Genomic DNA, 72,089 nt, shown 5'->3' on the forward strand with positions numbered 1-72,089 from the left:
AAGTCAAAGAGAGTTTGCAAATAATGTACAGAATTGCATTCAAGAATACAATCAAGGAGACATGTCTAAGGCATTAGTTGCCTTGGATCCACTGTCTGCTACTATCCCTGTACCAAAACTGAAGAATGTAAATCGGCTAAGAACAGAACACCAAGTGTAAGTAAATACTGCAGTTGCTTGCAACAACATAAGTCGTGCCATTCTAACAAATCTAACTAGAAACCTGAACTATTATTCATTTTATAAAGTCTAGCAACCTATAAAGCAATTTAACATCAATAAATAGCATTCTTGGCTGTAAACACTAAGCAGCAACAATCATCCAAAGGTAAGTGCATTCACTAAACAAAGTTAGATCTTTACCTTCATTTGAATGATTGTGTGTGTTAAGCACTTAGGCAATGCAAATCATTTGTGTATCTGTGCATTCACTAAACAAAGTTAGATCTTTACCTTCATTTGAATGATTGTGTGTGTTAAGCACTTAGGCAATGCAAATCATTTGTGTATCTGTTAATTAGTATAAATACAAGTGATAAGTTGTGCAACACCTCCCCATTCTCAAGAAATGGAAACATGATTTCTATGTAGCTTTACTACATGGAATGTACCACTATATTTATTGCATACGTATACGTGAAGTAAATGCCTTGATTCTCTGTATTATGTGACAAATCGGTTTCAAATGAAATTCTAAATGATGCTTTCTTACACCTTATGGATTGATACAGATATGAACTTCCAGACTCACACCCTCTTTTGGAGAAGGTCAGTTAACCTTCCTTAGTCCCTAAAAAAGGACGGAAGAAGTTTATGAAGTTTTTATTTATTAGAGTTTATTTTTCTAATAAAATATACAGATGGATAAACGGGAACCTGATGACCCAAGTCCATACCTCCTTGCAATATGGACACCAGGTTAGCAGAAGACTATTTACGTAATTCAATAGTGAAAATAAGCAATTTCACTAAAAGCTACCTCATTTACTATACTATACTCTAATACCAATGAGCAAATACATCTAAACAGTCAAATTGGAATTTAAGTGAAGCATACCTATTACTATTATTATACAAGGTTGAAGTTAGATAATACGATAATCTACTTACATCCAAATTTATGACACTGAACATTAGGTGAAACTGCAAATTCTATTGAACCACCAGAAAGAAGGTGCATATCCCAAGACTCAACCAATCTGTGCAATGACGAGACATGTTTTTCGTGCAACAGTATTAGAGAAGCAAATTCACAAACAGTCAGAGGAACAATTCTGGTAAATATCAATTCATGAATAGATAACATGAAGCTTTATTTTCTTGCCTTTAGTTTTATTTAATAACTAATATAAAGATGATTCCAATATAGATACCATGTAGGACAGCAACTAGGGGAAGCTTTCCACTGAATGGAACTTACTTTCAAGTTAATGAGGTATGTATAATCAATTTTACTTGATAATTAAACTACCTTAACAAGTCTACACTTATTTTACTTTTGCTGTTTGCCAACAAGGTTTATGATCCTTTTTATTATCATGAAGTTATTTGCGGATCATGCATCCAGCATTCAGCCCATTGAGATCCCTAGGGCATGGATATGGAATTTGGCAAGAAGAACTGTTTATTTTGGAACCTCTGTGTCGTCAATTTTTAAAGGTTGAATACTGCACATAGATATTCTAACCCAGTTTATTGTACAAGGTAAAATTTTACTAACCAAAATTACTAATGTCTACTAGGGCTCTCAACCCAAGAAATTCAACAGTGCTTTTGGAGAGGTACGTAAACTACCTGAACTATTCACACTCCATCATCTTTTACCACACTAGACACATTGATAGTAGAGAGAAAGACTGAAACCTTTTAAATGGTTGCCTCCTCTGGGAGTATGGGGAGAGCATTTCCTTTCTAATGAAAGTACATGATCTATTAATTTAATTTATCGAACCTAAATTATTTATTATTGAAAGACAGTTTACATCCAAGGTAGGTAGGTATAGATCTGTAGAAGTGAAAGAAAGAGGAGTGGTTTACAATGAACATGCTGTAAATAAACTAATATCACATTACCTCTTTCATTTCCAATTAACAACCAAATCTGCATCTGAAGCCAACTCGCCAGGGAAAAACGGGCCTAAGCTAAGACTAGGTTCAGCAAAATTTTCATAAACCTGTCAAATGTCAAAAAGTCAGGTCAAGAAATGAGAAAAAAAAAACAATGATAAAAAGACTATCATAATATTAACAGAAATGCTGGTGTACAAGAAGCATTTCTCATTTCCATAATATCCTTCAGTCAAATGTTTGACACTATGGGCGGAGTAGTTGTAATAGTAGTAGTAGGGTAGTAGTATACAACATATCAATGTTCAATTATGTTTTGCTTATTAACAATTTTATACTTGATTTCAGGATTTGTCTGTGTCAGGGGATTCGATCAACAAACACGAGCACCACGCCCTCTTAGGGCCCGGTTGCACTTTCCAGCAAGCAGATTAACAAAGGCCAAAAAAACGAAAACGTGAATGTCAGATCATGTTACTTAAAAACTTACCAGCAAAAGTTAATAGTGGCAACCAACTTTTGAAGACAAGGGAGAATTGCTGACCAAGCAATTGGAGATTTTTTATCATCATGCCTTTGCAAATTTAACCATTCCTTTAACCTCAAATGAATAAAGAACATGTCATAAACGAGGTAGAAAGGTCTTCATTTAGGATACAAAATCCCAGGGGGATTGACCTGTATATCATCTCCATTCAAGCTCAGAACATTCATTTAAAACATGTTGACATCATAGCAAATGCAGTTGTAATTATTGCACAATTGTCAATAAAAGAATTCATTGAATAGAAAACAATCAGAATTCAGAAACTCATTCCAGCAAACGAAGCAGTCTTGGTTTAGTAAAAGTTGATAGAACATATCTCAATTGACAGAAAAGCATCTCAATTTCAATTATTAAGGCTTGGTTTAGTAGTCTTGTTCGGTTCAGCTAATCAGCTCAATCCATATACACACTACTAAATGTTATTTTTACACGGAGTAAATTCACTCATCTGTAAATAGATTAGAATCACTCAGCAGTTGGCACATATTCCAAAAATCAATCCAAACTCAACAATATACCAAAACGAGAGAAACAACAACAACAACAACAACAACAACAACAACAACAACAACAACAATAATAATAATAATAACAAAACTGATAGCAGTGATATATGAAAAAACAATGAACGTGGCATATACCTGGAATTGGAAGAGATTTCTTTTTCCGTAGCACCGTGGAAGGTAAAGCGAGAAAAAGAGAATGAAGAAATGCGAGAGATTAGGGTTTGTGAATGGGAAGGTGCTAGACACACACAGAAAAGCCAGCAAGAGAGCTTTTAAGACTGAGCGTATTATATTGTGTCAAAGATAAATATAAAAATTAAGAATGAGAAATAGATTTAAAATCGAAAAAATTAAACAAAAATATTTGTAGACATCTGAATCTCAATTCCAGGGAACAAAGACAGCCTAAGTTAACCGCTATCTCTTCCCTCCTTTTTTTTTTAAAAACCCACTGTACTAATCTCGCGCCCTTCCGCTTCGCACCTATGACTTTTTGTTCCTCTTTTTTTTGTTTGTACCCTTTTTCGTTACCAAGACCGAACGAGGAAGCCCATATACCGTGGGAAAGCGGAGAAAAAATAAAAATACAGAAAACAGCGACCACAGTGGGAGTCGAACCCACGACCTTTTGATCCGAAGTCAAACGCGCTAATCCACTGCGCTATGCGGTCTCTGATTGATAGGTTGAGGTAGATAATTTAATTCATAGAATAAATCTAAGATTGACCCAACATCAACCCTGCTAAAAACCTTATTTATTAATTTTATTTTTTATAGGATATGTTCTTAAGCAGCAAAAATTTTTTTTTATCCTGAGTTATTCAGGCCATTCATACCTAACCTATAGCGTAATTAGTTAGAAATAAACATGTTAAAATGATCCTTATTATATAGTAGTAGTGTAGTACTAATGGTATAACTCTACGTAGGAGATAAAAATCTTGAACTTTATCGGGATCTGAAATCTAAGAATAACTTTTTTAAGTTTTAACCACTTTAACTCTCACACAACTTGGACGGTAATCATGGTTATTGAGTGAAAGCCAACTCAAAATTAAGAATTCCCTGGACCGCTTTCTAAAGAACTATGTTCCACATTAAATCCCAATTTAACCATTCTTTGATGTGCATTCTATTTTGGATGAGAGTTATTAAATTTTCACATACTTAAAAAATATAGCTAAAATTATTAAAATTATATTTTTTAATTTAAAAATAAAAAATGTAATCATATTAAAAAATACTATCAAATAAAAAATATTACTTTAATTCTAACTATACCTTTTAAATCTTATTAAAGCTTAATAACCACCATAATTATAATTAGCGGAAAGTTATTTTTTCTTACACGATTAATTCTATTGAAGCAAATGGGTCTCTATTAATTACATAGAATGAATAAGAATTAAAAGTTTTAGTTGTTATTATAAAAAGAAAAAGAAATCAAAGAAATGGAAGTGATTAACAAAAGAAAGAAAGAAAGACTGGAAATTCTGAAATGCGAGATTATCCAATGATGACACGAGAAAGCGGCCCCAAAACCCTATGTTCATGTTACAAAATCATCATGCAATCCCATCATAGTCCTTCATTTCCCTATCGTGGGTCCCACCATTCTTAATTTGTCCGTACGATTTGTGATAAGCAAACCATGTTGTCCAGCTGGCCTTTAATCATCCAACTTTCCTATTTCGGCAAGGACAAACTCGTCTTTCCCACCATTTGCCCACAAAAGGAACACTTTCCCCTTTCCTTTTCAAAACTTTCAATTTCAATCTTCAATATCATGCATGTCATAAACTTAAGTAAAAAAATACAGTAATATACCAACAAATTATAATTTAAATAGCATAATTTTTTCATTTTTATTTAGAGATTTAGAGTTTAATTCTTACTCTTAATTTAAAATATATATATATATATATATATATATATATATATATATATATTGAGTAACATTAACATATATATCTAATCTTCAATTCTTCAAATATCCCAACTTTTTAAAAGTAATTTCAGTCTCAATATAAGTATATGTTATCAAATCAGAAATGTTAAAAAAAATTAAATTTATTTTATTTAATATTTATTAATTTTAATAATAATTAATTAATACTAATAAAATAAATTTTGACTATTTTAACTAATTTTTTGTTAATAAACATTTTTGTTATCCAATATACAGAGATATAAAATTATGAGATGACAAAATTTAATGCTTTAAACATGGAACGAATCCACCTATATAAGGGTCGATCAATTGCCCCCATTGAATTTTAAAATAACAAATATATTTGTAATGTTTTCATTACAATAATATATTTGCCCCTACATTTAAAATTTTTTTATTTATGTGTGAAAAAAATTATACTATTAAATATAATACATTGATAAAGATGAATATATTATAGAAATTTCGAAAAAAGTATAAAAAATAATTTTTGGTTAGTTAATATTAATCTATTTTAGTGTTTAGGTTTATAATTCAAGATTTAGAATTAAAGATTAATAATTTTAGATTTAGATTTTAAGATAAATAGATTAATTTTTAAAAAATAGCCGATATTGGCTTAAAAAATTAGTTAATTCCGTAAAAAAAATTATAACATAAATATTATAGAGTGTCAATTCAGTAATTAAATAATAAAAAATATTTGAAAAATAATTTAATAAAGGGTAAAGTATACTTTTTATACCTAAAGTTTGGTAAAAATTTTAAAAATACCCTTAAGTTTTATTTTATTTCAATTTTGTCCCAAAAGTTTTCGATTTGCATCAAATATACCCTTGAAGGCTAAATTTTCAAAAAATTTAAGACCAATCTAATAATAATGTATGAAAATTATGCTTGATTTGTTTGTATTGAGCGTTGTTTTTATGAAACTGTTGTTGAATTGGTTTTAAATTTTTTGAAAAATTAGCCGTCAGACATATATTTGATGTAAATCGAAAACTTTTGGAATAAAATTGAAACAAAATAAAAATTTAAGGATATTTTTAAAATTTTTGTCAAACAAAAAATATACTTTACCCTTTAATAAAAAAAAGACTGTCTATAACTATATATAAAGACATTGTGACTTATTTGATTTTTTAATTTTTATATTTTACACAATTTTTTATTATCTCCTCACACAATTATATTAAAAATCGAAGTTAGTCTATTTAAGTTACGCTCTTTAAAGATTCTTTTAAATATTAAGGTATAATTTTTTATTATATAAAAAATAATCAATAAAAATGACTTTTTATAGATATAAAATATTTAATAAAATGTTATTATTATTAAAATAAAATATTATACAATATATTAAAAAATTAATTAATATATTTTAAATTTTAAATATGTAAATATATTGTTATTTTTATTCTATTACTAAAATTTTTTGGATCTGTTACTGCTTTTAACCTATGTAATACTGCTAATCAATGCATCAAAGTTAAATTGATTAATCTAATATATGTTTGTGCGCGTGTGTGTTAGATATATGAGTGATGATGATGAAGAGTGAAGACCATTGAAGAAGCTTAGTCTAAAGAGATCACAGAAAAAAGTGGTTTGTACGTTTAAAATTTTATAAATATTAAATGCACAAAAAAAATCAATAATTAAATTTGTTATTATATATTTATGTATAATATAAATATTGTTTAATTTATTTTTAATATATAATTTATATTTTAATATTTATTTTTTATTAGTAATTCGTTTGGTGGCTAATTTTTTATAGGTAATATTAGGTAGACAAAAAAATAATTAAAATTTGTCTTATTTAACATTAATTAATTATCGTAATAATTAATAAATATTAAATAAGACAAGTTATGACTGTTTTTATTGATTTTCTTTAATTACCAAACATTTTCGTTTTCTTTGATTACCAAACATTTCCGTTTTTAATAATGGATAGAAGTTTTTACATAAAGAGCAAGGGTTTTGGGCTCTGGTGGTAATCTATAAAGCGAATTTGCATTGACCAATATATTTAGGGGCCATATAGTGTACAGATGTGGGTGTACAGATTTTTGTCTTTTTGTGGCTGAAAAGTGTGTCACTAAAAGTGTTGCTTAAAGAAAAAGTGTTACCCTTAATCGTTAACTTGGCTCTGATACCAATTTTTACTCTTCATATTTTACTTCGAATAAGTTTATAATTTGTATAGAATTGAAAATGTTACTTTTATAATTCTGAATAATTCTGATTTTTATAGTTTTTCAATCTTGTTTTAGTTTATAATAGTCTTTTTTGCATGGATTATTGTTTATAAAATTTTTTATCTGTTTGTCTTTTTCTTGAATATATTTTCCCAATTCTTCAACAACTTCTTTTATTTCTACACTTTCTGTTGTTTCTAAATATCTTTTTAATTTTTCAACCTCACTCTCCATTTTTTCTTTCAACAGCTTTAATTCTTTTAAGTCATAATATGGTTTTCCAGGCATTTATAAATTTTTTAAGTTTAACTCCAACTTGTTTATATTTATTCTTATTTCTATCCTTTTTATTATAAGGTCATCAATTTCGATCTGAAGATTATTTAATTCCCTTTTATACTCCTTTATTTTACTTTTTAAATTTTTCGCTCTTTTTCTTTTTATTTTATTTTCTGGTCTTTCAATCTTTGCATGCTTCATTATTTATTTTAGAATTTCTGCAAATTCTATCATCGCTTCATCACTATTTTCTAGAGATTCTATTAATTTTTTTAACTCTTCAACTTCTCTTTTTAACTTCTCATAGATTGTTTTTAGAGCTTCAAATGCTCTTTGATTTATTTCAGAAAATTACAAATAATTCAAACGATTTTCTCTTTCAAAGAGCTCTTGTTTCTTATCTTGATAAGTTACATATATTTCTTCTTTATTTATTGTCATAATTTAGTATTTAGGGTTTCATTTAATTTTTCGACCTTTTTTGTTAATTCTTTTATTTCAGAATTTTCTTCTTCAATCTTTAACTTAGATAAACTTAAAGGGCTATTAATTTTAGATTCTCTTATTTGAAAATTTGATGAAACCAATTTTTCTGATGGTTCTTTTAATAATAAAACTGAGTTTTCAATAGCTTTATATTTTGGTATTTCTGTTTTTACAATTTTCTGAAATAATTCATCGACATAAATTCTTTCTCTATTTTTAAATATTATACTATGATGGCTATTTGTTAAAGCATCATTTATTGCATATGTAATTGAAAATGGTTCATCATCTTGTTCCATTAGATTCTTTCTATGAAATTTATAAGCCAAACTTATAGATCTCCCAAGATTTTCAGTTGATAAAGGTATAGCATATCCAAGATGGGCATTAAATTTAACATTTACGTTTGCCAAATTTTCGTGAACAATTCCGATTATTTGATCTATTGGGTCATCAGTAATTCTTTTGTCACAGATTGCTAAACTTATTGGTGAATTAATTCCTTTCATATATGTAGATTTGATTAAGACTTGTATAGTACTAATATGAATCCATCCAATTTTAGATCTTTTTTGTTGATCCTTAATTTTCTCAATCTGTTTACTCAATTCTTCATTATTTATCAAAGCTATTTCAAGTTCTCCATTGGCAGATTTTATTTTTATAGGAGCTTCAAGTTGAATTTTTCCATAGTATATTATATTTTTTCTGTTAAAAACTTCTTTTAAAAGATTTTGTTTATTAAAATTTTCATTTGATTTGAGATTTAATTCTGTTTTTAGAACAGCCTGCTTTTCATTATCTAATAAAGCAGTTAATCTATAATAATCCGATTCTTCTGTTAATTCTAAACTTTCTAAATAATTCATAATTGAAAGACTAGAATGAAGATATACCTTTCTGGAGAAAAACTTCCTTTATTTAGTATATTTTACATAAGGGGTTTTTATCTCCAGAGGGGAGATTGTAGATACTAACTCCAGAGGGGAGTTTAGAACTATTTTTCCCTAAGGGAATTCTTCCTCAGACTATAGAATCGCCTCGGCTGCTTCCTCCTTGCTCTCCTAGCATATGAGTACTCTTAGCCTCCTGCTTCCTATTGTCTGATGATTCTACAATTGCCTAAGCAACCTATTTATAATGGTTGGGTCTGATGGACAATTCCCATCCTTACCCTTCTTATGACGTCATTGCTTACGTCATTGTTTATTATCTTGCACCAGCTACATTGTTGGTGCTTTATGACCTAAGCGCTTACGTCACTATGCAATAATGTTGAGAGATGCTTCAGATGTGCTGTCTTCCTCTTTCATTATGTGTCCTTCAGATGCGTTGTCTTCTTCCTTTATCATGTGGGTTGATTCCGTTTTATTATTGCTTTCTTCAGATAACTCTGAGACGCATAGCTGGCACTTGTGGTCTTCTCTGTCTTTTATCAAATAGCAGAGATTCCTCTTTATCCCTTCAGGGAGCTTTTCTAAGAGTCCAGATAAGTTGTAGAATGCTGATTCAAATTCCACTAAGAGTCTCATCTCTCTTTCTTCAATTTCATTCCTTTTACTAGACACAAGCAAAGTATTTCTGCTTTTATAATTAATTCTTGTGTGAGATTCCCTTGTTATCTTTTGAGTTCTTTCGAAGACCCTTGCTAGTGTGCTGGCTAGCCTTCCTTCATGACTGTAGATTGTTAAATCTTGAACTTGATCAATTGGTTGAAAATTTCCTGGGAAGACAGACATGAATATTACTTGGTGTACTGGAACCAAGCATTCTTCTTCATTAAAAATAGGTTGACTGTTCGTAAATTTTAGGGATATATCCCTTGGATTTACGTTGTCAATCATATTTTTAAATCTCTTTACTGCATCAACGAATCCTGCAGGAAACTCATTAATAATTTTTAGATCATTAAAAATTAAAATTGTATCAATTAATCCATACTGGAAAAACTGATAGGTGTCCAATGGGGATGCATCTGGAAATATAACCAGCTTTGTTAGCTGTTCTTTGGCAATAGGATAATATCCCAAAATTGCTCTTTTTTCTTCAGTCCAGTTGAGGACTATATTAATGGTTTCTCTGAGATTTGATCTACAGACCTTTTTTTCTTTTCTTTGATTTCAGCCCTTGTAGGAATGTTTCTTATTATCCCTGTTCTCTGGGTTTGAATTGGAGCTTTATCTGCTCTTTTTAGGGTTTGCTCTGGATGAAGAGCTTCATATTCCCTGAAAGATTCCTTTGCTTCTTCCAGTGTTAAAAACCCTCCTTTATGAATTGTCCTTGATTGATGTGTAAATGGTGCTGCTTTTTCCCAGGCATCATATACTCCTTTCATGGGGCCATTATAAATTACATAATATTTTTTATCTTGGGTGGATTTTTTGATAATTTCAGCAATTGTTTTATTTTCTGGAATTTTTTCTTCACCTGATTTGTCCACCACGCTTAGCTGGCTGAGCTCTGATGGTTTTGGTTGTTGTGTTGATTTCATTGCTTCGATGGCCTTCTTGAGGGATTGGATCTGTGTCCTTATTTGCTGACAATGCTTGCATTTTTCGAGTTCTTGTTCGTATTTCTGAATTTCTTGATCTAATGCGTTGTAGACGAACTCCATTCTCTTGTTAATGTATCTGCAATAACATTTTTGTCACCCTTAATATATTCAATTTTTATTGGATATTGTAACAAAAATAATTGCCATCTTACCAATCGTCCATGATTATAATCAACTTTTAAATTATATCGTATGAAACCTGTTAGGTAGCTTGAATCTGTCCTTAATGTAAATTCTCTGGGTAGTAAATCAATTTTCCATTTCTTAAGAGATTTAATTGCTGCTAGAGTTTCCTTTTCATGAGTGGTATATCTCTGTTCTGTTGGAGTAAAAGTCTCTGAAATATACCTGCAAAGTAATTCCTTTGGGGAATTTTTAGAATCTAGTGATTCTTTTCCTTGCTCCAAACTTTTTATAGCTTTCTTAGCTTTTAGACATCCTGACCAGGTTATGTCTGAAGCATCTGTTTCTACTATTAAGTAGTCATTTTCTTCTGGAATATAAAGTTCTGGAAGTTTTTCACATAATTCTTTAATCTTTTGAATTTGCATACTATCTTTTTCATCCCATTTCCATTCTTTTTTAGTACTTATTTTGGAAATAAGCTTTTAGTGTATTCTGTTATATTCTTTAAGAATCCTTGATCAGAAATATAATTTATACACCCTAAAAATCTTTGTAATTGTTTTCTATCTTCTATTTTATTAGGAAATAAATTTACCTTTTCTAGGACATTTGGCTGAAGTTTTAGCTTTCCTTGAGTGGATAGAATTAATCCAAGAAACTCTATTTCTTGTTTTGCTATTCTTGCTTTCTTTTTGCTAAGAACTAATCCTTTTTCTTTACATCTTTCTAAAACTATTAATAATTTTTTGAAGATGATCTTCTCTATCCTGTTTTGTAAAAATTAGTATATCATCAATGTACACTAAAACAAATTCATTTAACTCTTTTAGATTTTCTTCCATAAATCTTTGATAAATACCTGGAGCTTGTTTTAATCCGAATGGCAATACATTCCATTCATAGAGCAACACACTTGTTGATTCTTTTGTTGGACAAGTAAAAGCAGTTAATTTCTTTGTTTCTTCGTCTAAACGAAGTTGCCAATATCCTGATTTTGCATCAAGAGATGAAAACCAAGTTGCTCCTTTGATTTTTTCTAAAATAGAATCTTTTCTTGGAAGTTTATGAGCATCACCAATAGTTGCTTCATTCATCTTCTTATAGTTAATAACCATTCTTCGTTTTCCCCTTTTAATTTCATTATTGTTTTCGACATAAAAGGCTGGAGCCGCATGAGAACTTTTACTTAATCTTATAATTCCTTTTTCCAAAAGATCTCTACATTCTAATGAAAACTCTTCTCTATCTCTTGCGGAATAAGAAATTTTATTTGGAACATTTATCTCTTTTGTCAGATCTTTTAATTTAATGCTTACTAATTCGTTATTTGTATTTTTAATATCTAAAGGATTTTCAGCACAAATTTCATCCAAAAGTTCTTCTATCTTTATTTCAAGATTAATTTTTGGGATATTTATTTGAAAGTATAAATTTAAATAACATGTCTCTAATATAGAAAATATTTTAAATTTTAAGATCTTATCTATAGTAGTAGTCGGTATTTTTATACGTTTTGATTTTTGATTTATTGAAGAATCGTGTGGAGCTTTTAAAACTATATATGTTAGTTCTTGAATGAATGGATGATATAGCTTTAAAAAGTTATTTCCTATAATAAAATCCATTCCAGAATCTAACATGTATATAGATGGAACAATGAACCTATAATTTTGAATAAAAATTTCAACCATCTCTGCTTTTTGGTCAATTTTATGTATTGATTTGTCAGCTATTCTAACTCTTAATGGTTTCTTTAGTTTTTTCCAATCAAGTTTTATATTTGAACTAGCAAAGCATTGTGTTGCTCCAGAATCTATGAAAGCATTTATAAATTTTTCTGTTATTTTTATAGTAATAAATGTAGCATTATTACTCAGTCTCTGAGTCTGTTTCCGAGACATATTCAAAAATATAGTCTAAGTTATCATCAGATTCTTCTAAAGGTTCCATGAAACAAGACTTAGCAATTTCTATTTGTTTAGTAAGATCCTTTTTATCCTTCTTTTTCGGACATTCATTTGCATAGTGTCCTTCTTCTTGGCAATACCAACACTTACAATTTTCTTTTTTATTTGGGCAATAATCACTTTTTTGTCTCTTATTTTCATTGTTATTTCTTTTTCTAAAATACCTCTTTTTTCTCCAGTTTGGATAGTATTTTCTTTTTCTAAATTGATATTTTCTTTTTCTTTGAAAATTTTTATTAAGACCATATTTTTGAGGTATCTCTTCATTATCCTGACAGCAAATTCTAATTATATTTGCAAATCTTTTTTGAGTTGCTTCTTGCATGCAACGTTCTTTTATTTCCTCTCTTATTGCAGAGGTTGCTCCACCAAAATTATTTTCAATTGTTCCTCTATTTATTTCTCTTATAAATCTTCCCATAATAAATTCGTTAGCAGGATATGGAAGTTTTGTTATATACATACTAAGATAATGATTTTTATCTTCTTTTTTTAATTTGTAATAATGTATTCTATATTCACATATATAAGACTCCACATTACATAGATCATATATGTGAATGTTAGCTAAATGGTTTTTTGCTTCTTGATATTCTTTATTATAGACTTCTTGTTTATGATCTATAATATTTTTTCCAAAAAATTCTTTATATAGAATCATCATTATATATAATATCTTATCATAAGCTGTTATTTTTGTTGCTAATTCTTCTATTATTTGGTTTTCTATTGATGTCATATAATCTCTTATAGCTCCTTTAGTATGAAACCCTATGTAATTCCAAATGTCTCTTCCAGATAATTCATTAAGTTTTGGATTAGTAAAGGCTTCTAATAAGAAGGAATTCAACAAGTTTTCGAAAATTTCTTTTTCATTCGTTTTACAGTCTAAATCGAGCATTCTTTCTCCTTCCATTTCCTGGATTTTAGGAACGTATTTTGATGGTATTTTTGTATATTTTGAATCTTTATTTATAAACCCTTTTTTAAAAGCATAATTATCAAAACTTGTTTCCCATTTAAATTGAGATTGATTATCCCTAGATGTTCCAGCTTCATTTTTTACTTGTATTGGAATTGCTGGTTCTTCGTCACTTGAATAATCTAGGATGTGTTCTTCATTTTCTATATTTTCAGAATTTACTATTTCTTCTTCTATCTGAAATCCATGTTCCATAATATTATTTTCTTGAGCCATTTTTAATTGTTTAAAAAGCATTGTAACTTCTTCTAATTTTTCTTCAATATTCATAATTTTAGTGGTGGTTTTACTTTTAAATCTGTTATGTTGATTATATTTTGAAATTTTTCTTCTTTTGGATTTTCTTTTTCCTTATTTCTTTAAAATTTTATGGATACTAGTATTTCTTCAAGCATATCTACTATAGAATTTAATTGTGGGTTAAAAGTATGATAAAGATGTGGGGAATCATTTCCATGATAAAATTTCTTAGAAATTCCGTGTGAAAAAATAAGTTTTTTCAGGTTTTTGAAGTCCTTCAATAAAGCTTATAGTAAAATAAAGATTTTGAGAAAAATCATTTTGTATTGATTTTAAGAATTCGGTGTCATTACAGTTAACATTAGTTAAAATCATTAATTTTTGATCTATTAATTTTGATAACTTAATTATTTCTTCTCTTAAATCTTCTAATTTACTTTTTTCCATTAGGTGACGCTTTTCTTTGTGAAGAGCTACGGTTTTAAGTGAAAAGTGTGGCTTTAGAAAGTATGATTTAAGTAAGCAAATCTTTAAATCTGTACAGATTTAGATCTGTACCATATAATTTTCTATATATTTATATATCACTCCTAACTAATTCACTTGAACAGAAAAGTAATATTTTTCCCCTAATTAAACACTTTTTAATAATAATGGAACATGTTACAGGTAGTACAAAATTCAGGTAATCAGGTTGGATCATCAAATTATATGATTAGAGAAGTGCAGATAGTCAACCAAATAAACAAATGACAAAGTTCCGCAGTTGATAATTATCTATATATAAGCATATTATAGAACCTTCTAATACTATTTACCATATGCTATAGGTTTTATTTAATTGTCTTCCCTAATTAAGATATTTTATTTTTTCTTTTTTTCTTAAATTCTCTTTTGTTGGAATAATATATGCACAACAAAAAAAAAACGCTAAATACGGTTAGATTTAACGTCAGATATTATTGATAAATTTATCGTTGAAATTGACAATAAATTCATCGGATAAAAAATTATTGTTGGATTTGATTTTTCGACGATAAATTCGTCGGTAATAATTGAAAAAAAAATGACGCGATTATTATCGGCGAATTTGGTAATCCGAATTAGTGCAATGCTGTGTAGCGACCCTCAATTTTAAAAATATAAATATAAATAAGTTATAATTTATTTTATAAATTTAGAATTCTTTATTTTTAGAAAATTATTTTTATTATTAGTAATTGAACTAATTTTATAATAATTTGAATTTAATCAAAACCATATTATTATTATTATTATTATTATTATTATTATTATTATTATTATTATTATTATAAAACATTGGATATAATTATCATGAGTATTACATGTACTATAAACTTATATAGTTTTGCTCCCTAGTATTATAAAATCATTGTTGTTATTATATTACACTACGTTGATATTATTATTATTATTATTATTATTATTATTATTATTATTATTATTATTATTATTATTAATTATAAAGTATGGAAATGAAAGACGGTTTATGTTTTGGTACTAAGTTACATATATATCAATTATTATTATTCACTAAAGACTATGCATAGACGTCCACTATAGTTTATCCTTATTATTATATATATATTATATTAATTTACTTCAGATATTATAAATATAATAATAATATCATTCTTATAGTAATGATTTGAGTGACTGAGAGGTGTTTGGTTTGATAGTTGGGACCTTAAAGGGTGGCAGAAATTTGAGTTTTAGAGGAGATATTGCCAAAGTTTCTTTAAGAATTGGAGTTTTGATTGGAGGTAATATTTTAAAAGGGAAAGAGATTATTATGTGGCTTGTGTATTTGAGACTATTTGTTGACCCTCCGTCGCAAGTTGTGACCGGGCACTTTAACTCCCCGGATTCCCCCATGGGCATGCATATATATATGAATATTGAATATTATACTTGAGCTTGGAGTTCGTCTCCATGGAATACTATATTATTGAGCTTGGAGTTTAACTCCATGGAATACTACATTATTGAGCTTGGAGTGTGACTCCATGGAATATTATATTTGAGCTTGGAGTTTAACTCCATGGAATATTATTGAGCTTGGGGATGCGCGCACAGAGGGACTGTCCAATGGTTAACTACCAAGACATGTCGGGTTGACTGTATAACCGACAGATGAGACTCATCAGCCATAGGACATGCATACATCATATGCATTTGTTTGCTTTGTTTGGGTGTGCATTGTTTTAGTTTGCTTAACTGTTAAATTCTGCTTATCTGCTACTTGTTCTACTTGCTGTAATTGCTTCTCTATTTATGTTTTCCTTGTCTGTAATGTTTGTCTATGTAATTAAGAGGCCCCGTGTCTGGCAAAGGAATGACGAGGGTTGTTCCACCAGTGATTCAGAGGATTAGAAGTGGCAGAAAGTAGAATGTTAAGTTAAGATTAGATTCAGAACTAGAATTCCTTAGACAACTTACCTAACTTCCGGTTTAGTTGAATTTTTAAGCTGAAATCTAAGTGTCGAAGTTCTAGGAATGCCTCTGGCTTTCCCGAGACCTTTTATATTAACTATGTGGGCACATTTACCATACTGAGAACCTCCGGTTCTCATTCCATACTATGTTATTATTTTTCAGATGGAGGTCGAAAGGTATCTCATTAGGCGTCTGGTCACCTGAAGAGAAGTGGTTACTGTGTTATTTTGTTGTGCAGTGATGTATATACACGTACTTAGCTTTCTCTCCACATAACTTATTCTTTTTGATCCTCTTAGAGGTTTATGGAGAGACAGGATTTTGTTTATGTACATCTTGGGTTTTGGATATGTATATATATGTAAATATTCTCCGGCCAGCCTTGACTTCGCAGACTGAATTAGGAGCTTGTTATTTGATACCTATCGCTTTTGATTCCTACTTTTATTGTCTTACGTTTTATAGTTATAGTTTGTCTCACACGCAAGTTGTTCCATTTCCGGAGTATGGCGCTTTTCATTTTGCGATTTTGTTTTACCCATTTTTCAAGGCTCCTAGTCTATTATATTCTTTCTACTATTATAAGAATTTATTTTAATTTTTTAGAAGTCGTAATACCTTGCCACCTCTATTTTACGACTTAAGCGTAAAGTTCTGGGTGGTAGGGTATTACATGCTGTGTTTTGGTCATTTGCAAAACGTTACCGTCAAATTTAGCTGCAAGTAAATTTGACAGTAATCTTGCCTTACATTCGAATAAAAAATATCTCCACCCTCATTTTTGAACTACTCTCTTTCGCTTTCTCTCTCTCTCTCTCCTTCTCAAACCACCTTTGGCAACTCCTCCACCAGCGTCGGCCACCACCAACGGCGTTTAAAGATTGCGTGGACTCCTTGCATTGCGTTGGTCGCTCTATCGCCACCATTTTCGTCGCTCCTGCCGCCATTGTCACCGCCACTGTTGTCGTTGTTGCTCCATGTGTCGCCGGAACTGCCTCCTTCCTCCCTTCAGGTATGTTGTCCTCCTCCTGCTTCCTATTATTTTTTTCAATTTATTTAAAAAAAGTTCTAATGCAGTCCTGCTGGTTGGTTACTGTAAAAATTAGTAAAGCTAATTTTAGAAAATAAATAAATAAATAATAACTAAATAAAATGAAAGGTAATAAACAATCCTAGTTTATAACTTTAGAATTTTAATGGTTGAAAAAGAGAAAAATTATATACCTCTAATTGACGGATGGTTCATATTGAAGAGACTCACCTATAAATTGAATTTTTCTTTAATTCATTTCAATCAAGTCATTCAGATAGAATAACATAATATTTCTTTGAGTAATTTTCTTCTATATATATAGAGAGAGAAGTGTGTTCTCCTTTTGTCAAGAGAGAGTGTTATTGTAATCTCCTTGTGACAGAGAGAAGTTGTAATTCTCAAAGAAGGTTATTCAATTGTTTCCATATTTTATACAAATTTCTAATTTTTCATCTCTATATTTTGTTGTGTCATTTGTCTGGTACCTAACAGTGGTATCAGAGCCAAAGGTTGCTGATTAATATTTGTTTTTCCGCTGTGACTAATCGTCTAAAAAAAATGGCAGCAAAGTATGAAATTCAAAAATTCAGTGGGAGTAATTTTTCATATGGAAATTGAAGATAAAAGCCATTATGAGAATAGACAATTGCGTGGCAGCAATTGAAGGTAGACCCATTGAAATTACAGATAAAAAATGGAAGGAGATGGACAATAATGTTGTTGCAAACTTACACTTGGTACTAGCTGATTCAGTTTTATCAAGTGTAGCAGAGAAAAAGACAGCAAAGAAAATTTGGGATGCTCTCACCAAATTATATGAAGTCAAGTCACTTCACAACAAGATATTCTTGAAGAGAAGACTTTATACTCTTCGAATGAGTGAGTCCACATCGGCAACGGATCACATCAACAATCTAAATACGCTATTTTTCCAACTCTCATCGTTGGAATATACAATAGCGGAAAATGAACGTGCAGAGCTCTTACTTCAAACTCTACCAGATTCATATGATCAACTTATCATTAACTTAACTAATAATGTTTTGACTGATTATCTTTCTTTTGATGACATGGCTGCTACGGTTCTTGAAGAAGACTCTAGGCGCAAGAATAAGGAAGATAGATTAGAGAGCTCAAAACAAGCAGAGGCTTTGTTGATGACAAGAGGGAGATCAATGGAGCGTGGTTCTAGTGGGAGTCAAAATAGACCAAAGTCACAAAGTAAGAAGCAGATCAAATGCTACAATTGTGGTAAGAGAGGGCACTTCAAGAAAGATTGTTGGAATAAGAAGAGTATAAAGAATGTTTCAGAAGGATCAAGTTCTCAAGGATGTGTTGCGAGCACCTCTAATGATGGAGAAATCCTGTATGGCGAAGCAACAATTGAGCAAACAGCTCACTGATGTTGTCACGGCCCAAAATGAGTCATGACTGGCGCTCAGGAAAAAGAGTTCCCTAGCAAGCCTAACAAATTCGAATATAAGATAAACAAAAATGTTACAAATAATTTTTGATAAATTTACACTTTCTAGAATGAATAATTACATAATTGAACAAAAATAAAATAAATAAATATAGATGGATCCTGCCTATGACATATGGAGTAAATGACGTCTAAGAACTCAACAAGGAATAGAACCCATTGCAGATCATTACTCTTGAATAGAAAGCTCACATAATCAAATACTTATTCCTGAAAAATATTTTTTTTTTAAAAAGGGGTGAGTTTTGCAACTCAGTGACTAGACAGTACATCTATAATTCACATGAGACCATCTAAACATTATTATGAAAGTAATTTTAGTTATAAAATAATGATTTATATGAATAAGTGAATCAATAAGGGAGTTCTCATATAGAAATCAAATCAAATAGTCCACACTTGGGCGGCTTCACCTCTAAGGGTAGCCCTTTCCTCTAGTGTGTCCGTACGGAATAACAGATCCAACGTGTGGCCTACATGTTAGGCTAGCAATGCCCCTGCTAGCTGAGGTCTGAGCCAGATGCATCTAGGTTAACGTCATAACCGCCGTTAACTACGGTTTTCTAATACGAGCCTCCCAAACCAATTCAAAACATATAATTTCAAATACAACCAATCTTTGATCTTTCAAATATATACAGTATCAAATCAAATCAAATAATACTCTCTTATCAAAAATCTTTTTCAGTCATATGAAATGTCAAATATACTTTACAAATTCATAGTATATGAGTGAGTATTCACATTTAATGTTTCAAAAACACATCTTCAATAAAATCGAATATTCTAAAATAATACAAAACTTCATCAAACATGTATATAGTCTCATGTGCAGATTAAAAATTCGAATTTCACAAAAATAATACATAGTTCTAATAAATCCATTATTAAAATCAAATTCAAATCCTTTGTTAATAACTTGTAAGTATAGTCATAAATTCAAGCAGCATATATCAAAATAATTATAGATGTAAAGCCAAATAATTATAAATGTAAAGCCTACTCACAACGTGGTCCTAAGGGACCGAAGAGACCAAAACCAAAGTGCGAAATTAACGGGTGAGGAGGATCGATGTAGAATGAAATGAAGAGTCACAGGATTTGGACCGGGCAGCAGAAAGTTGCAGCTGCAACAACAGCAGCATCCATTTCTTATTGCAACGTCAATGATCATAGCACCCAGAGAAACTATTGGATTCAAATTGAATGGAAGACAACAAGAAATAGTGCTGGAAAATCCAAGGTAAAGCAGAGGTTCAATAAAATCAGAATGGCAGGATACGGAAGTGAAACAAATTCAAGGGAAAATAGCGAACCAAAATGGCAACAATGGCAGCAGACAGCTCTACGGCAGCAAGGAGGTACGGCGGCAAGGTGGCAGCGCTGCTTCTTCTCCCTCACGAACTCGCCTCCTTCTCCCTCCTCTGTTCGCGGCTCACGGTGGCGGCAACAGCTTTATCAATGGCGACGCAGCAGTGGTGAGGGAACGACGGTCTCCGATGGCATGCTACGCAGCAACCAGGCGTGACAGAGCTGGCGGCGTCCTCTCCTTCATCGCGTTTCCTGCGGCGGCAGCTCTCTGCCTCAACGTCTCACTCTCTCCCCTCTTCGTCAGCGCCGGCGGTGACACGTGGGACGGCGGCTCCACGGCGGTGAGGTGCAACGCCGGCGTGCTCCAAGGCGACGACAGTGACGGTGGACAGCCTCCCTCTCTTCTCTTCTCCGTTCCCTCACTGTCCCCTTTCTCTTTTCTTTGCTTCCGTTACTTCTCCCTCTTTTTCTGAATTGTGTTTGTGTATGTGTGTAAGAGAGAGGGTGTGAGATTTATTTTGAGATTAGGGTTAGGGTTGGTTTGGGAAAAAGGAGAGTAAGGGTATTATAGGTATTTTACAGATGTTTGGATTGTTGATTCAGGAGCAACATGGCACATGACTCCTCATCGTGATTGGTTTTGTACATATGAACCTATCTTTAAAGGATCGGTGTTCATGGGAAATGATCATGCCTTAGGAATTGTTAGAATGGGTACTGTTAAAATAAAAATGTTTGATGGTTCTATTCGTTCACTTCAAGGGGTAAGACACGTGAAAGGCTTGAAGAAAAATTTGTTATCGATTGGGCAATTGGATGAACTTGGTTGTAAGACCCATATTGAAGGTGGGATCTTGAAAGTTGTTAAAGGAGCTCTTGTGGTAATAAAAGTAGAAAAGATTGCAGCAAATCTATACATACTTGTGGGAGATACTTTACAAGAGGCAGAGGTATCAGTTACTTCAGCAAGCCAAGAAGAAATGACGATGACATGGCATCGCAAATTGGGCCACATGTCAGAATGAGGCTTGAAGATTCTTGTGGAACGTAATCCCATTCACAGGCTCAAATCGGTAAACTTACCGTTTTGTAAGCACTGTGTTACAAGCAAGCAACATAGATTGACGTTTGGTAGATCAACTGCTCGAAGCAAGCACATATTGGAGTTGATTCACTCTGATGTATGGGAATCACCGGAGATGTCCCTAGGAGAAACAAAATATCTTGTATCATTTATTGATGATTACTCTAGGAAACTATGGGTGTACCCATCAAGAAGAAGTCAGACGTATTTGCGATGTTCAAAGAGTTCAAAGCAAAGTTAGAACTTGAATCTGGAAAGAATATCAAGTGTTTAAGAACAGATAATGGAGGAGAATATGTCGATGGTGATTTTCTAACATTTTGCAAGCAAGCATATATTCAACGGCAATTCACAGTTGCATATACGCCTCAGCAAAATGGTATAGAAGAGCGAATGAATATGACTTTCCTAGAAAGAGCACGAACTATGTTGCAAACTGCAGGTTTAGCCAAGTCTTTTTGGGTAGAAGCTGTTAAAACCGCCTGTTATGTGATAAATCGGTCACCATCAACTGCAATTGAGTTGAAGACACCAATAGAGATGTGGCAAGGTAAGCCACTTAATTATTCTTCTTTACATATATTTGGTTGTCCTGTGTACGTGATGTACAATTCCCAGGAAAGAACAAAGTTGGATCCAAAGTCTAGAAAATGTATATTCTTGGGTTATGCTGACGGAGTTAAGGGGTATCGCCTGTGGGATCCCACTGCCCTCAAGGTAGTTGTCAGTAGAGATGTGATATTTGCAGAAGATGAATTGCAAAAAGAACAAGAAAATGACAACACTGTTAAAGAGATAACCACTGTTCAAATAGATGAAAAATGCAGAGAAAGTGATCTTTCTGAAGCAGAACCACAGCACGAAGAACAAGAAGCAGAGGCCAATGACATAGAAGTTCGTCGATCCACTCGACAAAGAAGAACACCATCATGGAACTCAAATTATGTTTTGACAAACCATGATGCATATTGTCTTTTGACAGAAAATGGAGAGCCAACAACTTTTAGGGAGGCTATGCGCAATCCAGATGCTTCTATGTGGATGACAGCAATGCAAGAAGAAATTGAGGCATTACATAGGAACCATACCTGAAAACTTATTGAACTTCTAGCAGGTCGGAAAGCCATTGGTAACAAATGGGTTTACAAGATCAAACGAGATAGTAATAATCATGTGGAAAGATATCGTGCAAGATTGGTTGTCAAGGGATATGCTCAGAAAGAAGGTGTTGACTTCAATAAAATATTTTCTCCAGTGGTAAAACTAACTACTATTAGAGTAGTTTTGGCTATGTGTGTTGTATTTGATTTACATCTAGAGCAATTAGATGTAAAGACTGCTTTTCTTCATTGAGAACTTGAAGAAGAGATATATATGCTCCAACCAGACGGTTTTGAAGAACAAGGAAAAGAAAACTTAGTTTGCAGGTTAACTAAATCTCTGTACGGTCCAAAGCAGGCACCAAGGTATTGGTACTAGAGACTTGATTGTCTCATTATTAGCCTTGGATACAACAGACTTAGTTCAGATCATTGTATCTATTACAAGAGGTCTGGTGATAATGATTTTATCATTCTGCTATTGTATGTGGATGATATGTTGGTGGTAGGTCCCAACAAAATATCAAATCCAAGAATTGAAGGCACAGTTGGCTAGGGAGTTTGATATGAAAGACTTGGGACCAGCAAACAAGATTTTAGGGATGCAAATTCACCGAGACAAAAATGATAGGAAGATTTGGCTATCGCAAAAGAATTATTTGAAGAAGATCTTGCAACGCTTCAACATGCAAGAATGTAAGCCAATTTCAACCCCACTTCCTATTAATTTTAAATTATCCTCAAGTATGTGTCCTAGTAGTGAAGCAGAGAGGATGAAAATGTCTCGAGTGTCGTATGCATCAGCAGTGGGAAGCCTTATGTATGCCATGATCTGTACAAGGCCAGATATTGCTCAAGCAGTTGCGGTGGTAAGTCAATTTATGGCAGATCCGGGTAAAAAGCATTGGAATGTTATTAAGAGGATCTTGAGATACATCAAAGGGACCTCGAATGTTGCATTATGTTTTGGAGGATCGGAATTCATTGTCAATGGATATGTCGACTCAGACTTTGCAGGTGATCTTGATAAACAAAAATCTACTACAGGCTATGTGTTTACACTTGCAGAAGGACCTGTGAGCTGGCTATCTAAATTACAGACTGTTGTAGCTTTATCTACTACAAAAGCTGAATATATGGCAGCTACACAAGCATGCAAGGAAGCTATTTGGATCCAAAGGTTGATAGCAAAAACTCGAGCACAAACAACAGAAGATTTATGTGTATTGTGACAGTCAGAGTACCTTGCACATTGCAAGGAATCCTGCCGTTCATTCAAGAACAAAACACATTGGAGTACAATATCACTTTATTCGGGAAGTAGTAGAAGAAGGAAGTGTTGATATGCAGAAGATTCACACTAAACAATAACCTAGCAAATGCCATGACAAAACCAATCAACACAAAAAAGTTTGAATGGTGTAGATCCTCATACGGCCTATGGAATACATGAGCAACATTAATTTTGAAAATTTATCAAAATTAACTTTAAGTGGGAGATTGTAAAAATTAGTAAAGCTAATTTTAGAAAATAAATAAATAAATAATAACTAAATAAAATGAAAGGTAATAAACAATCCTAGTTTATAACATTAGAATTTTAATGGTTAAAAAAGAGAAGAATTATATACTTCTAATTGACGGATGGTTCATATTGAAGAGACTCACCTATAAATTGAGTTTTTTTTAATTCATTTCAATCAAGTCATTCAGATAGAATAACATAATATTTCTTTGAGTAGTTTTCTTCTATATATATAGAGAGAAGTGTGTTTTCCTTTTGTCAAGAGAGAGTGTTATTGTAATCTCCTTGCGATAGAGAGAAGTTGTAATTCTCAAAGAAAGTTATTCAATTGTTTCCATATTTTATACAAATTTCTAATTTTTTATCTCTATATTTTGCTGTGTCATTTGTCTGGTACCTAACAGTTACTGCCACTACCACCACGCTAGACAAATTCTCTGCGCTGCCACGGTCTCTAGGTAACTCATTAATTAGTTTTGGGTAGTTAAACCCTAAATCCTAATTTATCTAATTCTAATTTATTGTGTATTAGAAAATTTGTAATTAGGATGTTTGTATCAGAGATTTAACTATTTTTCCAAATTTAGTTCATGTATTAGATTTAGAGTTTTTTAATTCTGTTTTGATTTAGGATTTTCTTTTAATTTTATTTTGATAATTATATGTTTGAAACCTGTTTTGTTTTGATTAGTTGATTGTTGTTTGAATTTTCCAATGTAAGATCTCCAACTGCATTGTTCTGATTTCTATTTTGATTTTGTTTGAGTTAATTATTTTTTAAGTTAATTAGTTGATTATTGTTAATTATTTGAGTTAATCTTAACTTGTTTATTTTTTAAGTTAATTATTGACTTATTGTTTATTGTCGTTAATTTTCTAAGTTTATTATTTTTTGAATTAATTACTTGATTGTTGTTAATTGTCTAAGTTAATATTAACTTATTTATTTTCTGAATTAGTTATTGACTTATTATTTATTGTTGTTAATTTTTTAAGTTTATTATTATATGAGGTAATTATTTTTTGAGTTAATTAGTTTATTGTTATTAATTGTGTGAGTTAAGCTTAACTTGTTTATTTTTTGAGTTAATTATTAACTTATTGTTTATTGTGGTTAATTTCATAAGTTTATTATTATCTGAATTAATTATTGTTTGAGTTAATTAGTTGATTGTTGTTAATTGTCTGAATTAATCTTAACTTATTTATTTTCTGAGTTTATTATTGACTTATTATTTATTGTTTTGTTAATTTTCTATGTTTATTATTATCTGAATTCATTAGTGTTGTATTTTCTGATTTATTAGTTTAGAAATTATTGAATTTAAATATTTAAAATTATATATTAATTTTCAAACAAAATTTTAAATAATTTAAAATTTAAGTTTACCGTCGGATTTACCATCAATAAAATATGCCGGTAGTTGAATTAATTATTAATTAATAATATATTACCGTCGAATTTATCGGAGAAAAAATTCGATGATAAAAATTACCAGCAAAAATTTTTCGACAGTAATTAATGGCGGACGAAAAAATTCGCCAATAAATAATTACTGCCAAGATTTATACTATCGAATTTATGCCGATAGTAAATATATTATCGATAAATTTTTTTAATAAATTCACTTATAAATCTGACAGTATTTGACAGATTTTTTGTAGTAATGGTTGGAATAATATATGACAGTTACTTGAACTTATTTTGTTGTTATTCAATTTAAAAAATAAAACTATAAAATCTTGGAGTAAATTTATAAATTTAATATTATGATAAAAATTATAATACTGAGAAATAAATATTTTATAATTTGTCCAAATTATTTTTTTTTGAAACATTATTAAGAAATGATATTAATAATACACACACGTAATATATATAATCAAAACGATATTTTTTGAATTTGGTATGGATAAAAGATCTTTTTATATTATATTATTTTATTCTCGACGATGAATCGATTTGATAGTTTAGCTTAGATATTGTTATTTATGATATTCTATTGGTTCTATTTGATATCATCGAGATGTGATTTAGACCATTGAATTTGCTGACGAAAGATTTACCATCTCTATGACTGTGTTTATTTATAGAGACAAGACACTGAGACAGGAACACAGAAACACAGAATTGTGTTTGGCAGAGAAAACATGGACAGAGACAATGTGTCCAGAGACATTGAATTAGTGTATCTTGTGTCCATCCTGACAGGAAGGATACGGGGATACTAACAAGGGACACAACTTATTTTTTATTTTTTCTTTCATTATTCTTATTAATTTTTCATAATTATATTTTTTATTATTATATTTTTCATCTCAAAATTTTTAAACGAAATAAATAAAAATAAATTAAATTTTCATAATTTGTTTTTGTTTATCACCAAACAGAATACAAGAATACAAAATTTTGTGCCTCTGTCCTTCAGTGTCTTGTCCTGTCTTGTTCTCAGTGTCTTGTCCTGTCTTGTTCTCATAAACAAACGCAGCCTATGGAATTAGATCCCGAGTTATTTATTGAAAATAAAAGAAAAAAAGTATAAAGATTATGGAAGTAAATATTCTGGCATTTATTGCTACTGCACTGTTCATTCTAGTTTTCACTGCCTTTTTACTTATAATTTATGTAAAGATGGTAAGTCAAAGTGACTAATTTGACTTAAAACATGATTTCATTTCTTAATTCATGTCAATACATTGAATGAAAAAAATTCTTCCCATATTCCAGAAATAGTTTTTCAGTAAATAGCCGAATCATGGATAGGGAACTAACTATGCTAGTGACCTACCAAAATTTATTGTAGAAATTGAATTTTCAGGATCAATGATTGGACCATGCAAACTAGAAATGCCATTTCTTGGATAAAGGAAGAGATTACTCGATAAATTTCTGTATCACTCATAATATATATTAATTCGAGCACCTATTTTAGATGCATATTCCATTTTTGCACAACAGGGATATGAAAATTCGCAAGAAGCGATAGGTCGTATTGTATGTGCCAATTGTTATTTGGCTAATAAGTCTGTGAATATTGAAATTCCACAAATGGTACTTTTTGATACTGTATTTGAAGCAGTTGTTCGAATTCCTTATAATATGCGAATCAAACAATTTCTTGCTAACGATAAAAAGTTCTAAATAATTATAATCATTGTATATATTTTTTTTAATAAAATATTTTTATGAGGAATGTTTTAAGTTGCTAATTAAATGGATATTAATCTAATTTAAATATTTGTAAAATTAATAATTATTTAATAAATAGATTCATCAACTCTTTTAAATTCTATGATTATAATGACTAAATCAAATAAAGTATTAACAAAGGAGATTGAATACATAAAAAAATTAATCTTTTTAAATCATTCACTAGCTCATTAGAATAATAGTACAAGATAGAGTGTTAATCGATAAAAAAAAATTTTAACGAAATTTTTTTTATTTTTTAATGTATTTGGCAAATTTTTAATAATAAAAGTAAAAGCATTAGAAAAATAAAAAAAATATATATTTTTTGAGAAGGTACAATTTATATTTTTTTTAAAAGATTTTTTCTTTAAAAAAAGATGTTTTTTACATAATAAATGAACAAAAAAGTACTTTTATCTTATTTTACCCAAACATAATTGATAGATAAAAAGATCTTTTTACATGAGATATCCAATCATAAAATCACTTTTACTACAAGAAATTACCAGAATAGTGACCGATTTTAGCAACCGAAAAAAGTGGTTGCTAATAGCGACTGATTTAGCTACCGATATAGGATTTCTAGGACTAGAAAAAAAATCGGTCGCTAAATCGGTCGCTAAAATTATATTCAGCGACCGATTTTAGTGACCAAAGAAATTAGTCCCTAATAGCAACCGATAAGTTTGTTATACGAGTAACATAAAGTTGGTCGCTAAAATGGTCACTAATTTTTAACTTAGCGACCGAATTAGCAACCGAATTGAGGAAGTAACGCTTGGGATTGTTGGTCACAAAATCGGTTGCTATTTTTTTATTTAGCGACCAATTTTGCAACCAATAGAAAAGGAAGCTAAAAATGGTTTATCGCTAATTCGATCACTAAGCCGGTGGTCGCTAAATTGGTTGCTAATAGTTAAGGTAGCGACCGATTTAGCAACCAAATATAAATGCTGATTTAAAGCAATTAGTTACAAAATCGGTCGCTATTTTTATTCAGCGATCGATAGAATAAATAGGGTGGAAAAATTTCGTCGCTAATTCGGTCACTAAGTCGTCGTCACTATATTGGTTGAAAATTTAATCCTTAGCAACCAAATTAGTGATCAGTAAAAAATACTGTTAAAATTAATTAGTCGGAAAATCGGTCGCTAATTTAAATAAAACAATTTAATTACTGAATTAATCTACCCCACCTAACACTAATTCACCCACAACACTATCATCTTCTCACACAGTTACCGATGTAACCACCGCCAGAAGCACCTCTCCTCGCAGGGTCTTCGTCGTCGACTGAGTTTGCTGCGCTGCCACCTTCATCTTTAAGATCTCGGCGCCGTCGTCGTTATCTTCTGCATCCTCATTGTCGTCGCCGTCTTTAGCTCGCGGAGCCATCGCCTTTGTCTTCTGGTATCTCGGCGCTGTCGCGGTCGTCTTCATCAATTTCTCAAGTAGGTACTCTTCCCTAATCCAAATTCCGATAAATTTCATCTACTTTGTTAGGGCTTTTCACCTATCATGATCAATTTAATCTATTCTGAACAAATTGAACAATTGGAGCTTCGAGGTAATAGCTGTAATATTATTCTACTCTCTTGTTCCTTCCGGCTGTTGCTTCTTTGCTCTCTCTCTCTCTCTCTCTCTCTCTCTCTCTCTCTCTCTCTCTCCGCCATCACTGTTCTAGGTAGGTACATTCTAAAAATCTCCTTAAAATTTATATATGTTAAAGGTTAATTGTTAGTTTGATATATTTGTTAGGTGATTGTTCTGATGTTAAAAAATTTGATAATAAATGACACTTTAATATATCTATTTAAAGCTATTCAGAAAATTTGTTATTGAAGGTACACGCATTTTGCTCCAACCAAATAACCTTATTATGTGTATATCAACATAAGCATTCAGAATTATTTTGGTAGTTAGAGCTAACAAATGTCCTTGGTTCTTTTGATTTTGAATCAAAAGAAAGATGTGTAATTTTGGTTGCATCAGTTAATCAGTTAGTTATTCTTCTGTTATGCATTTTTATGCATCTTGGAGTTGTAACTTCTTTCCTTATGTTGGGGGATGAGCTGGTGGTATTCAAATCTTGACTTAGAGAGCATGCACTTTTACTAAACACAGTAATGAAGTTGATGAATCCTTCAAAGTCGAAGAAGCTGAAACGGTAAACATACCTCCACCCCCAACAAACAAGATATTCATTCTATTCTACTACCAGCATTTATTTTTACTCTATTTTACTTAATTTTGTATGTGTAAGTGTAACCTAATATGTACTCAATGCGATTCAAGTTGCTTATGTTGGGAGGCAATGACTTTGTTGGCTCACATATTTGTAGAGAAGCCTTAGATCGTGGTTGCTAGTCTTAGCAGGTTTCAAATCCCACTTTCATTCCCATTAGAATTGTTTGTTTGGTGCAATTTCATGCCACTCACTTTGTCCTTTGTTGCATTAGTTTAACTTCTTTTTTGTTGTGCAGACCAATAAACTTTATCAATTGACATCAATGGCATTCTGCCTACTTGTGGGTTGGGTGTGTCTTCTATCTATTCTTAATCTTCATTTCTTTGTAAAAGTATTTCCTTCTCGATATATCGTAGTCTATTTTGTAATATAGTATCTATGAGATTGCCCTTTGTCATTATGAAGTCTTGGTCATTCTTTATATATTTTCTTCTCTGATGTGTAGTGATAAGTTGTGCACACATTTATGCTATCCAAACAACATTTGCGCCTTTGACAATTTGTTATTTCATTTCAGTGTAGTGATAAGTTGGGTTTAAGTCTCGAACTTGGTTCCTTTGCTGCTGGGCGTGATGATATCAACAATAGATCTTGGTCAACATACACTAGAACAAGTAACACCTCCCCCTCCTCTGTATTATATGAGCATACAACCCTCATTTCTTCTAATGAATTGTTATTGTGACAGGGTGGCTATGATTATATGATAGGTACCTCTGAGCATGGTCAAATTATTAAGTCACATGAGCTTGAAATACCTTCTTTCAGGTATACTTATGTTATAGCATAAGCTTTTAAGTTAACATGGCTTATTAATTCTAACTTCTAAGGGTTGGGTATGAAAAGCCATTGCTTTTCTTATCGTTATTGTTGTTTATGATCCAAATTAAGCTTTTGAATATGATTTATTAACTTCATTCTTTTTCTTTTTTTACCATATTGTTAGACATTTGTTGATTGCCTTTGGTGGATTAACTTCATTCTTTTTCTTTTTTCACCATATTAATCTGCTCCTCAATCTTGACCCTCAGATTGAGGAGCATATTAATAAGCTCCTCATCGAAAGTTCTGAAGAAGAATCAAAACATGAATTTTCTGAGGACTTAAACAATATCCAGCATGATGATGATATATCCTTATCATCTGATGAATATTTTGAACTCAATGTCATCACAAAAAAACAAGATCTTCTTTTCGATGCCATAAACGCTATCTCAAACCCTGAAAAGAGAAAATATTTTCTTCAAAAGCTCAAACAAACTTTAGAAACCAAAAATAAATCCAAAATCCTGGTTATCAAAAACAAGTACGATGTCAAACCTATTTTCAAAAAACTCGAAAAACAAGTTTCTAAGTCCGCTACTATTCAAGACCTTCAAAATGAAATTAATATTCTCAAGAAAGAGATTCATCTCATTAAACAACAACAACAACACCATAATTGTTTATCTCATATTCTAGAGGAAGATTTTGATAACACTAAGAAAGAACTTCAGAATGATCAAAATCTTCAAAATCAAATTTTTCAAAAAAAAGGGGATGACCAAATTGTCCAAATCTCAAAGGATGATCAAGAAGATGAGATAGAAGAAATTCTGCGGTTAGTCAGTCAATTAACCGTCACAAAATTCTATATCAACATTTGAATTGTCATCCAACACTTTCTTTTGGAAACTGTAGCCTTGTTTGATACAGGTGCAGATCAAAATTGTATTTTGGAAGGATTAATCCCAACAAAATATTTTAAAAAAACTATAGAGCGCCTTAGTACAGCTAACGGCGACCGTTTACAAATCAAGTACAAGCTTTCTGAGGCTGTCATCAAAAATGGTCTTCTTCGGATAAAAACACCCTTCCTCCTTGTCCAAGATTTAAGAAATCATGTCATTTTGGGGTCACCCTTTATTAGAACTCTTTTTTCGTTGATGATGGTATACGACGGTATTACTACCTACATAGGAGGAACCCCAACAACCTTCCAATTTGTTTCAACCCCAGTTGATAGGACCCTTAACCTACTCCAATTCAAAACTAACCAAATCAACTTCTTAAAAGAAGAAGTCTCCTTCAAAATCCTTGAAACCCAGTTACAAAAACCTGAAATCCAACAAAAGGTTAAATCCCTTCTTCAACAAATGCAAGAAACAATATGTTTAGATTTGGCTCACGCATTTTGGAATAGAAAACAGCATATTATGGATTTTCTTTATGAAAATGATTTTAAAGAAATCCAGACTCCAGCAAAGGCCAGACCCATACAAATAAATGAACAACTTCTTCAATATTGTGAAAAAGAGATTACAGACCTCTTGCACAAAAAGCTTATCAGGCCCAGTAAAAGTCCATGGTCTTGTTCAGTTTTCTATGTCAACAAACAAGCCGAATTAAAAAGAGGCACCCCTAGGCTGGTTATTAATTATAAGCCTCTAAACAAAGCTCTCCAGTGGATTAGGTATCCTATTCCAAACAAAAAAGATTTGTTAAATAGACTAAACTCAGCAAGCATTTTTTCAAAATTTGACATGAAATCTAGGTACTGACAAATCCAGATTAGCGAGACTGATAGATACAAAACGGCATTCACAGTACCTTTCGGTCAGTACGAATGGAATGTGATGCCTTTTGGCCTAAAAAATGCCCCATCCGAATTCTAAAAAATCATGAATGATATTTTCAATCCTTTTTCCGACTTTGCCATCGTTTATATAGACGACGTGCTAATTTTTTCCAATCCTTGCATGATCATTTTAAACATGTGAAAACTTTTATGCATACTATCAAGCATAATGGTCTAGCAGTTTCTAAATAAAAAATTAGTTTATTCCAAGGAACTCCTTTGTCAAACAACTCAAACTCAGTGTCAAGGAACTCCTTTGTCTTTACCTCCCTATTCCACAGGCTTTCAAAATTGTTGAGACGGATGTTTTAGATCTAGGTTATGGTGGCATCCTAAAACAAAAACTTAATAATAAAGAGTGTATCATTGCATTTACATCTAAGCATTGGAATACCTCCCAACAAAATTATTCGACCATAAAAAAAGAAGTTTTAGCAATTGTTTTATGTATTTCAAAATTTCAATCTAATTTATTAAACCAAAAATTTTTGGTCAGGGTAGATTGTAAGCCTGCCGAAGACATTTTACAAAAAGATGTAAAAAATCTTGCATCCAAACACATTTTTGCTCACTGGCAAGTAATTTTAAACATTTTTTATTTCGAAATTGAATACATTCGAGGAATCTCAAACTCTCTTCCTGATTACCTTATCCATGAATATTTGCAGGAAAAGTCGCCACATGCCTAAAAGGGCAACATTAGCCTCTGTAAGAGGTAGAGGCATCCGCCTAGCCCTACCAGGGCCAAGTAAAAATTCAGGGTCAAGCACCCCAACTGAGTCATCCACCCAACAACCTACCCCAATAACTCAAGAGCTAACTGAGTCATCTACTCAAATCACAAAAGATATAGTTGAGTCATCTACTTAGCGTCCAAATAGCCAAACAGCAAAGCAAATAAAGGTAGATTATGCTCTCCTAATCCAAACCTTGTTGGCCTTACAAGATGTAAGTGCTGTTTCTAGTGGCCTCATTAGTTTGGTGACTATGGTGGCTATGTACAGCAACTAATCCAAACTTGAAATATGGCATGTTTGAGGCTATAAGAAGAAGAATTTGACTAGATGTAATGATAGTAAATACACTAATGAAGCACGGTAACAATTCTGAATCAGTAAACAACTACTAATTAACATTTTCAGGAGATTAATAAATCATTGTGAAATTTCAAAAACCAAAATTACAAAAATTGGGTAAATTGGATCGAAAATTTGAAAAATCCTCAATTGTAATAGTAAAGGGTGTGGTTCTGGGAAGCTTGGATGAAGAATTAAGATTCCGTCTGTAATTGGTGGGTAAGAATTAGAAGTTTGCTAGTCTATAATTTCCAGCGGACAGTTATTCCTCGAGTTCATTTCCGAGAGTAGTAGGGGAGATAGGTAGGTCCTCATTGATGTTGAAAGTGAGAGGAATAGGTAGAGTCTCCGTCGGCTTTGAAGGTGAGAGGAGCAGCCGAGGTCCTCATCGACAGTGAAAGGGTGTCCATCTTCACTAACCCATCTCCCTCAACTTCAAACGGAGCACAGCAGCGGCGGACTGCAAGTTGTCTCCATCTCCCTGCTATGCAATCAGATCAAAACTCTTAACTACGGCGGCGTCGTTACTCCTGGATTATTCCATCTCCAGCGAAGTCAGCAACAACTCATCCATCATTATTAACTGTCTGCAACCACCCACAAAGCCACTACCTTCCCCTTCGTCAGGAATTATCAAATTATTATCCACCCCATCGACTTCTAGACGAGGCCATACCTATCAGTACTAAGCATACATCAATCCACACATAAACAATTGACTAACGCATGACATAAAAGATTTATAAAATCAAACTACCTTTACAAAAAAAAATCGTAGATTGACAAAAGTTTCTGGCTAAGAAGACCAAAGTATCTGTAGATAAAAAATCAAATAATAAGATTTTTAGTTATTATTTTTATATGAAAAAGTCTAATTTTTTTTAATAATTAATTTTAACATTCGTTATCTAAAATTTATAACATTTTAATGTATATACTTTTACATTTAATTAGATATTAAGTCGGTTGTACAAATAGAAATAATTAATTTTTATACTTGTTATTTAAAAATAATATTTTTTCTCTCTATGTATATAAAAATAGAATTAGATATTAACATAAAAAAAAACTTATACTGGTAGTTATAAAATTAACTCAAAATTATTTTTTTTAAAACAATTGAATCTTAATTCCAACTTTTAATTATAACATTAGTATTCTCTTCAAATTATATTAAATAAATTTTTGAAAGAAGAGAAATGAAAATATAGATTAATAAGATAAGTGATGAAAAGTTAAAACTAAATAAAAAGCTAAACAAAATGTATATAATAATAATATTTTTTATTTAAATTATATATTTTTTTTAATTTTGTTTTCTGTAGAATAGAAAGATGAAAAAAATAGATAATGAGAGAAAAGAGAGAAACAGATAAATATAAAGAATGAGAGTGAGAGTGAGAGTTTGTTAATTTAAAAAAAATTATTTTAATTGTAAAAAAATATCAGATGACATATTTTGATTTGTCAAATTACTAATATAAAATATAAATTATATATAGAGTAAAAATAGTAGAGAGAAATAGAAAAATAGAGAGGTAGATGAGAGAATTTAGGAAGGGAGTTTATTAATTTTGAAAAAAAAATTTCTCAATTTTAATAAGGGGACACATTTGATTATTAAATTAGATATTAATACATGATACATAATATAGGTATATTTCAATTTCAATTTTAATTTTAATACAATTAAAGAGTGTCATGTTGCACATTTTGATTGTCAAATTAGTAATTAGTTATTGATATTGATATTGATAATATATAAAATAGATAGAGTGATCGAAGAAATGAGAGGAATAGACAAAAGAAGAGGGATGAGGGAAGAACTCTTTAATTTTGGAGAGAAAAATTTTATTTCAATTGTAATGAGAGAATGACATGTGGCACATTTTGGTTGTAAAATTAGTAAAAATGAGGAAAGAATTTTTTTAATTTTAGAGAAAAATATTTAATTTCAATTACAATAAGAAAGTAACGTGTCACATGTAGCATATTTTGGTTGTAAAATTAGTAAAGAAAAGAAGAAAATTCATTAATTTTAGAGAAAAAAATTTGATTCCAATTACAATGGAAAAGTAACATGTGGCACATTTTATATATATAATAGATATAAGTTAATGATGGCAAAGTAGAGTACACTTGTCATCTTTTCATTATAAGTGCATCTCATAGCCACTATAGACGCCGATAGATAGATAAATACTATATATATATATATATATATATATATATATATATATGGGCAAGTTACTTAAATAAATAGATTAGAGAAAATATTTACCTGAATGTGCAAAACTGGTTCTTGTTACCTGCATGTGCAAAAAGCCATTTCTATGTAAACCGTGGCAACCCACCACGGTTTCAGAACGTACGTAAACCGTGGAGACCCACAGCGGATTATGATTGAAAAAATTAGAGTGTAAACCGTGGTAGGTCACCACGGTTTACTAAGGAGAAATTGCGTGCATAAAACGTGGAGAGTCACCACGGTTTATGAAGAAATCCTTTTGCACATAAAACCCTGTGGGTCACCACGGTTTATGTTGACAGGAAGTCTATATATATGTTGGTGATTCAAGCTCCATAAGAGATCATTCTCACAATGGCTAGTGAGGAAGAGAGTTTTCTTGCCCTAGTGCATTGCTCTGGGAAAATAAAAAAAAAAGCAAAAGCAAAGGTGTGAAGTTTACCGACAGAGAACCACTAAGTGTTTTTATCAGGTCGTCGATGACTTTGTCAGATCTGAAGAACAGCATCTTGGAGAAGCTTGGCGTGTTGGGTAGCAAGTGGGTGAAGAAACTATTCTACAAGATTCCCATGGCGGTTGTATCGACCGGTGTTCAGTATGAAACCTTTGCGGTTAAGGCTGATGAAGATATTAGGGTTCTGTTCTACTGTGTACGGAGTTTTCCGGAGATCAGAATCCATGAGTTGTTCGCGAAGTTGGAGGTTGGTGTCGATAGTTCTGGGGCATCCGCGCCAGTTCCCTGCCCAGCTGCCGCGGGTGGTGCATCTAGTTCGATGCCTGCGGTCAGACCGTATGTTCCGCCGGTTCAATCACCTTCGTTTGCGGCTGATTTAGACCGAACAGAGGTTGTTGGTTCTATACCTTTGGAGAATGCAGCAGTCATTGAGCCTCCGCACGTTGTGGGCACCGGTGGTGGCCTCGTACCTTATATCGAAGACTTTGGTGGACCTGATCAAGTAGAGAATGCAATGCGTGACGATGAGTCTGACCAGGAGCCTGTTGATATCGATGGTGACAGCGACGATGACAGACGTGGCGATCCACATGTGCAGCATAGGCCAGCAAGTTCTGGTTCTCATCAATACCCTCCACACTTCTCGACACTAAACTTGGAAGCTCTTGGTCAACAGGAAGACAGTGGTAACAGAGTGGGGGGATCTTCTGCAGAATTTCAGATTGGGCAATCATTCCAGAGTAAAAATGAAGCTGTGCTGAGTGTAAAGGACTATAGCATCCGGCGAGGTGTTGAGTACAGAGTCATCGAATCGGATCATTTGAAGTATCATGGAAAATGCAAGGAATTCGGCAAGGGTTGTAGTTGGTTGATTCGTGTAGCGCTTCGTGCACGAAAGGGGACTTGGGAGGTTAGGAGGTACAATGAGCCACACACATGCCTCGCAACTTCTATTTCAAGTGATCACCGTCAGCTGGACTACCACGTTATCTGTGCGAGGATTCTTCCTATGGTTAGGGCAGATGCTGCGGTTACGGTAAAGGTACTTCAACAAGCGACAGAAGCTGATTACGGTTTCAGGCCTAGTTACAGGAAGGTTTGGATGGCTAAGCAGAAGGCAGTGGCAGAAATATATGGAGATTGGGAAGAGTCTTACGCGGAGTTGCCACGTTGGATGCTAGGGATCCAGGCGACAATGCCGGGAACAATCACGGTGCTGAAGACGTCTCCTGTTCGGATTGGTGGTGGGGTTGATGAGTCCACCGAGTACTTTCACCGGCTATTCTGGACATTTCCACCCTGTATCAAGGCATTCCGGCATTGCAAGCCCCTCGTCAGTATTGATGGTACCCACTTGTATGGGAAGTATGGAGGGACGCTGCTGTTGGCGATAGCTCAGGACGGGAACTCGAACATCCTCCCGATAGCATTTGCCCTTGTGGAGGGCGAAAATGCAGAGTCGTGGTCATTCTTCTTGTCCAATCTCCGAGAGCATGTGACTCCTCAAGAGGGTATCCTTGTTATCTCTGACAGGCATAATGGGATCAAGGCAGCGCTTGAGGCACCTGAGACTGGGTGGCTGCCTCCTCGGGCGTTCCGGGTCTACTGTATTAGGCATGTGGCTGCGAATTTCGCCCTAATGTTCAAAGGTAAGGACTCCAGGAGGCTGTTGGTGAATGCTGCCTACGCAAAAACTGAGGCTGAGTTTTACTACTGGTTTGACATCATGCGGACTGAGAATCCAGCAATGTGTGACTGGGCCAACCGGATGGAGTATGACAAATGGACCCAACATGAGGATGCTGGTCGACGGTTCGGGCACATGACCACAAACATCAGTGAATGTGTGAACTCCGTGCTAAAGGGAACTCGCAACCTGCCGGTCACATCTTTGGTTAAGTCAACCTACGGGAGGCTTGCTCAGCTATTTGTGGTACGGGGACAGACAGCAGAGGCACAACTCGGATCTGGGCATGAATTCTGTCAGGCCTTGGTAAAGTCTATTGATCGGAACCTAAGAGACTCGAGGTGCTTCACTGTGACATTATATGACAGGCAGCAGTCCGAGTACACCGTCGCGGAGACAACACCAACCGGCAACTTCTCCCTGGGCAGCTACAGAGTCTCCCTTAAAGATCACCGATGCGACTGTGGCCACTTTCAGGCGCTGCATTATCCTTGTTGCCACGCCATTGCGTGTTGCACCTACTCCCGGCTTAACTGGGCGTCATATGTTCACGAGGTGTATCATATGAGTGAGGTGTTCAACGTTTACAAGGAGGGGTTTCTCCCACCTATCCCTGAAGGACTATGGCCTCCATATGCTGGGCCTACCATCATTCCTGACCCTAATATGCGGCGTGCAAAGGAAGGTCGTCCAAAGGTAACCAGGATCCGTGGAAGTATGGATCAGTCTCAGGAGAACCAGCCGAAGCGATGTGGACTATGCCGTCAGCCTGGGCATACGCGGAGGAACTGTCATAGACTGCAGAGTGGTGGAGGGGATGCGTAGATCTCATGTCGTGTATTATGCAGTCTATGATGTTTCAGTTGCATCAGGGTCTAGATAATGTTAGTAATGTATGGTTGGTTAAGTCTGTGACTGTCAACATGTTTATCTAATGCAAAAATTTCAATTGAATAAATTCCTGTTATTTTACCTATTAATGTATCGTTCATGTTGTGCATTATAATATAAACCGTAGAGCTAAATATCAAAGAAGCTGAAACCGGTCAAACTGATTGGTCAAAAGAAAAATAACATTTAACATAAGTCTGAAAGCCATAAATACTAAGTAGCATGCTCAATACATAAAATAACAAAGTCCCTAACGGACAGGAACATATAACATAACTAATCAGAATCCTCAATGGTGTCACTGTCATCATCGTCGAACTGGCCAAGCAGGTGACCTCCGGTACCACACAAAGGAGGACGCCTCACACGCCTAGGTCTCTGATCTGCCTCTGGTGCTGAGGGCTGTGCGGGAACGGTGCTGAAAGCAGAGGCAGGTGTCCCTCCTAACGCAAACCATGGGTCAGACGGAGAAACTGCAGGCTCGTTGAGGTCCACTGCCAACTGAGCCTGAACATCGTCACTCCTGGGCTGCTGATCAGCAAACTGGGCATGCTCCTCAGGCATCTGTGGCCTATAATGGGTATCTTCATCATCCCTAAGCATGTCTGCTATGTCCATGTAGAACTCGGACTGAGTAACAGGATCATCAATGTCCATCCCAACAGCCGCGGTAGTAAACTCGGCAAAAGCATGTGGGCTAACGTTCCCAAAGAGCTGAGAGCTAGAACCCACCTCGAACGTCGGCCGATCCATAGCTGATGCTGATCCAACTACCTCCTCACCGGGCACGTGATGACTGCCGTCCCCCTGCTCGGATGGTCCTCTATCAGGCGCACCTCGACGGTTAGGCCGCGCAGGTGGCCGTCTGCCTCTACGTCGAGGAACACAGTAGTCCACTGCATCCCCAGGCTCAGCTCCAGGAACATCCTCCTCCAAACGGTCCGCAAACTCCCTCCACTCGCGATCGGTGGTCCGGGTCCCTATACGGCGACGCCGATCGACTCGTCTGTTATCTGGTCTGTCATAAACGTGCACTCTAGGAGGTGCCTGCGACGACCCTCTGTGACGCGCCTCCTCAGTCAGCACAATCGGCCTCGGATCCTGAAATGCTACATCTGGGGATAGGAACCTGTGCGCCACACGGCACCACCAGTCCAGGTACTCTGCTGATGGACCAGGGTCCATGACTCGATCGACCCATATGACTGACCGAAGCCTGTCCTCCCAATGCTGGTGCCACTCCTGATAATATGAAGGAAACCACCGGTCCCTACCCCTACCATCCTTCGCATGTAGCCAATCTATGTTCAGAGCTGGCTCTGGAAGATGCTGAACACCCCCCGAACTGGGGTAGAACCCTATCGACCTGGTGCCACTCGATCGCAGCAAAATATATCAGGCTAGTGACGGCCGTCCATAGCCGTCGGTGCTCGTCAGCTAGAATCTCCGGATGAATGACAGCACCAACATCAACAGAAGAATAAGGCTCCCACACAAACTGCATAGAAACAGTAAGAGTTTGCTGAGACAGTGACATTTAACAAAAACTAGTACAGGTATCAGTAATAAATAAATGACTCACATCGTGGGCACGCAGCCGATCCAGTGCAAGGCGTGCGGAAAGTAATCTCTGTGCCCCTGCATCGTTCCTCGGCACAAACTCAGCCCACCTACAATTTTAATTGAAATGATGTCAAAACAAACCATAACACATGATGTATTTAAAATTTATTAACAGATAATACTAAACCCTACCTGGAAGCAAGAGGAAACCCGAACCGGTCAAAGCCAGTGGGCCTCAGAGTGGGAAACCTCCAGAAAATCCAAGACTGTAGTAGCTGTAGCGGCCCAGCCAAGTTAACGACGTTCCTGTTTGTTCCACGACAAAGACACCTATACAACCAGGCCAGTGCAGCGGAGCCCCAGCTATATCTGCCCAAGTCGTCCAACGATGCCAAATAAGGCAACCAGCGAAGGTGAACCCTGTTTGCGTTCTTGTCTGCAAACAGCTGAGACGACAACAACATCAGGATATAAGCGCGTGCGTATACATGCACGGTCTCATCAGTAGCATCTGCAGGGAGAACCCGGAACCTCTCGTGGAACCATGTGTAGCACACTGTCATCTGCTTGATTTTACTCTGTGGAGATAACTCCCCGAACAACTCCCGAAACCACACCCATGCTGGTCTACCGTGTTCCATCAGATTCTCAAATTCAGTCAAGCACCCACTAACGGGCACACCATCAATCGGCAAACCCAGCTGATACGCAACATCCTGTAAAGTAATGGTGCACTCACCAAATGGCATATGGAACGTGTGGGTCTCCGGACGCCACCGCTCAATAAATGCGCTAAGGAGAGACTCATCAACCCAGAACCACTGACTGTTTAGCCTAGCCAGATGATACAAGCCGGCAGTCTCCAGATACGGTATAATCCGGTCATGTAAGGGCATATTCTGCTGCCTCCTAACGGCGCTAATAACCCTACTAGGCTGCAAAATGTGGGTAACAAAATCCCTTAACATACAACCATTACAAACAACACCAAACATAATTTTCGTAAAAATTATTAGACTTGTCACACTAAATTCATTGATTCTAGAGGAAAAAAATATTATAACAATATAAATAGACGAAAAAAATATTATTCAATATAAATAGAGGAAAAAAATATTATTCAATAAAATATTTACATTTATAACAAAATATTTTAGAAAAATACTATTAACCAGACTTACAAGATAAATAAACATAATAAAATATGCATTATTCAGTAGACAATATTAATAAATGCCTCACATTTGGATTGACAGTAACCATAATAATATCAATATTTATGTAAATAACATTAATCAGAATAACAATACAAATAAACATAATAAAATATTTTTACTAACAATATCCCTAATAATATCAATTGCTATATTAGTATGAATTTTAATAACAATAATAACGACAGAAACAGTAACTAACCTCTTCGTCGATATATCCTGCCACGTGAGCGACGCCATTTAGTCGGTACAAGCGATCCTCACCCTGCATTGGCTCCACCACCCACTTCTCCTTCAAACCTCCAAAGTTTTGCCAAATCCTCTCAACACAACAACAACTTCCTTTTTTTTTGTTCCTTACCAAATGATCCGTTCTAACCTTCCACGGATTACTTATATAGCCACACACACATAAACCGTGGTGACCCACAGGGTTTTATGTGCAAAAGAATTTCTTCATAAACCGTGGTGACTCTCCACGGTTTATGCACGCAATTTCTCCTTAGTAAACCGTGGTGACCTACCACGGTTTACACTCTAATTTTTTTAATCATAATCCGCTGTGGGTCTCCACGGTTTACGTACGTTCTGAAACCGTGGTGGGTTGCCACGGTTTACATAAAAATGTCTTTTTGCACATGCAGGTAACAAGAACCAGTTTTACGTTTTAATTCAATTTCAAAAATTATATAAATTAATTTTAATATAAATACAAATTTGTAATTATTATTTTTACTTTCTTAAACTTAAAATTCAGTTTTTTTTTACTTATTTATTTATTTTATAATACTTTATTTTAGTTTTAGATGTCAAAGGACAAAAATAATATTTCAAATTATTCTAGTGTTACAATACCATTTTTTTGCCAAGAAAATTTTTAAAATGGACCACATGTGATTTTTTTTTGTCTCTTCATTTTCTTTGCATAACCAAACAACACGATTTCTTTTTTTTCTCTTCATTTTCTCTTTTTGAATTTTCTTTTTCTCCCTTTTTCTGTCGAACAAAAGAGAGGCGATAAGTAGTTGAAGATAAACTATTCTACGAAAATAAGACTAGTGCTTGTATTACTTGAAATCAATAATAAAAGAATTAAACAGTCAAATTAGAAGAATATTTTATGCATTTTATCGGACAAAATAAATTTTAAAAAATTACAATGTAATTAATGTTTTAGATAATTATTTATCAAAAATTAAAATATATTTTAAAAAATAAAATATTAATTTACTTATTACATTACTTGTTTTTTTTCCAAAAAAGAAAAAGAAAAGAAAAGAAAAGAGTAAGAAGGTAGGAGATTGAATAGCATGTAATCTTAATAAATATTGATGACGAGGGATGTGACATAAGGGGTCACGTGATATAGTTGAGGAGTCACATGTATGTATGTGTATGGTATGTTGTTAGGGGGGGGGCATGCATGTAAATGTGCATGGCATGCAGCATGAGCATGGGGCGTGGCCTATACGTACGTACAGAGGACTGCAACAAAGTGGGTCAGCATTTCAGCAACGTCTGAACTAAGCAATCAGTGCTCACAGTGATTCAGTCACCCCCTACTTCTTTTCGTCTTTCTTCCTTTTTCTTTTTTTTTTTTATTAACAAAATCAAATATTCAGTCTTCAATGTGAATGAATGGACCCTGTCTATGGAGATTATAATGCCGCTGCTGCCTCGGATCCCAGGAGAACACTCCGTCTTAGATTATACCAAACTAATCAATTTCTTCGCATGTAGGGGTGACAACGGGACGGGTAAGGGCGGGTTTTTGTTCTATTCTATTCTGTCTCGTCGTACAATAAATCCGTCCTTCTTCTACTCACGGGTAATAAAACGTTGAACTCTAATCCGTTACTGCAGGTATCCGACTCGTCCCTACCCGTCCTTATAATTATTAAAATCTAATAAATAAAATTAAATTTCAAAATTTATATAACTATCATCACATACATAACATAAATTAAAGCAAAAATTTAAATATGATACAATATTATTAATTATTTACTAATTATTTTACATATATTATACATATTATATATTAAAATTATATATATTATATATATAGCGGGACGGATAGGGACAGATATTACTTAAACCCGACCCCGCCCCGCTCCTCATAAGAACCCGTCCCAGTGCGAGGCGGGTAATTACCCGTCCCGAGCGGATAGGGGCGGGGTGGACAACATATTTCATAGAATAAAGTAATTTTATTTATTAGCAAATGAGTTATAACTCAAATGGTATAGTCTCTTCGTATTCCTATAAGAGAGATTGTAAATTCAAATTTTTCTATTTTTAGTAAAAAAAAAATAATTTTCTTTAGTGGAGCAGTGTTAGAGCCATTAAAATTTTTTATTTTTAATTATTAATTTAATTATTAATTTAACTTTTTTAATTTAATTTTTTAGTATATTAATTTAATAACATATTTTATTTCATAATTTTAAATTTAAATTTAATATTTTTGAGCTCATATAGGACCAATTCCTTTCCTCTATATATAATGTCATATTTTTTAGATATGAATAACAATTGTAATTATAGTGGTCATATAGTGGTATTTTAATAGTTTGAAAATAAAATTGATAGAAAAATAAAAATAATAATTTTAAATGATTTTAATAAAAAAATAAAACATTTCATTTTGAATGACAGAATTAAAATTTAATTTAAACATTACGGACTAAAACCTATTGTATTCTATTTGATATTTTGTGTCAGTTCGATCAACCATTGTAATTTTAAAACAATCAACTTCCTTCTGCTTCTAATCATTAACTTGTTAGCTTAAAATGTTGCTTATATATACTTATATACTATATACTCTATATTTTGGGCTTGTTAAAAGCAAAATATAAGTTATTTTAGTTATTTTCCCCTTTAATTTATTGAACTGTAATATACTAATTATTAAACTAAAATCGAGTTAATGATTTAATTTATTATAAAATTAAAGTGAGGCTTTTTAAATAGTTTTTGCGGCTTCCTTGAAGATAAATTAAAATGTTTTTCTAAAGAGGAAGTATAGGGAGCTAATGGAGTATCTATACAATGTGTACAATATGGGTATAGAGATGTTCGATTCAGTAGGATATCATATGTTTATTATCCTTGGTACCCGAATGGTTATTCGGGATAATATGAGTGTATTGTGTTTGAGAAATTAGTAGTATTTTATACTAGATGTTTATTTTTTAACTTATATTGGGCCAAATAAATAATCTATTGAATACATTGTACAAATACTCCATTGGTTCTCTAGTGGAATTATTTTCTAAAACAAAAAAAACTTATTGAATTTTGTTTGTTTCTTTGGCACGAAATGATATATATATATATATATATATATATATATATATATATATATATATATATATATATATATATATATATTGGCAAATAAAAAAGATTGAATTACATGATATTCATATAATTTGTAGGTAAAATAATCATAATTTTCAAGCGATATTTTACAAACAGCATGATAGTGTATATTAATTTCAACTTTTTGTCCTCTGTCCTTTATCTCAAAAAGAAAAGGAGAAAATTAAAGCGAAAATAATGATTTCCAAGTTAAGCATTATTCTTAGTTACTTAGCTAAATTATTGGCCTTTAATCTTCAACCCAACTCCCACTAGTTCAAGACACAGAGATAATACAATGTACTAGTTTTAAATACTTACTTAACTTATGGAATATGGAATTGAAGAAGACTGGAAATTTTCTTTTTTAAAATAAAATAAATAACATAGACCTTTTTTGTTCAAGCCTATATGCGCTGTGTAGTAAGTTTATATAATTCATAATATAATTATGATTTTTTACGAATATTTTATTTGGTTTAGTTATGTTATATGAATGTGTTTGCTTTATGATTACAGGTTTTGCCGAGGTACATATCATCTATGTATATAAAAATAAAAAATGTTATTTGTACATCAAAATTAACTATTAAAATCAGTCACCAATATATTTATGTATAAATACATATGTGATTTAATTAATTTTTAATATATATTTATATTTTAACATGTATTTTATACTACTGACTGATTTTAGTGGCTAATTTTAATGTACACATGACTTAATCGTGTAGAATATCTTATTAAAATGATAAATTTTATGATTTTTAAAGATACATGAGTGCATTAATAAGTACTTTTAATCTATTTTTGAAAATTAAATTTATGTAATAATAAAAAATATGAAACTAGTTAAGATATGATAAATATTTTATATTCAAACTAAAAGATTATAGATTAAAATCTTAAAAGTAATATTATTTTTTACGAAATATATATGATAAAAAATTTCAATATAAAAAAGTGTTCAATCATGTAAAAATAATTTAAAAAATCATCTAAACGTATAAATTTAATTAAATGACCGTACAAAATTATTTATGTTATCAGTATAGGAGAAATTAAACTCTTACAACTTTATATATATCCTTAATAAGAAGTGCTTGGCAAAACCCTACTTCAATCTTCAAAATTAAAACCAATCCAACACACAAAAACTTAAATACTTTTGTCTCATTGAATAAGCTTTTAATAATAGTACATACGGATTATACTGTAAACAAACTAAAAAATAAAAAAGTATATACGGATTACGTACTACTAGCTAGGGTGGAGCCTACGTAAATCAGCAATGATAGTTAAAAGACTCAGGAAAAAATTGCCCCAAAGAAAAAAACAGAGAAAAAAACGGTTTCATAAGTTTGTAAATTGTTCATATTTAAAAAATGATACAAATTATATCATCAACTCAACCAAAAATAATTTATGACATAAAAAGTTCTGTAATTTGTAAAAGAAATAATATTTTCGGAAATAAATTAGACGAATTGAATTTGAAATTCGTAAAATTAAGCATGATTATTATTTTTGGGCGGAATAATTGGAGATTGGGAGTATATATGTGGTAGGAGTATTGAGTACAAGACTGACATAAACATGCAACATTGCATTGCAATGCATAACGTGCTTCGAATTTTGAGCCGAAATAAAAAAAGAAAAAGAAAAAAGAGTGATGGGATGGAAATGATGGAAGTGATGAGAGCATAAGTCAAATATTAGGTACGTAGTCTATTCCATGTAAATGCCTCCTTTATTTGGGCCTTCCCTTCATTTCTGAATACCAGGATTCCCGATTTCAGTTCCCCAACCCCCCATCTTCAAATTAATCTTTCCTTTCTCCCTTCACTTACCCTCTCTTCCATCTTCATACATTTTTTTTTTGTGTCCCATGTAAAAATTATTTAATTTTTTAATTTATTTGTGAATAATACATATATTAATTATAATTATAAATTATATTATTTTAAATTAAATAATTTATATACAAATGATTTTATTTATTATTATAAATACTAACTTGAATAAATTATAATTATTTTTTATTTAAAATTAATTGAGAATAAAATAAGATATTATTTTTATTTAAATTTAATGGGTGCCACACTCAAGTATAAATAATAACTTTAGAGTTTTGGTTCTCAATACATCAAAATCGTTTTCGTAATTTTTTTATAAGAGGAGTTACAATTTAGCCCTATTAAGGATATATAAGGCTTTAATTGAAAAAAAAATCAAAGAATCAAATTCTCATGATTACAATTATGCTTTTACATTATGGTATATATTTTGGCGATTTTAATATAAATGATCTAGATTAATAAAATTATTTATTCTAACATCTAAAACATTGTGATCGATTAAGCTAGCTAGGTGTAAAGAGAAAAAAATAACAGTAAGTGGAATTATGAATTGCCTTTTTAATTTGGATTAAAAGTTTCTTTTTGGGCTGTGTGAAAATCATTTAGAACATTTATAGGGAAATTAGTTTTTGTCCTGTTATACTAGAAGATGCTATAAAAAATATTCACACAAATTTTAGTTAAGTGACAAATTATAATATCTCTTAATATACTGTATCTAGATTCAAATTAAGTTTAGTCTATTATGTATAATGTGTGTGAGTTTGATGAGTGTAACAAAAAAAAAAGGGTAAGATTTGCAATTTTTCATCTACAATAAGAAAAGGCCAAATTTAATTTCAACTGTGATCCTATATGTTTTACAAAATAATTTATGTTAACATTCATTATATTTTGCAATATTTATAGAATGAATTTAAAGAAAAATCAAATTAGATTTTTTGTAAATATGTAAACTCATTTTTTTATTCCCCACACACACAAAAAAAAAAAGGCATTTTGTTATTTAAAGTAAGACTTCACTAATACATCACTAAGAACAACATTTTTAAATAAAATAATACATATAAACAATAACAGTTTCTGGATTAATTATGGCAAATAACAAGGTCTAATCAATGGTGGGAGGAGATAAGAGATTAGTCTTTTGAACACAAGGGACTCTAACTATTTTAGTCCATTGTCGTCACAGTAGTTTTGTCCCACCCAACAGCAAATAAGGGATCAGGGATGTTGCTTTTGCAACCGCTTGGAAAAGTAAGAACAAATTCTTCCAGAAAATTTGAATATATAGACTTATATATATTTTGTGAGAGGCAATTACTACAACAAAAATTATTTTCAGTGGCAAATTTTTAATATCAATAATATAATAGTAATTATATATCTTATTTAATTTATATTTTTGTGATAATTATATATTTGATATGATTATTATGTTATAATGTCAATTATATACCTTTTGCAGTCATTAAAAAAAATTTTACTAGTCGATAAATATATTAATAATTATTTTTATTATCAATAAAAACAAAATAAATAATCATTAAAAAAAACTTTTCTAGTAATAAATATAGAGAAAAAAATAAAAAAAATTGAGGGTATCTTTTATTTGCGTTTTTATTTATTGTCTTTAAGATTTTGTAAAAAACATAAAATAAAATTTCATTTTTGTTTTTTTTTTTATTTTTCTTTACAAAATGTTAAAAAAGTTATTAAGAGCGAGGTAGAAACAGAAAAAAAAAAATAAATTAAATACACTCTAAATATTTGAAGATTTATTTTAAAAATATTTACTTGATTTTTTTCTTTCAAAAAGTTTGACTACAACAAAAATCGGATGGTACCTCTATAGGCAATAATTAATAAGGAAGGGAGAACGTTGAGTAGGTTCATGCTAAACTGTACCCTTCAAAGTCACGTTCCAGTAGAATAATGGATTATAGGCATGACTCTCCAAAATTATTGTAGTAAATGGTTCCAAGGTTGGGGCTTCCATGGTGAAAATCTGAGACGGAATCAGAAAATTTTACTAGTGAAAGTAAAATATATTAATATAATTTTTATTGAACATTAATATTTATATTATGTATAATGAAATATAAAAATTAAAAAGTATTATTTGTACAATGTTTTTTTTTGAATTACTATTTATTATATATAATTTATAAAAATATCCTTTTTTTTTTGGTTAATTATTTTTAGGATTTGAATTCAACATCTCTTAATTAAATTATAAGCAATATGTATCATAATAATTAATTCTATTTTTATTATTTTTATACACCCTTAATAAATAAAAGAGTAAACAAATAGACATGTTAGTACCTATCAATACAATAATATTTAATTATTTTGTTGATTTATTAATTATTTTTAATTTTATACTAAATAAAATTTAACAAGATAAATATTAATACTTGTTAAATAAGTTTAGAGTTTGTTTGTGTGAGCTTATAAGAAAATATAATGTTTCGAGTTATTTTTTTAAAAGATTTTTTGAAAAAGTAAAAATAATTTTAAGTTTAGATATCTTATACAAAAAGATTTTTTTATTTATCAGTTATGTTTGGGTACAACAATATAAAAATATATTTTTGTTATTTATTATGTGAAAAATATTTTTTTTTAAAGAAAAAATATTTTTTTTAAAAAGACAAATTATAATTTTTTTAAAAAAATACTTTTATTTTTCTAGTGTTTTTACTTTTATTTTAAAAAATTTGTTAAACACAATAAAAAAAAGTTATTTTGTTTATTAAGAAAATATTTTTTTTATTAATTTAATGATAACCAAATAAACACTTAATAGAATATAATTTCGTTTAAACATAAAATTTAAAAAAATCTTTTAAAATTTACTATGTGGACAAAATTAACATATCAATAGGAACAAATATATATAAATTTTTTTTAGTAAAGTATCATTTTTGTCCCTAACGTTTGAAGTAAGTCTCAAAGTTGTCTCTAACGTTTCAATCGTCATATTTAAGTCCCTAACCGTTTTAAAATTGACTCAATATTTTCCTGCCGTTAGGGATCCATTAACAGAATTGACCGCAGGACAAAATTGAGACGATTTTGAAATGTTAGGGACTTAAATAGGACGAAAACGTTGGGGACAAAAATAATACATAGAAATAAATTTTAATTTTATCCTTTAATAATATCAATTTTTTACTATACATAGTATTCAATTATTTTTTAATCACATCCAAGTAAATTACACTTAATCATATTACTTTCAATTTAAATAAATAATTTTTTTTTATAATTTTACTCTTAAAGATTTTTAGTTATCATGAAATGTTTGTAGAATGACTAGTATATAAACTTGCAGAAAAGAAAAAAAAAAAAATATATATATATATATATATACAATAAAATATAAATTATACCTTTTTGTCTCTAATGTATCAAAATTCTTTAAAATTATAAAAAAAAATAAATTTATTTAAAATGAAAATAATGTGACTAAGTGTAATTTATTTAAATGAAATTAAAAAATAATTATTGAATAATATGTACACTAAAAAATTAATATTATTGAAAGATAAAATAAAATAAAAATTTATTTTTATGTATCGTTTTTGTCCCTAACGTTTTCGTCGTATTTAAGTCCCTAACGTTTCAAAATCGTTTCAATTTTGTCCCGCCGTCAAGGTCAACGGCAGGACAACATTTAGTCAATTTTAAAACGTTAGGGACTTAAATATAACGATTGAAACGTTAGGAACAACTTTAAAACTTACCCCAAATATTGAAGATAAAAACAATATTTTTTTTTTTTTTCATAATCTAATGGGGGCAAGTGCCCCCTAAACTTCTACTTGGGTCCGTCCAAACACTTTGCATTTTGAAACCAAGTACAACGAACTAGGGTTTTGTCTCGAGGAAGGAAAAGAAAATGCAACTTTTCGTTTGGAATAAAAAGGGCTTTAGGATTTTATATATGTTTTAAGAAGGAGGAAAAGAAAGATGAATAAAAAGTACCTCATATATAACGAAGAATTTGTTTGTTTATTATTAAGATTTTAAAATTAGAGTAAATTATTAAAATATATTCAAAAAATTACATCACCGATAAAAATAATCTAAAAATACTAAAGACAAATAAATCATTCAAAAATTTAAAAATATGACAAAAAACCTAGATATTAAATATATATCCTGAAAAACGATTTTATAGATAAGATTTTGATGTAAACTTTTGTAAATTATTAGAAAAATAAAATTTTTCATCTTTAAAATTTGATAATTTTATGTCAAGTAAGATTTTTTAAAAAAATTTTATCGTGAAAGATCAAATTTAAAAAAAAAAATAAAAAGAGAAATATAGAGATCAAATTTATTCCGAATTTTGTGCATCTTCTAAATTATATTTATCAAAATATTGTCACAAAATTTTGGATCAAATAAATAAGTCGTTTGCTAAATGTGAATTTTTTGTCATTTATAAAAAATATAATATTTATTGATTATTTTTGTCGTATTTTTAAATTATCAAAAATTATTTTATCAATAACATATTTCACTCAAGATGGTTTTGGGTTTATTGATCTACTGGTGCTCAAAATAAGAGATATCATGCATTAGAATTGGCGGGTTGACTTTCGTTTGATTATGAGAGATGCAAACACGGTGGCAGATACTATGGCAAAGATGGCGATGAAGTTACAACTTTCGCATGTGGAACTTCTTTCACTTTAGAAGGAATTTAAGAGTAGTCTTGAACGAGACTGTCCCTTTATTCAGGCAGTTTCTTATTTTATTTGTTTTGTTTTTCTTTATTTAATTTATTTCACTCACAAAAAATATTTCAAAAAACTTTTGTCGGTATCTACATCTTTTAGATACCGAATTGATAATTAACTATTCCTTTATCGATGCATATTCTTTTTTTTTTTTTTAATTTTGAATCACTTTCTCATCTTAAAATTTTTTTTTTTTCTGAAAAAAAAAAAAGGATGCAGTGATGATAAAGGGTTATTACTTATTATGGCCATCTAAGTCTTGGCAGCTGTAGCCTTCCGTTTCTCTCATCTCTTCTTTAGATTTTTTTCGTCTCTTCTCATATCTCATTGTCCTCTTTTCTTCTTTTTCTTTTCTCTTTTTTTTTTTTCTTTTTTTTTCTCTAATTTTTGTTCTTATTTCTTATCCATTACTATTTTTCTATTTTCTCTATTTTTTTTCTTCCTCTTTCCTTCTTTCTCTTTTTTTTTTCTTTTTTTGTTTTTGTATTTCTGTTTTTTTTTTCTTTAATTTATTTTGACTTAGATTTACATCTCAATTACCCTCTAATAATTTATTTCTCTTTTTTACGATGTAATAGTTCTTTTTTATGGGTATTTTAAAAAAAAATAATTTAAAAGAGATTTAATATTCATAGAAATTTTTGTAGATTTAGAAAGTACTGAGATTTATTCAAAAAAGAAAAGATATTTTAATGTGATGCAATATATTTATGTAAATTTAGAAACAAAAAAAACTCATAGTTATCTTTGTTTTTACTCATTAAAATCTTTTGTAATTTAATATTGTATTTTCTATTAGTTTAGAAAATACTAAAATTTATTAAAAAAAAATATTTTACAATGTGATGCAATACATTTATGTAGATCTCGAAACAAAATAGACTTAAAATTATCTTTATTCTTATTCATTAAGATTTTTTATAATCAAATATTAAAAATGATCTTTATTCTTACTCATTAAGAATTTTTGTAATCAAATATTACACTTTTTATTAGTTTATAATTCATTATAGAAGATTTTTTTAGATATTTTTAAACTATAAATATCATTTAGCTTTTCTATGAATAAAATTTTTTCTTCAAAATAAAAAGTTTCTTCTGAGAATTAGTTTTTAGTGAGAATAAAGAGCAAAGGTGTTTTAACTTTTAATAATAATACATTCTCGTATATATATAATTCAAAATTAAACAAAAGAAAAAATATATTAATTTCAAGTGGTTATTTCTTAAAATAGTTTTACATATATTTTAAAATTAATAATGCTAAAAAGACAAAAAATATTCAACTTAAATAACCAACTTACATTAGTATTTATTTATTACAGAATGTATTAAATAAAATAAAAAATAATAAATTTAATATTTATTTACTAATATTTTTTTATTACCGAATATTTTCATTTTGCAACAAATGCCTCCATTATATATATGCGTGATTTCGAAGCTTTGTAGCATTATATTCTCTTCTGTCCTTACAAAGTTGAGAATGTTATCATGTTACAAGAGACAAAGTCATAACTTTTATTCTTCGTTAGGCCTAAGATTATTAATTATAGTACTGTTAGTTCAATTTAAATTTTGTCTTTCTACTGATATAGATAAAAAAAAAAAAATGGAAAGCAATCATTTTCTACTGATATTCAATTAATTTTATTACTTTTTCTCTTTATTTTTCTCTCGTTCTCTATCTGATCTTGTTGGCTGGAAAACTAAAAAAAAAGAAACTGTATTAAGAGTTTGAAAGAAATGAGTAACCAATTTTTTTGAGTCAAATATTTTTCTTTTCTTGTTTACAAATCCGTAACTTTGTTCCGTCTAATATTTTATTAGTTAATTATTTGTTAAACAAATTGATTCTCTAACAAAAGTATAAATTTTAATTAAATGATTGAATAGTCAATTTCGGGCTTCGTTTTGTAAAGTTGTTATAAACACTGAGTGGAGTTTCGAAGCAGACTAAGAATCTAATATCTCCATACTCAATAGAAATTTTTATGAAGATTTTATTCTTTGTAACAAGATTTATTTCAATCTACACCTAATAACTATTTTCCAATTCTCATTATATAGGAAGAAAAAGTTCAGTTGAAAGTTGAAACATTTCTATATATTACCTGTTGCGCCATTATATGTTTTTTTTTCATAGAACAATAGTACATGAATAATAAATATTATTTTTTATTATTTTTTATCAACAATAATTTATATTAATATTTATAAATATTTTACACACAAAAAAATGTATAATTTATTTTTATATTTATCAAAATTTTATACACATAAATTAATATAATTTGTATTTATAATTTGTAGACTTTAATTTATACATATAAATTAATAAAATTTATTTATTAAAAATAATTTAATATTTATGTTAATTAAATAATAATAAAAAATACTAAAAATTACTGGTGTCAAAATATTTTTCTTTAATTTAATCGTAATAAGCACAGGAGGAGGTGGTAGTTGCTGCCGCCGTGACTTTTTCTATACATCTGCATCCGTAAATTAAAAGGTATATAATATATGCTATGCAATGCAACCATATATATTATATATGCAAGTTGAAGAAAGGTATTTGGATTTCTTAAATCTCACCACTAATTCATACTTTAGTTCCTATGATGAGCAGATTCCACTTCTTTACACCATCTTGTTAATTATTCCCTATTTTTTTCCCTTGTAACATTAGCAAAAGTTTAAAGGTATAATTGACTGACTATATAGAGGTTGGTCAAACATGTTGGTAACAAGTAATAAGTAATAACTAATGCTTGTTCTAGTTTTGTGAAAAGTTTACTTAATTAGTTAATTAACATATATATATGCAAAGATAAATTGTTAGTTAAATTCAACTGGAGTCTAGATATATATTTGGACATTTGGTAAATAACTTAATTCATTACTTATATATATATAATAAGCGTAGTTATTAAAAAAATAAATAAAATTATTTATTTTGTATTTAGATATGTACCAATTGAAGTCTCTTCTAGAGATATTTTAATAACATTTTGAAAAACATTAAAAGCGAATTATGTTTGAAGTAAAAATACAAATGCACATGCAGGTTCTCCAAATATACAAACATTTATTATTAAAATAGGTATATATATGGTTTTAGGTATGGCAAGCAAAGCTTCACAACTCAAGAAATAAAGATGCTGCGTGAATAGGAAGAAGAGAAAAATAGAAAAGGGTGAAATCTTAAGTACTGTACAATCGTCATTTAAACAGTGCAGGCATATAGAATTTCACCTTGTAATGTTCTGCCATTTGCTTCTTTCTCACTGGATCCACCCATCCTTTGCTCATTGATTTTCTCACTCTCAAACACTACTATTTAAATTCCTTGCATTGGAGATATATATACTACAAAAAAAAAAAGTATTTTGAAAAATTATTAATTATCAAACAAATATTCGAAAATATTCAACATATTATTATATAAGAAAGTTTAATTTTGATGTACTAACCGATCATGCAATTATATTGTTTCTGAATTATTATTCATGTGCACAATTAATACAAAAAATAATTATTTTTGTTAATGTGGTATTATATCATTAGATGTACGCATAAAATTATTTCACATTGATCATATCATCAAAATTAAATTCTATATATCTTAGAATTTTTTATGTATGTATTATGAGTTACCCACAAGGCCACAAACATATTTAATCTTACAAATTTCACATTTTAAATATCTAATTTTAATTTAGACAAAAAAAAAAAGGTACATCTAAAGTTTTACGTACAAACACTCTTTAAAATATGCTTATGATGATAGCCATTTATAAAACAATAATCATCTTTTCTGAACTAATTAATTTTTGAAGTTAAATTAAATTTATTCTATAGATGTTTTATTTATTTATTTATTTTTACAAAAGTCTTTAAAACATACCATGTGAGACTATTAATACTATAGTTACACCCTTGGACATTTTGTTATGATTTATGAAACAATAAAAAGTGCATAAAAAACTTTACAACAGTATGCTTTGTGAAATAAGAAAAGTATTATATTAGGAACACTTTTTCTATTCAGTCTTCTTTTGTTTTAAATTTTTCTTTCTCTCTCTCTGATTTTTTTTTCCTTCCCTACTTTATTAATTGGTTATTAATTAAAAAAAAAAAAAATACTTCCTTACCAGCAAACTAGGTTAAATAATAGTGATACTTCATCGTATTACCTGAAGAGAGTATATGCTTATGTTAACTAAAGTGCCGTTTAAATTTATGGTAAATTAATTCTTAGTCAATTTGGTTAGGGAATATTATGTGAAAAAAAAATAGAACTTAATAAATATTCATTTCCATTTAGACATAATTATTTTTTTATAAAAAAAAAACCATATATATTGTTTTGCTAGGTAGGCAATTGGTATTATTAAAATTTAATTAATTTATCTGGGTTAGTCACATTTAAGCCTCTACATGAGCAAAGCTTTTTTAGTGGTATTTTTTTTATAAAAAAAATATTTTATACATATAAAAAATTAATCATTATATATTTATGTATAAATATATGTTATTTAATTTATTTTTAATATATATTTTATTTGAGTCACTGATTTAGTAACTGATTTTTTATGTATACCTAGCATATTATATATATATATATATTCAATAAATAAAAGACCTGGTGAATGAGTATTTGTTAGACAATAACCACAAAGCAACACAAACTTATTGAAAAGAAATATTCTATGTATAGTCACAATTTTCGTTATTAATTTTATTTTTTAAAAATGGTTTTAACCTTTTCTTTTAAAACTTGTTAACAAGCCACTAATTCCCATTATTGTTGTTTACTTAATATATAATCACACAATTCTAATTATATATTTATATATGTAACACTAGCGGCGACTACCTAATAAACAACACTACCATTTTTTATTTTTTATTTTTTTTACTTTTCTGTGTGATAGTTACATTTTTCCTGTAAGAAAATCATAGAAATATAAATATGGACTTCAAATTTTTCTTAAATTTAATTTTTAGGGACCAAAAAGACAGTTAAAAAACAATTACCAGGGCATATGTTCTCTTTGTATATAGAGCAATGCTATCATATACACATATACACCTACTTGATACACACATTTAGTAGTACACCTAATATTTACACTCAATATAAAAACTGTGATAATTAAACAAAAAAGAAAAAGTAGTAACTTAAAGATAATTATATATAAGAAGATAAAAGAGTAAAAAAAAAAAAAAGAACAATGATATATCAGAAAAAAAGAAGGGATAACTAAGAAAAAAGAAATTAAGAAAGTGTAACATTTAGAAATTCCAATGTATTTAAATTCAAAATTTTTTAATTAAAGTGTAAAATAATTATTGACTTACCTGATTTCATATTTGTTATTATAAATTTAATTAATAAAAATAAAAATTATTAACAATAAGAAGGATAATATCGATCTATTATTAGTGTACACTATTATATATAACACAGATTATTAAAACTTCCGCATAACATGAACATTCCCATCAAATCAAATTTATAGCACTCTCTATCACTTCATTCAATTCATATATACAGCCTATCTCTTATCAAACTTGCAATGGCGTGGGATGCAAATGTAGGTATGAAAAACATTTCTCCTGCTTGGATATATATACATAATAAGTATTCAAGGTAATAAATACTAAAATATTTAATGAATAATTAAATTTGTAGATAAAAATAAAATGGTTAAAAGATATTTAAAAGTAGTTATTATGAATGGGAGGTCATTGAAGACTCAAGAGTCCCTCTACCATAACCCTCCTATCCAGAGTGAGTCTAACCTTTTTAAGACTTGCGGTAGACTCGGATCCTGTCTCCCCCTTCAACCCCATCTAAATTTTAATTAAATTAAATAATTAAAAGAACACTATTCATATTCAACCCTCTTGATATTTATATAAAAAAATTAACTGCATATTTAAATTATTTTAATTAACAAAACAAAAAAAAATCTTTATATAATTATTAAAAGATATTAATATTAAACAGTATTTATTATAAAATAAAAATTGAAGTACAGTAAATTTTATATAAAATTAATAATTAAAAATTATTAACCTCAAATAAAGTTAATTGAGTTTCTACCTTATTACAGAGGATGTTAGGATAGCAGAATTGAATAATTAAATAAATAAAAAACATGGGATAATTTCATTGTTGACAGAGAGAAAGAGGAGAAGCTACTTTCTTCTCCCTTGTCTCAAAGAGTTTTTTCCTGTGCACCCTTTTTCCCTTTCTTCTCTTCACTCTTCACTCTTCACTCTTCACTCTTTTCTTCTCTCTCTTCATGGCTGACCCTTACGGCCTCCCAGAGGATCTCCGGCGACTCATGTCCAACAGACCCCACTTCACCACTGCCACCGCCGCCGCTCCTTTCTTTCCTCTTCCGGAGAACCCACTCTCTCTCCACCACCACCACCACCTCCTCAATGCTCCTCCTCCACCACCGCCTCTCAACACCACCTACGACCCCATCATCATCAACAACGTCGTCGGCGACCTTTTCTTTCCTCGTTCTAATAACAACAACACCAGCGCCGCCTTCACCGCTCATCATCATCACTTCCCTCTCCATCACCACCACCACAACTCCACCAACAATTCCCCGTCTTCTTCTTCTCTCAACCCCACACCCCCGCCACCTCCTCCTCCTCCTACTACTTCTGTCTCAGATCATCATCATCATGCATTCATGGCCGCCATGGACACTGCTTCTGCTGCTGCTGCTGCATCCATGGACAAAGGATGGCTGGCCTTCGACACCGGCACCAACCGCTGGCCTCGGCAGGAGACTCTCTCCCTTCTTGAGATCAGATCTCGTCTTGATTCCAAGTTCAGAGAAAATAATCAAAAAGCTCCCTTGTGGAATGAGATTTCTAGGTATATCTATACACACATTTATACTAATAATTTAATTAACATGTTAATTACTCTTCTTAAACACTTTACTTCCCATTACTGTACCAAACTTTTTAATAATGAGAGTGAGACGACATTGAAGAATGGACAGTACTGAAGAAACAGATAGATATGGTGGTTGTTTTTGTATGTTTATTAGATTTCTTTTTGTCTTTGCTAAGCACAGCTTTGTTCTTGGGTAATTTATTGTCATCACTTTAATTATTATATTATATTTTATTTCCTTTAAAGATTGAAAATGACATGGCATTGCTCACAGCTATAACTCGGAGATCCATGTGGTTTCTTACTTTCTTTTGTTATCTATTTCTAGTTTTGTCCAAGAAACTAACTCTGCTGACTCAAGCTAAGTGTGCGTATACTTGCACTATATATAATAATAAATCATTCATTACTATTCACAGTTGCAACGTTTTCTCACCCTGAAAGCCTGTCTTTGTTTCCTAGTTAAACCCCCCTATTGTAATCATAATAATAACCTACTTTCTTCCCCTATCTAGGGCTATTGGAATTTCTGTTTCTTAATTTCACATTCACATTCAGATATATAATATCATTTTGTATGTGTATAATTAGTTTATGTTTCTGACATCTTTAATCAAGATAAGGGAATGTCTTCATTATTTTAATCCCACTGCATATGAAACAAATAAGAATATAAGAATAATATTATTCTATATGTGCAAGAACAGACACACCCTTAGCTTGTACATTAATTAATTTGTGTATGTATGTATAACCTAGTGGTAATGAAGTGCATCCTTCAACCTTCTCACTATATATCAACAGTGTTGCCAGTATCAAAGACACATTTTGACTTTAGGGAGAATCTAAATTTTATTTATTTTGAAGAAAATTAAATATCAGTTGAAAAAGTAAATACTTGTTATATATGCTAACTAATTAGTTACTACTTATTACTACTATCCAAGTTTGAATTATTAATTGTCCTCTTTCTCCTCCTTCTCTTGATATGATCAAGGATAATGGCTGAGGAATTTGGGTACCAAAGGAGTGGGAAGAAATGCAAAGAGAAGTTTGAGAATTTGTACAAGTATTACAAGAAGACCAAGGAGGGAAAAGCTAGTAGACAAGATGGGAAACACTACAGATTCTTCAGGCAACTTGAAGCTATATGTGGTGGCGGCGGCGGCAGCGGCGGAAGTGGTGGAGATTCATCAAACACTACTCATAATAATAATCTTCATGCCTTAGCTTCAAACACTGCTTCAGCTTCTGTTGCTGGTGCTAATGTTCAAACCCCAATAAGCTTCAATAATGGTGATCATCATAACAATAATAGCTTGATCAAGTGTTCAGAGAGCTTGAGTTTTTCGAACTCGTGTGAACTGGAGACATCGTCATCTGAGAACAATGATGAGGATCTTTCAGCCATTGCATACATGATGAAGCACTCCACATCTTCAAGGGACAACAATAATAACAAGCAGAAAGGGGTGCAATTGGATGATGATCATCATGGGGGAAGGGTGAGAAGAAGAAGAAGCTTGAGGGCAAAAGTGGAAGAGATAGTTGGTTCCCACATGAGGAAGATCATCGAGACACAAGATGCATGGATGGAGAGAATGGTGAGTGTTGTTGAGCAAAGGGAAAAGGAGATGGCATCCATGGAGGAAGAGAGGAAGAAGAAAGAGTCAATGAGGTTTGACCAAGAAGTAACCGAGCTTTGGGCAAAAGAGAGAGCTTGGGTTGAAGCAAGGGATGCTGCATTGATAGAAGTTGTAAGAAAACACATTGGAAATGGAAACAATAATATCAACAATAATAAAGAGTTTGAGATTATTGAAGCATTGGCACCTCAAAGCAATAACAAGAACAACAAGGGCCAAACTGCAAATAATAACAACAATAATGGTGGTGGTGGTGGGAGGTGGAGTGAAATGGAGATATCAAACTTGATACAGTTGAGGACAGGGTTTGAAGAGAGAATGAGGGAGAATAATAATAATAATAATGGTGGAGGAGGGTATTATTTTGAGAGTAATAATAATAATAATAATAATAATGGGGTAAGTAGTGTTTGGGAAGAGATCTCAGGAAAATTGGGATGTTTGGGATTTGAGAGAAGTTCAGAAGAGTGTAAGCAGATTTGGGATGAGATCAGCATCTCACTTGGGAGGACAAATACTTCTGCTGCTGCTGCTGTTGCCAAAACCAATAGGCCTTGGTGTTTGGAACTCAAGCTCACTGATGATGATGATGATGATGATGAACATCATCATGATCATGATGATCATCACATTTGACCGTACATACATTTCAACTTATATTGCATCATCATCGTATTGCATTGTGTTATTTCTAATTATTTTTTATGGAATATTATGTATCCACTTACTTCTTGTTGAATGTGATGACCATGTAGGTTTCAGAGAAATGCTTGTTAGATAATTGTAGAGCATTTAGATGATTTGAACTTTGTTGATAGGATGATATTTCAAATAATGAAAATAAGTCTTAAAATAATTGACAACTCATTTTATTTAATAGAATATAACTTACCTAGCTAAATGCATGCTCTATAAATAACTAATAATTTTCTCTTAAATTTTCTTGAAATCTCATCTAATAGTAACTAATAAATAAGCTAATTATACTAAGTGTATATTATAAATCAATTAATAAATAATTAATTATTGGTATAAAATATACTAAAAATAAACTAAAAAAATATATATTTCTTTGTTTAATTTATTTCAGTCACAAAAAAAAAAACTAAAAAATATATATAATTAGTATTAATATATACTAAACTATTTTTGATGTGTACATAATATTTTTGTTAATAAGCTAACATAATATTTAGTATTAATATTTGTTTTTGTACCATGACTAACTTATATGTACCGATACGATAAAAAAAATAAACGAATAAAAAATTGCTACATGAATGATATTTTTTTAGTCATTATTTATTTTTATTTATTTTTTAAAAAGTATTATATCAATATATATATACCAAAATACTTTTCATAAATAATTATAAACAGGCATATATACTCTCATGATTAATTTTGTTAAAAGATTCAATAACCCTTTTTTATTATTGTGACCAAATATCTTTTTAAAATAAAAAAAATTAAAATAAAATCTTAACCTAAAAATCTAAAAAAAAAGAAAAAAGAAAATCAAAACCAAAATTTCAGAAAACAAGTAACAGGATCATGGTTCCAATATAAACACAATTGGAAAGATAATGATTTTCTGAAAAATTCTCATCTCTTGACACTACCTAAGATTGAAATTCATCATTTCCATTGAATTTGATTCATCCAAATTTAGAATTTTTATAGGATGGTTAATTTAATTTGTTAATGTATACATACATGCATGGTACTCGTACCTCGTTTAGCTAATTCTTAGAAACATTGTACCTTGACAGTGTCAATTAAATTAAATTCAATTTGTTCAATATTTATCTAATATTTGTGGCATTATTCATTGATATAATATAATCATACATGGCTACATGCTTGGGCGTGGAATTACCATAATGAAATATCAGAGCGTGTTTCTTTTTCTTTTCTTTGTGAACAGGAGGTTTTTATTATTGGAACTGTTCACCCTAATTAACTTCTATCCGTTACCTTTGGTGCAAAAGAAAAAAAATTCATGCTAATGTGACTACATCGACTCTATACAAAAGTGTGTTTTCTAGGTGAGGGATAAATCAGATTCAATGGAAGTGAGGGATTTCAATCTTAGGTGTCAAGAGATGGAGAAAATTTCAGAAAATCATAGTCGCCTCAATTGTAGCATTAGCAGATTCGGAGAGAAGATAAACAAATTCCTAATTTATTTTCTAGAAATTTGATTTTTTTTTTTTGAGATTATTAGGTTAAGATTTAGTTTTAATTTTTTTTATTATAAAAAGATATTCTAATCACAATAATAAAAAAAATATTGAATATTTTAACAAATTAATCATAAGGCTATATATGTTTATTTAGAATTTTTTATAAGAATATTTTGATTTATATATTGATATAATATTTTTTTTAAAAATAAATAATAATTTAAAAAATATAATCTACTATATATAAATTAGTCACCGTAAATATCTTAAAATAATTTTTAACAAATAACAAATATTTTTTCTATAATAGATATAAAATTAGAGTTAATTATTTAATGTCACTCCACTTTATAGCGACGCTGTTAACTCGTTTATTTCTAAATATTAAAAAAAGTAATATATTTAAATTCATATAAATCTAAATATTTATTTTTTAAAAAAAATATTTAAAATGCAAATTAACCTTGTGCTATGAAAGCAACCTAGGGAGTATATTTGAGTATTAATGGGACAATTGATTTTGTGTGTTGAGAGGGTGAAAAGGAAACTTGTGGGGAAAAACAAGCTAAGCTAGCTAGGTAGCTGAGTGAGAATAGGATTTACTATGAACTACTAGCTGCAACTTTGGTGGCTCATTGGATAATTTAACAAGTCTTAGCTACTAGCTAGCTAGGCCAAGACCTTAATTAACCTTTTCTCTCTCTTCAGTTCATATCTATCTAATGTGTTAGAACTTATAAGTTGACATACAATAAGTGTATAGCTAGCTTGTTGACTTTATTTGTTTAACTTTTTTTTTCATTGACATCATCAAATGATTTTTTGAGTTCAGAAACAAGTTCGCAAGTTCTGGTGTTGTTCTGTATTATTTAGTTATATGTATAAGTTTGTAACATGCTAAAATATATAGAGTATCATTGGTATTTTATACGTGATTATTGCTGGTTTTAATTTAGTTGGCAGTTTTGCACATTATTGATATGGGAGAGTGTTGATCTCTACTAACGATTTTTCAGTAATAATTGGTCAACAAACCTTTAAATAGAGTTTCGATTCACGATAAATTAATCATTAGCCGATTACAAGCTGAAAGATACCGAGGAGAACAAGAAGAAAAAAAAAAAAAAGAAAGATTTTCCAGCGCATATATATATGCTTGCTCACCTCTCTTCCTTCTTTTTGTTTAACCAAGACGCTTTTAAATTTAACTAACTAGGAGCCATATTAAAGAACCCAAACAGAAAAAATTCGAAAATTACTTGCATATATTGGCACAACTAATGTTGGTTAATTTTCAAGTAGCTGTAATGTACTTGTGTATGAGAAGAAAATAGCAAGAACAATTGAAACAACGTAACTCTTGACAACAATTTTCCTGAACTGATCGATATAGGAATATTTTCATGATAGATGCAATTGCAATATAGGAATTATAATACAGGATAAAGTTTGAAAATTACCCTTTTATTTAAAATAGTATTCAATTAACTTTGTCATTTTCTCTTCTTTCTTGTTCATTTTCTTTTTCTTCTTTCTTCTTAGCTTAAAATAAATTAAATTAGTTCTCTGATTATATTCAATAATACAATCTAGTTTTTTGAATTTCGAATAGATAAATAAGACATACTAAATTTATAGACTTGCACATTCTAAACATGGTGGTTAAGTGTAATAAATGGGTCGATTTACCCCAACTAAGTTTTAAAATAGGTGGGCCAAATCCATTCCAATTTGATATATGAGTTTAAAATTTTAACCCATTCTTTGGCGGATTGGCAGATTAACTCAATTTTTTTATTAAATAAAATATCTATAAAAATTCAAAAGTCTAAAATAATTTGGGCTAATTCACATTTTTAAAATAATTTGTAATTTTTTTTTAAAAAAAATTATTTATTTAATTAGATTTTTTTTCATTCAAATGAAAACAAATAGAAAACTTAACAAAATAATATATAAGACTTAAAAATACAAAAATAATATAATATTTTCAACCTAACGTGCCAGTTTGTCCTGCCATGTTAAAATCTGCAAGTTAACTGAAATATGGTTGGTAACTTGGTAAGTTGATTTTTTTTAATGAGCATAATTTCTTAGTCTAACTTGCTATTTTTTAACGAGTTAAATAGGCTAGTCCAACGGAATTAATTCATTTTTATCACCCCTAATAGTCTTGAAGGAGTTAAGCCCCACTTTGGTCTCTGAGATTGACGAGTTGCACTGATTTAGTCCTTCAGATTTCAATTGCACCAAATTAGTCTCCCAGATTCAAAAAAATGCACCACGTTAATCCTTACCATATTTTCCATCACCGGAGGACTGACGCCGTTAGTGACTTGGCAAATATTGCCACGCTGGACACACTGAAAACGGCGTCGTTTCTAAATTGGCGCTAAAAACCCCCTTTGAGCGACGTCGTTTCTATGCGATGGAAAACAAAATGTTGGCCTCTCCCTCTTTTGTGTTCACTCTTCGTCTTCAACCCCTCCATGACTGACACAGAGGAAAAACGTCTCTCTTCCGTTACTCATTGAGAATAGGAACGAGTAAGCAATAGAATTCCGGAGACTGCTTGATCACAAGTGAAGACTGAACAGTTGTCTGAGGAGGTACTTTGCTGCAACAAGGAGCTTCTGTTCCATCACCGAGGTTAGTGAAGGTTTTAAAAATTTATTTTTTCAAATTTTAGGAAATGCGTTGATGGTTATTGATCATAGTTTATTGCTTTGTATATTATTTTTTCCTAAGGTTTGTAGTGGAATTTGGGCTAGGGTTTTATTTGGATGTTGTCTGCAACTATTTTTTTGGGGTTTGTCTTCATGCTCTGTTCCGATGGTGGATAAATGTGTTTTATTTTGATATATGTTTCTATAATGTATGAATGTAGTTGATGAAAACTATCTTAAAGGGATCATTGTGTGGAACTGGTGTTGAAAAGAAATTTTTTTGAATCATGCAGATGGATGTGCACTTAGATATTATGTTCCACCATGGGAGAAAGTTTCAGAAAGATGAAAACGGGATGACTATATATTCTCCTGATAAGAAGGCATGCGTTGGTGACATTGATGTAGATACTTTAGATGTTTTTTGGGTGAGAAATTATTATAAGGAACTAGGATATGATAGGATAGGAGAATGTTGGTGGCATGTTCCCGGGAGGAGTTTAGACATTGGGTTAAGAGCTCTGAATTGTGATGATGAGTTGAGAGAGATGTGTTTCATGGGTGAAAAGAATGAGGGGCTGGTTGATGTTTACTTTGAGCATGTAGTTTCAACACCAGAAATTCTTGAGGGAAATGAGATTGTGGAGTATGTTGAGGGTGACCATGATGATTTGAGAGAGGTTAGTGATGAAGCTGACAATGAACCCTACAAGATGAAACCCCAAACCAAGCTAATATACCCACTACCCCTGCTGATGAGACTCCATTCACCAAGAACACTGAACCAATGCATAATACCTCACCACCCAAGACCACAGAACCAACAGATCCTGGTGCTAATAACCCAACACCCCAAAACAATAATCCCACTACCACACCCAACTCTAATCTTAGCCAAGCTACTACTGCAAAGCCTGTTACCACTACTCCTCCAGTTCTCCCAAAAATGAAACCCAATACAAATGTCAACCCAAATCTGAAATCCAATACTACATCATCACATAAGGCCACTGCCAACCCGAAGAATGCCTTTAAGCCCAAGCCCAAGCCCAACCAGAATTCTGTGTCCAAGCCCAAACCAAAGCCAAAGCCCAAAATCAGAACTAAAGCCTATTGCACAAGGTCCGCTTCACAATTGAGGACAAGGCATCAACATGAGAAGAAAAAACAAGTGCTGAGGTTGTCTTCTTCTAAAGATGAACACACCACAGAGGACAGTTCATATGATCCTGGGAGAGATGATAGCTCAACTGATGATGATATTGTTAAAAAATGTGAGATCAAGAGGAGAGAGCCTCGGGATAAGCATGCACCTGCTGAGGGACTAGCAAAGTCTAAGAGGAAGTTTCTTAACGATGATGATGCATTGGTGGTGGATGATGAGGAGTGTGATGTGGACTTAAGTTTTTTAAAAGTCCTTGTGACAGGAGATGAAAACCTTGACAACTCATATGATCCTGGAGTAGAGTCTGATGGTGCCAACTCTTGGCACTCGGAGGAAATGAAGACTCCTCCTCCTTCGAAAGATGAATTTTCTGAAGAAGAGCCAGATGATGTATTCCCGGTATTTAGAGATGGTATTCGGTTCGGTGATTTAAAACTTGAGGTGGGGATGAAATTTAATACAAAGTCTGAGTTCAGAGAGGCAGTGAGAGAGTTTACAATTCAAGAAGGTAGGAGGATTCAGTTTATTAAGAACGATGCTGTGAGATGTAGGGCTGTCTGTAAGGCTGAGGAGTGCAAGTGGGTGGTATATGCATCACGAGATCACGAGGAGACATGTTGGCAGATAAAAACCTTCAATGAAGACCACACATGTGCTAGAGAGGCCACCAACCGAGTTGAAAATAGAAACTGGTTGACTAGCAAGTTAGTGAAGAAGGTTAGGAAATATCCTAACTTCAGACAATGTGAGGTAGCTGTCTACTTCAAGTCCAAGTGTGATCTGGTGCTAAATAGGAATTCAATTTCTAGAGCCTTGGCAGACGCTAGAGCTGTGGTGTATGGAGATGAGAAGGCCCAGTATGCAATGGTAAGGGACTATGGAGAAACCCTATTGAAGTGTAATCCGGGTTCAACAGTTAGAATAGGAACCATCCCCCAACCAGATGGAGAGGTGATCTTTCAGAGGATGTATGTATGTCTTAGTGGGTGCAAGAATGGTTTTAAGGCAGGGTGCAGGCGACTGATTGGTTTAGATGGTGCGTTCCTTAAAACTCAAACTGGAGGCCAGATTCTATCCGCTGTGGGTCAGGACGCAAATCATCACATCTATGTTATAGTATGGGCAATTGTGGATGTCGAGAACACGGAAAACTGGAGGTGATTTCTAGAGCTACTCCATGAGGACCTCAGAGACTATAAAGAAAACAAATGGTGCTTCATGAGCGACATGCAGAAGGTAAATATAAATTGCTAGTGCATGCCCTTTCATAGTAGGTTGTAGTATTAGAACAATTCTTATGGTATAGCCTATTGCTATGTAATGTAAGTTCTTTGAGTATTATGTGTCCACATGATGGTCTGAATAGCTGTGAACTGAATTGTATGCTGTGAACTGAATGACTATACTGTTTGTGTATAGTATGATGTGAACTGAATTGTATGCTGTGAACTGAATGACTATACTGTTTGAGTATTATGTGAACTGAATGACTATACTGTTTGTGTATAGTATGCTGGTAACATGACTTAGGGACTATTATGTATCACGTATTCTAACTCAGGGACTTTTATGTGTCACGAATTATATCTAAGGGATTATTATGTATCACAATGTGTAACTTAGGAACTATTATGTATCACGATTTGTAACTAAGGGACTATTACATATCACGAATTGTATTTGATTCACATGCAGGGTCTGCTTTCTGCAGTCCAGGAGGTAATGCCTCATGTCCACCATAGGTTCTGCGTGTGGCACTTATGGAGAAATTTTAACAAGCAGTGGAAGGATTTAGAGTTAAGGGGTTTACTTTGGGAATGTGCGTGATCAACAACTTATCAAGATTTCTCTGACAATATGAAGAAGATTAAGAAAATTAATGAAGAGGCGTGGAATTGCCTGAACAAGTGGCCTATGGAATCCTGGACAAAGTCAGCATTTAGTCATGCTCCTAAACTGGATAATATCTGCAATAACCCTTGCGAGGTCTTTAATGCAAGAATTAAGGAAGCAAGGGCCAAGCCAATCATCACGCTACTTGAGGAGGTTAGAATGTTTGTCATGAGAACAATCGCTAAAAACAAAGTTAAGTTAGCCAACCATGTGGGAAAGCTACCACCAGTGGTTCAAAGTAGGTTGGACAAGATCAGGAAGGAGTCTAAAAGTTGGATGCCAATCTGGACAGGGGATGATGAGTATGAGAAGTTTGAAGTTCATGGTCATCCAACTAACATGGTAGTGGATTTTGGCAAGTGACTCTGCACATGTCAATTTTGGATACTAACAGGTAATTAAATACTTTATTAACCAAGAGACCTGTGTTAAATACTTTAATGACACATTACTTTGTTAATTCCTTCAGGAATGTCCTGTGTGCATGCGTGTGCAGCCCTCGCAAGGGTGAATAAGAGTCCTGAAGATTTTTGTCATAAGTGGCTCACCATGGACGCATATAGAGACACTTATGCACATTACATAAATCCATTGCCTGGACAATCTCTTTGAAAAAAATCTGACCAGAATAGACCACAAGCTCCAAAGAAAAAGAAGAAGCCAGGACCAGTAACAAAGAAAAGGAGAAAGGATGCAGATGAGGGTAATGAGGGAAGCAAGAAATCTAAGGTAACTGGGACTCTAAAGAGATAACTAAAACCGTTTACTTGCAAATACTGTCTACAAAAGGGGCACACAAAGAGGGGTTGTCCAAAAAAGAGAGCAGCTGATGTTGCTCAAGCTCTTGCTGATGCAGCTGCTAAGACAAAGCCCACTAAACAAGCACCTACTCAAGCTCCTCCAGATGCACCTGCTCAGGATCCTCCAGAAGCACCTTCTCAAGTTGCTCCAGAAGCCCCTGCTCAGCCACCTGCACCAGTTGAGATCGACCTCTCCCAGCCAAACTACTCCGATGCACAACAGTCCCAACATAGTCAAGAGGTAGTTGCATTTAGTTTCACAACTCATACTCAAAATTGTTGTTTTTAGTTCAACTGAATTTATGTCCTACTGAAACAGGATCCACCTGCGAGGCCATCCAAGTTGCAGACAAGAAGGAGGTCCTCCACACCACCATCAGGATCGATCACTGTGGATCCCCTACAAGGAGCAAGCTCAGCCACATCTTCAAGACTGGCTAACTTCCTGAAATTTGTCCCAACACCTGACTTCAAGCCACCAAGGAAGAAGAAATGAAGATGTACCTAATCCTGTTTTTCCCTATTTTGGATGAAACTTTGCATCTTTTTGTAAATCATGCTTTTTGTTTTGTGGGCTAAATTTATGGCAGTAGACTTTTAATATATTTGAATAGAATATGACAATGATGGCACTCTGTGTCCTTTGGCTAAGGTGTATTTTGTCTTAAGAGTTGTCATTACTATGGCAGGATTATTGTTACTTTTATTAAAACTTATTGATATGGATATTATTATTGTTACAATTTCTTCCAGCTTCAATTATGCTACTTCAGATGCATTTTTTTGCAATTTCTTTCAGTAATTTCATTGAATGACAGAAAATAACTATGACATTTGAGAATGAAAATTTTTCTTTCTTCTAATACACTTCCACCCTGAATACAGTAACACAAACTCATCTTCAAGCTTTAACTACCAACATAAAACTAACAACAAAAACTATAAACAAAGCCAAAACTAAAATGTACATTTTTTGGGTTCTAACTTCAGCTTCTATCTTCCCAATTCTCCAAGCCAAATCCACCCTAACTTGGTCACCATCCACACTAGACATTACCCTTCCTCTCAGGTCTTCTTCTCTAATGTCAGCCCAGACAAACAAACCACACCACCTCTTACCATTAATATTGTAGTTAAGGCACCCAAAGAATGGCTTGTTAGGGTTAGCCTCTGTTGTGGACCACCGAAGAACAGGGCGGCACCCACACCCACACCACTGCGGAACACCCGACACTCTATTTCGACTGGAACTCCTTGTGTTGGACTGCATGGAACTCTGGCTCCCACTTGCAATCATGCTAGTAAACTCGGAAGGGAGCAAGAGACGAAGAACCAGAGAGAAACGGGAAGAAGAAGAAGATGATGGGGTCACATGATGAACTTAGGTTTTAAAAGGGGGATAAGGACTAAATTGGAGCAAATCAAACTTTAGACCACGTCATATAACCGTTAGTGTGTCCAGCATGGAAATATTTGCCAAGTCACTAACGGCATCAGTCCTCCGGTGACGGAAAATAGGGTAAGGACTAACGTGGTGCATTTGTTCGAATCTGAAGGACTAATTTAGTGCAATTGGGATCTGGAGGACTAAATCAGTGCAACTCGTCAATCTCAGGGACCAAAGTGGGGCTTAACTCAGTCTTGAAGCCTCTCTCTGTATATAATTTGAGAGAATAACTTCTAATAAGTAGTTGAGAAATATATTAAGTTGTTGATATTTATTATTTTTTTACACACATATTTACACTTATAAATGTATAAAGTTTGCACACACATGTTACAAATATCATGCACACATAAATTATTATAGAGATAAGTAATGTGATTTGTTTCTAAATTTTAGGGTCAAAATCAAATTCGTCTCTATTGTTAGTTTGGATTTAAAATCATTCTCAACATTTTATTTGATATGAAAATCATTTTTTTGATTTTTTACAGACAAAAATACTCTCTACTACCATCACCTTTACCATCACTATCTCTCTTACTCCCACCAAATACCAATAATCAGATTCAAGAACACCAATAATAACACATTATTCAAATTCAAAAATAACAAAATCAACACACAACAACAATAAAATCAGAAAATAACAAATTAAAATCATAATCAGAAGCAAAAGCAGAAACCAAAGCAGAAGTCAAACTCGAATCAGAAACAGAAGCTGAAGCAGAAGCAGAATCGGCGAGGTGCAGTGACGAGGTACAGCGGTGAGGAACAGTGGCGAGGACGCGAAGTGGCGGCAAGGTCGGTAGAAGCGACAGCAATGGCAGAACGCGACAGCGAGCTCTCTTCCTGGCTCGCTTCTCCTCTCTCCCACGCAAGCTCTCTCTCCCTCTGGTTCTGATTTCCAACAGCGACGACGGTTCCAAGCTCTGCCGGCGCCGTCCCCCCTTCCCCCTCTTCTTCTTTCCCCTCATCTTTCCCTCCCCCCTCTCCCTACCTTCTTCCTTTCTCCCCCCTCGCGTTCTTTTTTTTTTTTAATTTTATAATTTTTTTATTAGGAGTAATTTAGTAATAAAATTAAAAATTTTATTAAAAAAACGATTTTAATATCAAATGAAACGTTGGGACGATATTAAATCCAAAACAGCGTTGGAGACGAATTTGATTTTGATCCTAAACTTTAAGGACTAAAACAGTACTTATCCCATCATTATATTTTAGACTTCTCTTCAATTTTATATGAAGTGTCGGTTACCGAGATCACGTAGACATACATTTCCAGAGCATACTGACACAAATGTGCAATGTTCTGAAAACCCGAATTAAGAACCACCAGTAAATTGCTAAATTAGTAAAAAATCTATCCGTTGGACCGAATTAAAAACCAATCAATTTTTGGCTCATTTTTAAATATGGAGAATATGTTGGTGTTTTGAACAAAAATGGATGTTTTTGGTATATTTGGATGTTGGTGAACATGTCAGATGTGTAGCATCAACATGTGAGGGACGTGTTGCTGACGTGGTAATATGTGATTCGAGGACACCTTCAACACGTGGGGGCGTATTGATGACATGTCGAAGTGTGATTGGATGGCAGCTTTAATACGTAGGGAGTGTGTTGCTGATGTGTCACTCTGTGTTAATTCTATGGCGATGCAACACGTGGTGTGCATACCTATATAAGGCCAAACTCGGTACCATTTTATTGCAAAGAAAAGAGTTGTTTGAGTGTATTTCTAGTGTGATGAAGGGTATCACAAACTTGGTAGTGTATCACAACAGTGAGATTATACGGAATATTCATGAGGAAGTGAGGGTGTGTCAGAATCTATTTTCGTTTGTGGTTCTATGCACCATGACGTTCATGGAGCTTCAGAACGGTCTCTGTTAAAGCATGGAGAACGGTATGTTGAGGAGAGTGAGCAGTATTCTATACCAGAATTTCGTTATAATTTTTGGTGGTCTAGTACAATTTGATATTATTCCGATCATTAACGAAGCGAGTATGTAGAATATGTTTCAAATTTACCGGCAGACTTTGGTGCAACAGCCACAGATTGAGCAGTATGTTGAGTTTGAAAATGTAGAGGCAGATGGGATTCAAAATGATTCATATATAGAGAATGATAGAGCTGCATTGTACGAATGAATGAATAGTGACAGCGAAGAAGACTTCGAAACTACTGATGAAGCTGGCGAGGATGGTGATGTGGGAGTTGAGACAGTAGCGGAGAATGTATTGGTTCCTCCCGCAGTTAGTCGACCAATAGACGTTCCA

The 72,089-nt window shown here is 31.9% G+C and overlaps 4 protein-coding genes, 1 long non-coding RNA gene and 1 other non-coding gene across 8 annotated transcripts in view; 2 read left to right on the top strand and 4 right to left on the bottom strand.

The window, feature by feature from the left end:
• Nucleotides 1–2,891, top strand: part of LOC107617888 (transcriptional activator DEMETER) — an 11,770-nt gene extending 8,879 nt beyond the window's left edge. For 2 of the 3 annotated variants that reach the window (XM_088499706.1, XM_016319765.3), the window contains 8 exons: nt 1–156; nt 732–768; nt 861–918; nt 1,138–1,277; nt 1,370–1,435; nt 1,545–1,659; nt 1,743–1,781; nt 2,416–2,891. The exon at nt 1–156 is cut by the window's left edge and continues 267 nt beyond it. In XM_088499706.1, the coding sequence (XP_088355832.1) occupies nt 1–156; nt 732–768; nt 861–918; nt 1,138–1,277; nt 1,370–1,435; nt 1,545–1,659; nt 1,743–1,781; nt 2,416–2,528 (724 nt within the window). In that variant the 3' untranslated portion in view covers nt 2,529–2,891. Of the gene's footprint in view, nt 157–731; nt 769–860; nt 919–1,137; nt 1,278–1,369; nt 1,436–1,544; nt 1,660–1,742; nt 1,782–2,415 lie in introns of those variants that run through there. The other variant, XR_015899844.1, reaches the window with a different exon arrangement.
• On the bottom strand, nt 444–3,577 carry LOC107617889 (uncharacterized). The gene is made up of 5 exons (XR_002353270.2): nt 3,256–3,577; nt 2,558–2,745; nt 2,074–2,174; nt 1,111–1,199; nt 444–510 (listed from the first exon to the last, which is right to left on the bottom strand). It is a non-coding gene; the product is annotated as an uncharacterized LOC107617889 (long non-coding RNA).
• A 140-nt stretch (nt 3,578–3,717) lies between these two features.
• TRNAR-UCG (transfer RNA arginine (anticodon UCG)) lies at nt 3,718–3,791 on the bottom strand. Its single transcript has one exon. It is a non-coding gene; the product is annotated as a tRNA-Arg (tRNA).
• A 34,801-nt stretch (nt 3,792–38,592) lies between these two features.
• LOC148546618 (uncharacterized) lies at nt 38,593–39,501 on the bottom strand. Its single transcript, XM_088498135.1, has one exon. It carries the CDS (start codon nt 39,499–39,501, stop codon nt 38,593–38,595), a length of 909 nt encoding a protein of 302 aa, XP_088354261.1.
• A 91-nt stretch (nt 39,502–39,592) lies between these two features.
• On the bottom strand, nt 39,593–41,364 carry LOC148546619 (serine/threonine-protein phosphatase 7 long form homolog). The gene is made up of 4 exons (XM_088499269.1): nt 41,296–41,364; nt 40,072–40,814; nt 39,899–39,986; nt 39,593–39,838 (listed from the first exon to the last, which is right to left on the bottom strand). Exons 1-4 carry the CDS (start codon nt 41,362–41,364, stop codon nt 39,593–39,595), a joined length of 1,146 nt encoding a protein of 381 aa, XP_088355395.1.
• Nucleotides 41,365–57,277: 15,913 nt separating this feature from the next.
• LOC107616915 (trihelix transcription factor PTL-like) lies at nt 57,278–60,508 on the top strand. The gene is made up of 2 exons (XM_016318791.3): nt 57,278–57,982; nt 59,004–60,508. Exons 1-2 carry the CDS (start codon nt 57,390–57,392, stop codon nt 60,286–60,288), a joined length of 1,878 nt encoding a protein of 625 aa, XP_016174277.1. The 5' UTR covers nt 57,278–57,389; the 3' UTR covers nt 60,289–60,508.
• Nucleotides 60,509–72,089: the final 11,581 nt, after the last annotated feature.

This window comes from Arachis ipaensis, chromosome B9 (genome assembly GCF_059453495.1).
Source record: "Arachis ipaensis isolate K30076 ecotype BB chromosome B9, ASM5945349v1, whole genome shotgun sequence".
Classification (NCBI taxonomy): domain Eukaryota; kingdom Viridiplantae; phylum Streptophyta; class Magnoliopsida; order Fabales; family Fabaceae; genus Arachis; species Arachis ipaensis.

Excerpts from the sequence above, each read along its gene's own strand:
- LOC148546618 (XM_088498135.1), bottom strand. The coding sequence starts at position 39,501 with ATGGACCCTGGTCCATCAGCAGAGTACCTGGACTGGTGGTGCCGTGTG.
- LOC148546619 (XM_088499269.1), bottom strand. The coding sequence starts at position 41,364 with ATGCAGGGTGAGGATCGCTTGTACCGACTAAATGGCGTCGCTCACGTG. Across the intron at positions 39,987-40,071 it reads GGGTTTCCTCTTGCTTCCAG|GTGGGCTGAGTTTGTGCCGA; the intron begins GTAGGGTTTAGT and ends TTAAAATTGTAG. Across the intron at positions 39,839-39,898 it reads ATCGGCTGCGTGCCCACGAT|CAAACTCTTACTGTTTCTAT; the intron begins GTGAGTCATTTA and ends TCACTGTCTCAG.
- LOC107616915 (XM_016318791.3), top strand. The coding sequence starts at position 57,390 with ATGGCTGACCCTTACGGCCTCCCAGAGGATCTCCGGCGACTCATGTCC. Across the intron at positions 57,983-59,003 it reads TTGTGGAATGAGATTTCTAG|GATAATGGCTGAGGAATTTG; the intron begins GTATATCTATAC and ends GATATGATCAAG.